General features: G+C 40.4%; 4 protein-coding genes across 5 annotated transcripts in view; 3 read left to right on the top strand and 1 right to left on the bottom strand.

Moving 5' to 3' along the window:
- LOC147857449 (auxin transporter-like protein 3) overlaps positions 1 to 5,807 on the top strand; it is a 6,044-nt gene extending 237 nt beyond the window's left edge. The window contains exons 2-9 of the mRNA XM_087328950.1: positions 76 to 240; positions 320 to 505; positions 882 to 994; positions 2,009 to 2,192; positions 2,796 to 2,893; positions 2,982 to 3,189; positions 5,064 to 5,318; positions 5,406 to 5,807. Of these exons, the coding sequence (XP_087185076.1) occupies positions 76 to 240; positions 320 to 505; positions 882 to 994; positions 2,009 to 2,192; positions 2,796 to 2,893; positions 2,982 to 3,189; positions 5,064 to 5,318; positions 5,406 to 5,591 (1,395 nt within the window). The 3' untranslated portion in view covers positions 5,592 to 5,807. The remainder of the gene's footprint in view (positions 1 to 75; positions 241 to 319; positions 506 to 881; positions 995 to 2,008; positions 2,193 to 2,795; positions 2,894 to 2,981; positions 3,190 to 5,063; positions 5,319 to 5,405) is intronic.
- Positions 5,808 to 36,474: 30,667 nt separating this feature from the next.
- Positions 36,475 to 39,913, top strand: LOC147857448 (uncharacterized). Of its 2 annotated transcripts, none has more exons than XM_087328945.1 (5): positions 36,475 to 36,746; positions 36,833 to 36,953; positions 38,296 to 38,527; positions 39,079 to 39,166; positions 39,600 to 39,913. In XM_087328945.1, exons 1-5 carry the CDS (start codon positions 36,632 to 36,634, stop codon positions 39,803 to 39,805), a joined length of 762 nt encoding a protein of 253 aa, XP_087185071.1. In that variant the 5' UTR covers positions 36,475 to 36,631; the 3' UTR covers positions 39,806 to 39,913. The 2 variants fall into 2 exon arrangements, with proteins under 2 accessions (XP_087185071.1, XP_087185072.1); XM_087328946.1 differs by having other exon boundaries at positions 36,477 to 36,746; positions 38,296 to 38,473.
- Positions 39,914 to 50,784: 10,871 nt separating this feature from the next.
- On the bottom strand, positions 50,785 to 57,853 carry LOC147857447 (zinc finger CCCH domain-containing protein 56-like). Its single transcript, XM_087328549.1, has 2 exons — positions 56,659 to 57,853; positions 50,785 to 51,500 (listed from the first exon to the last, which is right to left on the bottom strand). Exons 1-2 carry the CDS (start codon positions 57,818 to 57,820, stop codon positions 51,310 to 51,312), a joined length of 1,353 nt encoding a protein of 450 aa, XP_087184675.1. The 5' UTR covers positions 57,821 to 57,853; the 3' UTR covers positions 50,785 to 51,309.
- A 7,946-nt stretch (positions 57,854 to 65,799) lies between these two features.
- On the top strand, positions 65,800 to 68,818 carry LOC147857446 (pentatricopeptide repeat-containing protein At3g09040, mitochondrial-like). The gene has a single exon (XM_087328689.1). It carries the CDS (start codon positions 66,331 to 66,333, stop codon positions 68,263 to 68,265), a length of 1,935 nt encoding a protein of 644 aa, XP_087184815.1. The 5' UTR covers positions 65,800 to 66,330; the 3' UTR covers positions 68,266 to 68,818.
- Positions 68,819 to 72,089: the final 3,271 nt, after the last annotated feature.

Raw genomic sequence — 72,089 nt, 5'->3', positions numbered from 1 at the left:
AGAAGTAGAAAAGTATAAAGCTCAATGATGATCCACAATTAAACAAAAGGAAGCAAAAATATGAAGAATAATAACCCTAACCCTAACCCTTACCCTAACCCTAACCCTAGCCCTAGCCCTAACCCTAACCCTAACCATAAGGATGATCTTCATAATAAATCTATTACCAGCTACTGGAATAGATTCATATGGCACGGTGGCTCCACGTTTGATGCATGGCTCAATGCAGGATCGGCTCAAGTAAATTTCCCATGAATCGATCCAACGATCAATAGAATTTCATGGTTAATGATGGACTGATTTGATTTGATCTGATTAGGTTGGGCAAGTAATACTGTCAATGCCGACATCTTATGCGCAGATGGGGTTTCGAGCGGGCGTCTTTTTCCATCTCCTTTATGCCTGTGTAGGCATGTGGACCTCTTACCTTCTCGCATGTCTGTACATGGAGTATCGATCTCGCAAAGAGAAGCAGGGCATCACATTCAACAAACACATCATTCAGGTGTAAATTTTTTATGCAGATTGGTGCACAATTAGTGGTATAAAATTCTTTAGGTTTCTATGTTAAATCCCTTTATAACAAGCATAAAAATTCCTGATTCAGCTTTGGAAGCTTAAATCATCAGTGAAAAAAATGCCCTAATCCTAACCTACAAATCCCCCAATTTTGGATTTGAGGAATCTGGTGATCTCTGACACCCCAAAAAAATTATCCCAATTGGAAAAAAAAATCTTTGGGCTCAATTTCGATTTACTACAGTTTTTGTCTGGCTAAAATTTTACTTCCGATTTCCTTAATCATCATCATTGCCTTAAATTGTATTGTTTATTAATCTTGGGGCTAACTAATTATGAATAATTATTGATGTTTTCGCCAGTATCACGAAGTGATGGGCGAGCTCGTCGGGCCATGGCTTCGTAATTTGTCTCTAATCTTTAATATCACAACAATGGCAGCCGTTGCTGTGGTTCAAATAATCGCTTGCGCAAGGTCCGATTCTATGATCATAAACAAGCTACTAATTAGCTGATTAATTAGACCCTAATAAATATTGATTCATCAAATTATTTCAATTCCTCGATAACTAATTGTAATATAAACGTGTGCTCAAGGTCGGATTCTATTATTTTAATTAGCTACTAATTAGTTGATTAGTTAGAACCTAATAAGCATTGATTCATCAAATTGTTTCAATTCCTCAATAACTAGTTATAATAAGATTCATGTGCGCAAGGTCGGATTCTACTATCGTAATTGGCCACTAATTAGTTGATTAAATTGACCCTAATAAGTATTGATTCATCAAATTATTTCAATTTCTCAATAACTAGTTCTAATAGTCACATGCACAATTTGGGATTCATAGAACCTAATAAGTATTGATTCATCAAATTGTTTCAATTCCTCAATAACTAGTTATAACACACATGTGCTCATGGTCGGATTCTATTATTGTAATTAGCCACTAATTAGTTGATTAATTAGACCCTAATAAGTATTGATTCATCAAATTATTCCAATTCCTCAATAACTATTTATAATAATCACATGCGCAAGGTCGGATTCTATGATCGCAATTAGCCAGCCACTAATTAGTTTATTCATTAGACTCCAATAAGTATAGATTCATCAAATTATTCCAATTCCTCAATAACTAGTTATTCTAAGTCAAGCACTCCTACATTGACTCTTGACTTGAAAAGTCACTCACTTTACTATGTTTGACTAAATGGAGAAAAGTTTATGGTTTCAAAATTTTACAAAAATAGGCTCCTAAACTCTCTATGCTTTACCATATTGTTTTGTTTTATATGCTTAGCCATAGGTCAAGCACTCCTACATTGACTCTTGACTTGAAAAGTCACGCACTTTACTATGTTTGACTAAATGGAGAAATGTTGATGATTTGAAAATTTTACAAAAATAGGCTCCTAAACTCCCTATGCTTTACCATATTGTTTTGTTTTATATTCTTAGCCATATATTTTGACCGATGCGATGTAGTGACGCCTACTATCTCAATTCGAGCCTCAACAAGAGATCATGGGCCCTCGTGTTTGGGGGTGTCTCAATGGTCACACTTTTCCTGCCCTCCTTCCACAACTTTAGGATCTGGTCCTTCGTTGGCATCTTGACTACCACTTACACCGCGTGGTTCATGCTCATCGCATCCCTCCTTCATGGCCAGGTATGAGCTCATTGCCCACAAGTAATATCCTACTACCTCGCTTGCTATAGCACTCACATTGCTCCTAAAACCCTGTTCACATTAATATTTTGGTAGGATGGTTTCAAGATCAGTATGTACATTAAAATGTCATGCTTCTCATGCAGAAAAAGATGTTCATATAGTTCACTAGATTATTTCGAGATACCTCATTCTGACTTTGGCATGTTCACATGCTCATATTAGTTAATGACATGCATTACATAAGAGCTCACACAACCTAAGAATTGGTCCGTTGCGAATGTTGTTGACTCAAACTGAGTAATATGCATATTGCACTCTTTTGATCTATTGTCAATGTGCATATGTAATAAATGAGGGTAAAGAGTGTTAGTTGAAAGTCCACTTCAAAACATATACCCTTGATAATATATCTTGAACTTCAAATGTCAAATAATTTCGTAATTTATAGATCATGATGTGATGTCTTTGTTACATGTATTCTGTTGTTGTGAAATATTTTCCAAAAATATTGCTTGGGGTCTCCCAAGTGAAAAGGCATAGAAGATAGATTTCATCTTTCAAATAGCTAATATTCGTTTTGGAGAACTTGTGTATGGATAGGATCCAGGTGTGAAACACTCTGCACCCCAATCATTACAATCATTCTTCACGGGAACTACAAACATACTCTTTGCCTTTGGGGGACATGCTATCACTATGTAGGTATAACTTTAAGATTGAGAAAATACTAAATGCTAGAAAATGAAATCCTTTATTGACATGAACTTGAATGTAATTGGATATTAGAGAAATCATGCACGCAATGTGGAGACCCCGTGCCTACAAGTATGTGTACGTTGCAGTTGTTATGTATGTCTTGACAATCACACTACCACATTCCGTAGCAGTATACTGGGCTTTCGGGGATGTCCTCATCACTCATTCAAATGCATTTTCGGTTTTCCAAAAGTCATTACCACGAGATATTGGCCTAACCTTCATGATTATACACCAGGTATTTTAATCCAATTAAGTTTCTCTATGTGAATAAGTACCTGTAATTTTAGTCGATGTTAAGTGATTCTCCAAGGGTGAAAAAGAACTAGTATATGTGTGTGTGTCTCAAAAGATCAAACATTCGTTTCAAAGGCACACAAAAAGATGCCCACAAGGTGTTGCATTCTTATATCATGTTTGCGTTTTATCATCAAAGAAGTATTGTTAGATCCTCGTGTGCGAAACATGTCTAAAAGACCCACGTACATATATGGAGATTCCACCTTGTGGCAAATTGTAATGTTTACCAACCCAAACACCTCTTTAATATGTATCCCAACATATATATCCTTTTATCTACCATGGATTATCTAAATAAATTTATTGCAAGGCCCTTGGAGGCATTAACTACATATTCCTACCGTAACAAACAATAGATGGTAATAGTAAAAAAACCATCATTGGTCATGTCTTGTCCACACCAAGATTTGATCTAATGAGGGGATGAATAATACACACATTCTTGTGGTATCACATAATTAATTATATAAAAAAGAAGGAGAAAGAAAGCATTCCATTCTATGATACCTTAGGGTGTGGCTTAAGAACTCTGAACAGAGGATTGAGAATTAGCTCAGGAGGAACTGAATAATGTTGTCCTTAGCTTGCTAGGCTCCAATGAAATAAAACTCTAATTGATACCCTAGAATGACATGGAACACAAGTAAAAAGATTGAAAAGATAGTTTTTGAAGAAATGGTTTGGAGGATGGGACACATTACACTTGCTTCATAGTGGATCAACAATTCCTTTGTGAATGATACCTCACTTATTGGAAAGGTATGAATGAAGGCTTACATTTCACAACATATGTTACATCAAACTACAAGACCATATTCTTCTCTAGGTTGGAAAATTGCATAGATTGATGAATGCTAGAGCTCATCCCTTTGTTCGTCGTTCACACCATCACACTTCTAAATGACTTGGCTCACACTCTTCAATGCGAGATGCGGTGTTGGGGCACATACCAAGAGATTCCCAAATGCATTATTTTTACGGAAGGTTCTTGAGTCTAGTATCACACTCTACTACAATACTCCATCTTCAATTAAATTCGAGTTTGCCTTCCCTACATTCTCAATTGGGAGCTATTCTATTAGAGTCATGATGCACAGTCATAATTGTAACATACATGAGTAAAAATCTTGAACATCAAGGGCTAAAAATACATAATATTTGAAAATGTTTTACTTTGATCACATCATATTTGAACTTTGGGGATTGGGGATTTCAAGTAAAATATAACTCTCATGTATCTTCAACTTTGTCTTTCACTGTTGCTATGAAGTCTTGTGATTCATTACTTTATACCCCTTTCATGTAATCATGCTTCCTATTGGAGTTTAGATTGATTCAAAGAATATCACATTTTCTTTATGTGGGTTAAGGGACTTTTACGAGATCATGACTTTAACGCTACATATTATGATAATAAAGTTATAAACTTCTTGTTAGTGTTATGGATCAATCATTCACTATTAAATACATGTTATTACATGCAGCATTCGTTAGGATATTTGTTATATTGTGCTCTTGGTATACAATCATAAAATCACCTATAATTGAATAAAAACTTGGTTGTAATAATTTGAATATGTGACATATATTGTCTTTGGTAGTAGGTACTATAGTATATGTAGTTGGTTTTCATGTGTTCCCTATACCAATTCACATAAATAAGTTATTATTTTTTGCTTGAATAAATCGAAAGATTTTTTATGTGAGAAAAGATTTATTGATAATTATGTTTTTAATTGATAAAAAGGTATGACAAAAACTTCAACTTCAATGTTTGAAAATGAACCTCAAGCTAACTTTAAATCCATGTAGGCAATTGCTTTTGGGCTCTATATTATGCCCCTAAATTTCATGTGGGAAAAAGTACTTGGAGTTCATGAAGGGCGTTACCTTCTTCGAGTTATTGCAAGAATTCCGATAGCTTGCCTTTTATGGTTTTTGGCACTTTTGATTCCTTTCTTTGGGCCTCTTAACTCACTCATCGGAGCCTTCATAATGAGCTTCTCGGTTTACATTATTCCATGTATTGCTTACCTTATAGTTTTCCAAAACCCGAAGTCACGTGAGGTATTATCACAACACTTCAAGTTATGGATGCAAAATATTTTTATACATGTTATGCCGTTTTTGAAGAAAATGATACAATTTGTGCAGGATGCTATTGAAAAACCTTGGAAATGGATGACATATTGGAATTTCATGGTCCCCTTTAACATATTGGTGATATGTGTGTTGTTCACATTGGGATTTGGTTTCGGAGGCTGGTCGAGCGTCCACACACTTATCAAACAACTTAAAACATTTGGTTTATTTGATAAATGCTACCAATGCTCATTGTAAATTAACTTGTCTACTCATTGGTCTTTTGGATACAATGTTTTAAACGAATCAAAACTAGATCTCACTAGAAAACCTTCAACTTAAATATCTAGTGATATGTGTGTTGTTCACATTAGGATTTGGTTTCAGAAGTTCTCCGAGCATCCACACAGTTATCAAACAACTTAAAACATTTGGATTATTTGATAAATATTGCCAATGTTCGTTATAAATTAACCTCCTAGTCATTGCCGATTAAATATTCAAACGAGGTCTTTTGGAAGGTATTTTTTTCCCGAGAAAAAGCTACTTCCCATAAGTTAGGTGAATCACATACATAGATCAGGCTATGCACACTCTAAGTATCTATAGATACTCTACTATTTATAAGTCGTTTTCATATATATTTGGCATCATTGTGTGACACCTTAGATATAAAAGGGGGAAATCGTTGTCCACATAACACAAACGACTACGTGACAAAACCTGTTATTTTTCAACAAGTATCAAAACACATTTAACCAAGTATCAAAACACAACTAGCAAGCTTCTCAACGCAACTAGACAGTGATACTCTTTATGTGTAGTGACACATTTATCTTTCCCAAACTCGTGAATGTTGACAATAATATTGGGATAATATTGTGAAATGCACATAAGAGAACAAAACCAGTCTCCTTAGATTCTTACTTCTTAATCAATTTAAAGTTGATACAACGGAACCCATTTGGGTTGGCTTGGCTAAAAAGGGTGTGGTAAAAGGGGGGGTCATTTTGGGCACACACATCCTAAAAAGGGTGTGCTAAAAGGATGGGTCAACTTGGGTACGTGCATCCTAAAAAGGGTGAGCTAAAAGGGTGGCACAAAGGAACACATGCACGCCACATTTCCCCCCTGCGAGAAATAAGAGATTGAGGGGCATGAACAAGAACAAGAACAATGGCTTGTCGAAGGAGGGGGAGCATCTGATGGCAAGTTTCAAATGGAAATCCATGGATGATTCTAGTGCGAGGTGAGGGTTACACCCATAGAATGCTCGAAAATGGTTGATTTATGCAGCCATCTCGTGTTTGAGGGTCTTGTTGAGGCATTTGGTGAAGATGGCGTGGGGATGTAAACATATACGGACACATAGTTGAGTTGCAACGACGTTGAGGACATCCCCGTAGAATTGTTCGCCTTGATAGTTGGACGAGGCTAGTGATGGAAACCAAGCTATCAATCGGCGAATAGAGATCAATCACTCCCGTGTACTGAGGGCCACCTAGACTTTGTTGAGGTGGGGGACAGGGGGGCTATCGTGTCGGAGGGGGATCGAGGAAAGATCATATGGCGACGAAGATCAATCACTCATGTGGATTGAGGGCCACCTGGACTTGGCTAAGGTGGGGGACAAGAGGGCTATCGTGTCGGAGGGGGATCGAGGAAAGATCATATGGCGACGAAGATCAATCGCTCCTGTGGACTGAGGGCCACCTGGACTTGGCTGAGGTGGGGGACAGGAGGGCTATCGTGTCAGAGGGGGATCGGGGAAAAGATCATTTGGCAAAGAAAGATCAATCACTCTTGTGGACTAAGGGCCACCTAGACTTGGCTGAGGTGGGGGACAAGAGGGCTATTGTGTAGGAGGGGGATTGAAGAAACTCATGGGACAAGAAATTAGTGGGCAGCCTAAGGTGAGGGGGAAGAGTTGGTGGGGCAAGACATAAAAGTGGTGTGAGAAAGTGAGAGTGTCTAAGGTGAAGGTGTAGTGGGCTTGCGTGCTAGAGAGATATAGATGGCGATCACAAAAAAAGACTTGGATGGACGAAGCGATGGATGTCGGGAGGCCTGACTAGTGAACTAAGGCGGTGCTAATGGAAGAGATACTACTACAAGAGACTAACAAGAGTGTCGGTGACGGTGGCGAGGGCGATGCTACCTACGAAGAGGAAGAGGTGGATCCTTGGATGTGGGGGCTAGTACCCGTCATCTCCAACAATATGTGAAATGCACATAAGAGATCAAAACCAGTCTCCTTAGCTTCTTACTTCTTAATCAATTTATAGTTGATACAATGGAACCCATTTGGGTTGGCTTGGCTAAAAAGGGTGTGCTAAAAGGGTGGGTCAACTTGGGTACGTGCATCCTAAAAAGGGTGAGCTAAAAGGGTGACACAAAGGAACACATGCACACCACAATATCAATAAGCAACGCTTCACTATTAACAATGTTGAGTTTCGTAATAATTGATTTTAGAGGTATTTCAAATCTTCAACATATTTTATATCTTTATGTGAGCTTTTGTCACCACACTTGCAATTTCTTCGCGAATAATGGCCATGAATTGAATTATTGCTAGTTCAAGAATGCGAAACCAACCACCCCATCATTTTTACACTTTTGTAGAAAATTCATTGCTTTAAGCTTTTAGCGTCATTCTATTTCATTTCTTAAGTTTGTGGAGGTTGATCTCCAAGTTCTTTGTTTGTTTTTTGGTTTCAACCCAAGTATCCCCTCGTCCTTTAACTAAGTTTATTAGAGCTCAACAAGCTAAGAATAATAAGTAAATTTGGAGATGAATTAGGATTTCAGTTATAATAGGACAAGGGATGTGAATTGGGGACGTTCAAGACAATAACTAACACACTTGGGATTTGAGTAGAGATCTTGATGAATCCCAATATTTATTTTATAAACACTTACTTACACATGCACAAGTCGAGCCTAAGTCTAAGTGAGATCGAAAAGCAAATAGTTTTTAAGGAAAGTTAGGATGAGAGAGAATTGAGAATTTTTGTTTGTAATTCATTTGTAATTGTAAAGAATCGGATATGATTCTGTGTAGTGGAAGAGATGTGTGTTATATGTGTGTGTTTGTGGAAAGAGGAGAGGAGAGGAGAGAAACACAAGATAGATAAAAGAAATGAAGTACTCAAGAAGATGTATATTAACAAGGAGAATATCAAGTACAAAAATATGGCATTACAAGGGAGAATAACCGACTCTTTATAAAGTAGGAGGAGGGCGCTTTATATAAGGTCACCTTCTCTCTTCATTAACTCACTAAAACACCCACTCTCTCTCTAGAACTATAGAAGCTCATGGGTCATGGGGAATGTGGAAACTCATTAGTTATGTGTCATAGAATATGATTCTATGACACATTGTTAATGTGTAGAAAGGAGTGGTGACTTTTGACCTTTGAATGCTCATAGATTCTCAAAGGTGTGTTCACACACTAGAATAAGTTGAGCTTGATTCTCAACACGCCCCCTCAAGCTCAACTTTGGGTTGGCGTCGTTTAGTTGATGTCCGCTTCGGCTGGTATCTGGTCTGAACGGTGTCTGGTTTGTACTTATCTCAAGGTTGGCAAGTCAAGGACTGTCAATCCAAGGTCTGACATGAATTGCCGAAGCTTGTCAGCTCCTAGGGCTTTGGTGAAGATGTCGGTTGTCTGAAGATTCGTGTTGATGTGTCGATGGTTGACATCTTTAGCCTAAATGCGCTCTCGAATGAAATGATAGTTCACTTCAATATGCTTCGTGCATGCGTGGAACACTAGGTTCCAAACCAGATGAATTCTGCTCATGTTGTCACAGTATAGGGGAATATGATCCTTGATGGGAACGCCCAAATCCTTCAAGATTCTCTTTAGCTAGACGGCTTCACATGCAGCCACAATTGCACCCCTGTATTCGGCCTCTATGCGCGAAAGTGCAACAGTCGGCGACTTCGTACTACTCCAGGATATTGCGCCATTGCTGAGGGAGAAAAAAAATCCGGAGGTCGATTGACAATAGGCCTTATAGCCGGCCCAATCGGCATCTGTGTACCCCTCGAGTCGAATTGGTGTGGCTGATTTGTAGAGAATGCCACAATCCATCGTGTCACGCACGGATCGTAACACTCGCTTAGCGCATCCAAGTGAATGTCAGGTGGTTTTTGCATGAATTGGCTAAGGTGACCTACCGGGTAGCTGAGGTCGGGTCGAGTGATTGTGAGATAATGTGGCTCCCGATCAGTTTTCGATAATGAGTCGGCTCGCACTCTTCCGTGCTAGAGTCAGTAGCTAGCTTTAGGTTCTGATTGAGAGAGGTTGCCACCCTTTCGCTGCTGCAAGCGCTATCACGATCTACACAATTGTCATCTTTGCCATAGTCAACTCCATGTGTCTGTGCATAACCTTTTCCTATGAGTCGAGCTTTGTAGCGGTTGACGAAGCCGTCAACATTATACTTCACCTTGAATATCCATCTGCAACCGATTGCCTTCTTGTGTGGTGAGTGGGGGGCGAGATCCCATGTCTCGTTCTTGCATAGTGTGTGTGCATCTCCTTGTTCATTGCTTCGACCCATCGTAGATCCTTGGTTGCCTCGGAAAAAATTGCCGGTTCTCAAACTATTGCCACCTTCATCATAAAGGCATAGTGATATGCCATATAGTCGTTGTAGCCGAATCGGCTAACCAGATTCTTTTCTCGGGTGGAGCGACAAAGTTTTTCGTGTGCCGATGTGAGTGCTCTCTTAACTCCGGGTGACCTCATAAGAGGCACATCAAAGGCACCAAAGTCATTGTCGAGTGAGTGAGTTGATTCATTGCCGTCTTCATATTCCGGCATTTTGGCTGTCCCTTTGTCCATCTTTGGACTCAGTCGAGATGTGCTTTGGTCGCTTGGAGGCTCTTGAGGTCCACTCAATGTGGTTGAGATCGGACTCTCGTAGGGTATTGATCTTAGTTGATCATCGTCTTCTGTGTTGTCAAGGTCGTTTGTAGATGGTTCGGGAGGAGTTAGCTCAGGTTCGTACCATGACACCAATTCGTCAAAGACTACATCCCGACTTACGTCAACCTTCTGAGTTGAGGGGTTGAAGCATTTGTACCCCTTTTGCTCCAGTGAGTATCCTACGAGGATACATTTCTCCGACTTGGGATCTAGCTTTTGCCGCTTTTTGTCAAGGATTTGAACATATGCAATAAAGCCGAATATCCTTACATGGGATAGATCTGACTTCTTTTCATAGTACTTGAGGGGTAAGCCGAATATCCTTACATGTGAGGGGTAAGTTCGTGCACGTTGGATGTTGTACATTGGTTCATTAGATAGATGGTTGTGCATGCTGCTTCGGCCCAATAAGACTTCAACATGTGCTTTTTGTTCAGCATGGCCTGTGCTACTTCAAGGATGTGTTGATTCTTTCATTTGGCTACTCCATTCTGTTGTGGTGTATATTGACACGAAAAATCTCGATTGGTTCCTTCTTGTCGAAGGTATGCCATGAATGCATCGGAGAAGTATTCCTTGCCTCCATCTGATCGAAGACATCGTACATGCCGACCTGTTTCCTTTTCTACTCCACTTTTGAATTTTTGGAAGTGGGCAAACACCACTCTTCTGCCTCATGGGGAAGATCCAGGTGTGCCTAGAGAAGTCGTTGATAAAGGTCACGTAATATCGGCATCCGCCAAATGTAGCCATTTGGGCAAGTCCCCACACATATGAGTGGATTATGTTTAGTAGACCTTTGGTCACGTTCCTCTCCTTCGGGAATGGGTGTCGATGTTGCTTGCGGAATTGGCAAGCTTGGCATACTCCTTCAATCTCTTTCTCTTTGAATGTAGGGAGTCCAATGACGGCACCATTCGATTGCATTGTCTTAAGTTTATTGAGATTGATGTGGTCAATCCCCTTGTGTCACAACTCTATGTTTGTGTCGGCTTTGAGGCCCTTTGCAAACATGGCCAATTTTACCTCATTCAACTTGAGGATAAACATTCGGCCTTCCCTTCAACTACGAGTGATGAGTTGACCTTCCTTCTCTATGAAACAACCACCTTGGTTGAATCAGACTTCCATGCCTTCCTCCATAAATTGGCCGATTGAGACCAAAGTTTTCGTTATGGTTTGTACATGCAAGACGTTTTTGATGCAAGTTCGTTCGCCTTCTTTCCCGAATGGGACATTGCCGATGTGCCATATTGAATGAGCGGTATCATCTCCGGTCTCGACATAGCCAGGTCAATCTGGCTCTCGAAGGTCTCAAAACCATTCTTGATGAGACGTCATATGGTTCGAAGCACCGGAGTCGACGAACCACACATCTTCCAGACCGGAGGCACTAGATGAAGTAGAAGCCAACATAGAATTTGCACTATATCTTATCACTAACATTCCGCATGGTCTTCTGGTCGGAATTGGTGGCGTATGTTAGAGACATAGACTAATGTAAGCATTAGATAAGGATAGAATATAGATGAATAGATAAAAAGGAGAGAGAGAAAGAAGGGTGCCGATCCACCCGACCACCCCCAAGCGAAGGGATCGAGACGGACTCGAGCCTCAATCGCCGTCCCATACCACCGCCGTGGCGTCGAGTCGTACCTGGTGTTGGCGCACTCGCTACAAGAGTTGACCCACCACAAGACAGAGTCTCGATGTAGTCAACAAGATAATGAAATGAGGGTAGCTAGGCCTCTATTTATAGCGATACCCAAGTCCCCCAGCCATGTTCACACTTGGCCTAATGGGTTGTCTCAATCCCGAGGATTTAAAAGTAATCGTCCCCTTCTTTACACTCTCGTTTAACCCTCACACTTATCCACGTGTATAGAATACTACGGTAAATTCTCACCACGGGATATTATATGGTCATGCCCGTAACAGCGTAACTGGTTAGTTGTCGGCTAGTGGAAGCTGACTCACGCTTCTTCTTTCATCACTGTCCTTCGTGGTGGCTGATTTTTCCGCAATATCCGCATTCGATTGAGTTTTGTCATCTTGGACCGGCATGGAAGCTACCCCTTCTTCCGAACATTTCTCGATTGTTTTCGCTTTCTTGCCGAAATTGGGAGTTGCTTTCATAGGTCAAACCACGTCCGCCTCGTCCTTGGCTGAATCGGCCTCTTCTAGCACGACCGCATCCTCTTCCTCCATCCAAGTGTGTGTACAACATGTGGCCTTCTGAGACATTTCTCATCATTCGAACATGATTTTCTTCAACCAATAGCATTGATTGAAGATCTAAGAAAGAGGGAGGATTCTCCCTTGGTAGGATGGTGGTTCTCATCGCGCTGAACCGTGGTGCGAGGTCGCCTAGGAAAATTTGCACCATGTCATCATCCTCCACATTGACGCTTATCGAACTGAGTGATTCACAAAGCTCCTCAATCTTCAAGGTGTAGCTTGTGATGGACATATCCCTTTGTTGAATGTTGTTCAACTCTTGACTGAGTTGGAGCTTTCGTGCCATCATATTGGTGGCAAATATCTTCTTGAGATTCTCCCAAGTTTCTTTCGACAACTTGGCTTCCCGAATGTAACCAAGCATGTGGTCATGGACACATGTTGCCAAGCAATACATCACTCGTCTTGCCGCTTACTCCCATGTTGAGTAGTCGGTGTCCTTTGGGTCGGGATTGTTTTCTTGTGCTCCTTGAATGTAACCCCAATACCCTTGGCCGACAAGGTATTGGTGCATCGTGTACTCCCAAGATGCAAAGTTGTTTCTATCCAACTTCTCGCTAAGGAGAGCGCTCCCCATTTGAGTATTCATTATGTCGATGTAGATTTCTTTCTTTTTCGCTTCTCTCTCAAACACGAGCTATGTAGTGGCACTACAATAGCAATGAGCCGATTTTTCTCAAACACACGCAGATGGGCTACATCGAGCTACCAAATTGCTCTGATACCATGTAAAGAATCACAAATGATTCTATGCAGTGGAAGAGATGTGTGTGTGTTTGTGAAAAGATGAGATGAGAGGAGAGAAACACAAGATAGATAAAAGAAATGAAGTACTCAAGAAGATGTGTATTAACAAGGAGAATATAATGTACAAAAATGTAGCATTACAAGGGAGAATAACCAACTCTTTATAAACTAGGAGGGTGCTTTATATGAGGTCACCCTCTCTCTTCATTAACTCACTAAAACACTCACTCACTCTCTAGAACTATAGAAGCTCATGGGTCATGGGGGACGTGGAAACTCATTAGTTATGTGTCATAGAATATGATTCTATGACATATAGTTAATGTGTAGAAAGGAATGGTGACTTTTGACCTTTGAGTGCTCATAGATTCTCAAAGGTGTGTTCACAAGATGGGTTGGGAAAAAATATTTTGTATATTGTAGCTGTTATGACTTTTTTAACTAATGGAAGGATATTTTGTTTTGAAAAGAAAAGAAGGAATGACTCAATATCTTTGAAATGTAGGTGATGAAGAGAGATATAGAAAAGAAAACAAAAGAGAATGGCTCAATGGTCGTGGTTTTTGACATCGTGGTGGTTCTCTCTACCCTCACATCTCTCTACAATTGTTTGCATAGTGCATGGTGAATGCCTTTCACCACTCACAATATTGTTGTCGATGTTTGTTGAGATATAAGCATTCATGTCTTACCATATGTTTTTGTGTATTGTGTAGTTGTTGTCGATGTTTGTTGAGATATAAGCATTCATGTCTTACCATATGTTTTTGTGTATTGTGTAGCCTAACCTCCCAATATTGTTGTCGATGTTTGTTGAGATATAAGCATTCATGTCTTACCATATGTTTTTGTGTATTGTGTAGCCTAAGGACATTCTACACTCTTTTTGAGTTATAGTCTCTCTCGAGCTAGTTGTGGATGGCATAGGTATTTGGAATCTTATCATATAGAATTCAAAGGTCATGACTACTATACAAACTTCTAATATAGACCTAAGCAATTAGGCAAAAACCAAGCTATTAGAATTTTTGTGTGGTGGGGTTTATAAATTGCTGATGATCAAATGGTTTGGTTTTTCATCCAACGTTTTGTTGCCAAGTTCGTTTCAATTGTGTAAGCTTTTTGTATGCTTAATGGTGTCACGTACTGTGTCTTTTGTCTCTTGCTAGAGATAAAACAAATGGTCTATGGCATTCCATTTAGTTCCTTCTCCTATACAAATAGTCATAACCTTCTCCTTGTGAGGTCATTTAGCATTTCATCTTGGAGGTTCTTGAACCATTGTATTGGTTGATCATCGAGAGAAAGTGGTTTCAACTATTATAAAGCAAGAGGTTCATAAGATCACATGATTTCTTTGAAACATTCTACGTGATAATAGACAACCTCACTACTCATGAACCATGGGACCAATATGTTAGTATTGTAGTCTAACCGCTACCACTTTTTGGTCTTCAAGGTGATGTTATCAGTCGAACGTAACCAAGAGCATTGTTATAGAATGCTTAGCATACAATACGTGTAGAATATGTATGTTAAGTATTCTAACTTTTTTTAAATACTTAGAATACATATTTTATAGATAAAATACTTAGAATACGTGTAGAATCATTTAAATTGGTAGAATACTTGTAATATGTTAAATACTTCTTAAATCTTAAAGATTTGTTTTTTAAAAATAATTTTAAAACTTTTACAACTTTTTGAAATGATAACTAGAATACATAGAAATTTTACAACATTTTTAAATACGTAGAATACATCATAGTATTCTAAAACGTATTCTAAATGTAGAATACATGTTTTTTAACAATTATGACCCATAGTTGAAGGTAAATAAAAGTCAAAGGTTTTGTAGAGTGGAAGATTATGCAGAGTCGAAGGTAACCTAGAAACGAAGATAAGTTAGAGTTCTATTGAGAGAGAAGCTCAACATGGGTCGAATCGGCTGAAGAAGCTGAGAGCCAAATCGAACGTGGGTCGATCGACTAGGCTCGATTCGGTTGAATAAGCCGAAAGCCGAATCGGGTGGTCGAGTTGGATGGAATCAGATAGGTTGTTAGGGATCCTATATGCCTATTTTAGTAAATAGGCCTATTATAGGCTAATCAGTATCAGGCTCATTCATGTGCATTAAAGTATTGATAGTACTTGTGTTAGCCCACTCGTCAGGGCTTGTATAAAAAGTGCTCTACAAGCATATTGTATGTACTGAACATTTCTGTAATAGAAGTTTTGTTGTGCTCTCTCTCTCTCTCTCCTACTTTGTGTTTACCTAATTGTCTGTTCTTTGCTGTCCGAACAGAGCTGGTTGTGTCTGTTGTTCATAAGCTTCTGCATGTAATCCTTTACAGGTATCAGAGCATGAGGGTTAGAAGAATCCTCTACAATCGACACGCGAACAAGCACAGAGACAAGCTTTCGTCTTCCGGAGCTCACTTCCAACGGAAAAGCTCGGTAGGAGCAACTACGCATCTTGGTCATACAAGATGCACTAGTACCTGCTCGGACACGGGTACTAGAGTTATGTCGAAGGAGGAAATGATGCAACATTGAAGTCAACACATAGAGATACGACGGCTTGGGAACAAGCGGCAAGCAGAGTTCTATACTGCTTTGCATCATGCGTGAGCAATCAGCTATTGAGCTATATCTGGGATGTTAAGATGTCAAAGGATGCCTGGGCGAATTTGAAGAGGATCTTCACCACAAGCACAATGGCCAGAAACTACAACTCAGACAAAAGCGGAGCAATATCCGACAGAAAGACATGTCGGTGGCCGATTACACGTCCAAGATCAAGGAGACCTACAACTCCCTCACCTTCATCAATGTGACCGTCAACGCGGACGGAATGGTGGATGTCTACCTCGGAGGGTTGGCGTCTACATTCGGATCATTTCGAAAGGCAAGTTGCATAAGAGAGAACACATTGTCCTTCTTCAATTGCAATTTATGCTTCTTGTTGAAGAGAACCACACAAGTGCATCAACAAGCACAACAACAAGATGTTGTATATGGAGGCGAACATGCCCCATGGTTGTGGAGGATGAGACAGTTCGACATGCCGACAAGAGTAGAACCAAAGGCATAATAGAAATGCCAACAACTGTTCCGGACCCTCCACGAGCAGGAGGAGTCAAGGCGACACTGGAAGTCGACAGGGGAAGATTGCAATGGAATGCTGGTATTGTGGCCGGAAGGGCCACACAGAGAGCGAGACTTGGAAGAAGCACGCCGATTCGGACCGAGTCGAGGAGATGTAGACAGACGTCAAAGATCGCACTATGCTGAAGGCTCAAAGCGAGTCGGAATGGGCCTTGTCTTCCTAATGAAGCACAAGGCCAACTCGATGGCGGCGAACACCTCGAAGTAGAACGAGGTACATGATGAACCACAAGGAGTGGTTGTCGACGATGGAGAAGCTGGAACAGTCAAGGGTTGTCGAAACTGACATCGACACCCCTCATCCCATCGAGCACATCGGAGATGTCCCTCTGAGCCATGTCGACCAAAGAGGAATAATGAGGAACGTCCTGCATGTCCCAACGATCACCAAGAACATGGTGTCAATCGGACAGATCATCAACCAAGGGATGCAGGTTCGGTTCACGCACCTCGGGTGCTTCATCGAAGAAGAAGGCTAAATTATTTCACAAGGGCACTGAGACGGGATGATGTTTATCCTCAAGACGAACGACGTCAACACCACTATGTTTGCCAAAGGGCAGAAGGTCGAATAGGACACGTCAACTTCCCACGGCTTTGAGAAATGTAGGAAAAGAACATCGTTTTTGGCTTCCCGAGATTTAGTGGCTGGAAGGGCCAAGTAAGCATTGACTTCCATTCCCCAATGAGCATAATCAGAGTTGAAATATTAAGCTCAATTTGATCCATTCGGATGTGTGGGGCCGGCCAGAACTTGAGCATCGATGGTTGTCATTACTTTGTAACCTTCATCGATGACTACACTCAGCATACCTGACCATGCCTAATTGAGAAGAAGAGCGAAGTGTTATAACCACCAAACCAAAGAAGTTTGAGTCAGCCGCAATGTTGTGTTTGCTGTCATGAACAGTACTGAGACAGAGAAGGAATTAGTACTAAACGAAGGATTAGTACTATGAGAGGTGTGGAACTTCTTCGAGAGAAGGAAGAAGTGAGCGAGACAGAGAGAAAGAGAGAGATTGAGAGAGAGAGAGAGTGATGATAAGAAAGATATGTATTATATGAAGAAAATATACAATGGTGGCTAAAAGGCTTAAGACTGGCGTTGAACCAATTTGGTTCAACATAATGCCTAGTGCCCTCTTTTATAGTGTTTTCAGGAGTAATCCTGAAGCTTCTAGAATGTTCCAGAGAAATCTGGAATATACACTAATTTCCTATAATAAAATGTAAATGAAAATAATATTCTACGTATTACAATAGATGATCTAATGGTCAAGAGCTCGACCCATATAACCTAAGGTCATGGGTTCGAGTCTTGCCATGTCATGACACTATCCCCCCTTTAAAACGACGAGTGTCACGAGTCGTCTTGGATTGAGGACCTGGTTTGTGTGGATATTGACGATGAAAGTCTTCAAGAAGAGCACAAGCATTGGTCACATTCTTGATCGGTTCCCAAGTACGTCCGTTGGGTCTATAGCCTAGCAAATCGACTAGATAGTAGAGCTTGTTGCGAACAATCGTGGAATCAAGGATGGCGGCAACCTCGTACTCCGGCCCATCTTCAAGCTCGATCGGGGGTGGAGGTTGGATAAGACGTCCTGGGATGGTGCTCTCGTGGTACGGTTCGAGGAGAGAACTATGAAACACCGGATGTATCCGAAGTTGAGGAGGTAGATCGAGACGAAAAGCGACATCATTAATCTGTCCAATAATACAGAAAGGACCTAATCGCCGATAATCTAACTTCTCACATGGACGAGTAGTCTTGATGTGTCGTCGTAGTAGCCACACCCGATCTCCAATATTAAAACTGGATGGAAGTCGATGACGATCCGCGTAGACCTTGTGTGTTTGTTGAGCTTGCTGGAGATGAGTAGATAAATCCGCTTGTATCTTGCGTAACACTCCACCGGGGGTGACATCCCGTATAAGCATAAAATGGCGTAACTTTAGTGGATGCGTGGATAGAGTTGTTATAGGCAAATTCGGCGAAGTGGAGAATATCTGCCCAGTCATCTTGATGATAGCTGAGAAAGCACCGCAGATACTGCTCCAACGTTTGATTTGTTCGTTCAGCTTGGCCGTCAGTTTGTGGGTGGTAGCCGGAGGAGAGGTTACAAGTGACCTTGAGCATGTTAAAAAGGTGCTTCCAGAATTTTGACACGAACTGGGGTCCACGGTCGTTGATGATACTATCGGGAAGTCCATGATGCCGACATACTTCACGCATGACAATTTCGGCAGTGTCTTCATTGGAGATCTCCTTAGTACATGGCAAGAAATGAGCCATCTTCGTATATCGATCCACCACCGTTAGAATCGCATTGAACCCCTTAGAGACTGCAAGATCTGTGATGAAGTCTAGAGCAATGGATTGCCACGGCTTGCTTGGAATTGGTAATGGTTCTAATAAATCATATGGATGATGCATTGGCATTTTCGCTCTGCAACATGTATCACAAGTCCGAACAAAATCCTCGACAAATTGTCGCATACAGGGCCACCAGAATGTTCGTTGTACTACATTTAATGTTTTAGTACTACCAAAATGCCCAGTTGTATATGTGTCATGACAGTTTTGTACTACTCAAAGGCGGCAAGAACCATTAGGAACATACAAAAGTTCTTTAAAGAAGAGTAATCCATCATGGTATTTGAATTGCCGATAATCCGTACCTGGTGGTTGCGACTGTGAACACGACACTCGAGAGGGATCAATTTGTGCTAGTATAGCTTGGGCTAACGCATCTGTCTTCAAGTCTTCACATATGGTATCAATAACGCGGGAATCCATAGGCATGTCAAAGATCTGTGTTGCTTGTAGTCGTGTCGGTCCCAAGATGACTTGTTTTTGGTTATCGAAAGCTGGCTCGCCGGGACGGGGTGCTAGATACGAATGCCGTGATAATGCATCTGCCTTCCCTTGGTGCCTCCCCGGACGACATGTAATTTTGAAGTCGAAACGCGTGAGGAAGTGGGCCCACCGAGCTTGACGTCGATTCAACACACGAGCATCCTGAAAGTAGGCAAGATTCTTGTGGTCACTAAATACGGTGACTGGATGAGAGGATCCCTCCAGAAAATGCCTGAATTGCATAAAAGAATCCACTATTGCCAATAGCTCCTTATCATGAATTTCGTAGTTGATTTCGGCGGTATCAAACTTGCGTGAGTGAAAAGCCACAGGATGTAGCTTCTCATCATTCCCCTGTTGTGACAGAATGCTCCTCAATGCAAAATCCGATGTGTCAGCTTCGATAATGAATGGTTTTTCCGGATCGACATGAGCTAGAATTGGAGCCGATGTAAATGCCTTTTTAAGACTCTCGAAAGCCATGTCCGTTTCTTCAGACCAGATGAACGGTTGTCCCTTCCTGGTCAGTTGTGTGAGAGGTAGAACGATCTTTGAGTAATCTTGTATGAACTTCCGGTAAAAATTGGCAAAGCCTAAGAAGCATTGCACATCCCACACCGAACGCGGAGTCTGCCATTCTACCACCGTTTTGACCTTAGCTGGGTCCATGGAGATGCCTTCTGACGAAATGATGTAGCCGAGAAATTCCACTTGGTTGCACCCGAAACTACATTTTTCCAGCTTTGCATACAGACCATGTTCTCGAAATTGTTTTAGTACTAATAGTACATGAGAATCATGTTCTTCTTGGGTCTTTGAATAAACCAGTAGATCATCCAAATAGATGATCAAACAATCATCCAATAGATCTCGGAATATATCATTAGCCATGTGCTGGAAGACTACCGGCACATTAGTGAGGCCGAACGGCATGACCGTATACTCGAAGTGCCCATATCTGGTGCAAAACGCAGTCTTCCATTCGTCTCCTGGTCGGATCCGTATGAGGTTATATGCTCCCTGTAAGTCGATCTTCGTGAAGAACCTGGCACCATTGATCCGTTCCAAAAGACTTGAGATAAGGGGAAGAGCATACATATTCTTGATTGTAACCTTATTCAAGCCACGGTAATCTACAACGAGACGAAGCGATCAATCTTTTTTTTTGACGAAGAAAATGGGCGCGCCGGCTGGAGATTTCGAATGCCGAATGAAACCATTTTCCAAATTCTCCTCTATATAGGCCCGAAGGACTTCCAGCTCGGTTGTTGACAAATTGTAGATCGGTCCCCATGGCGGCTCTTTTCCCGGTTGTAAATCGATGGGGCAATCGTACGGTCGATGATGAGGAAGTGTGTTGGCTTGTACTTTATCGAACACATCGGCGTAATGACGATACTTCTCGGGAAGTTGAACGGTGGATTCTTCTTTAGTGGTGCTGGAGGGGTTTACTGATATTGCAAAGAGGAACATTTCCTCCTTGCGCCCTTCTTTACGCAACTGACGTAGCGAAATGGTTGCCATCTTCTGAGTTGACCCTTGGGTTTGTCGACACCGGATTTCTCTTGTTCTCCAATCTATGTATGGGTTATGTAACTCGAACCACGGTAATCCTAAAACTATAGGATGTTCTGGGATACTAATAATATTAAATGATACTACACATGCTAAGTTATCTAGGACAATATTAATGGGCTCTGACTCTTCTATGATATTTCCGGAAGCAATGGGACGTCCATCAATGACTACTACAGAGGCTGGACACTGGAGTTTTCTTAGGGATATCTTATGAGCTTGAGCAAATTCCTTATCCATAAAGCAAGAGTTAGCTCCGGAATCTAGGAGTGCTAGGACATGTACTGGAGGGGTACTTTTAGTACTAACTATTACTTGGGCTACGAACACATCACTAACTTGCTTAGAGGGAATGGAACCACTAATGGGTTGCACAGATCTAGGGCTGTCCAACCAAACGGCTCCTATTTTGGCTGGACTTAGTCGTTTAACTCTTCTTCTAACTGACTAAGGACATCAAATTTGTTTGCTAGATCTGGGATATTAGTACTATTAGTACTATTAGGACTATCAGATATCCCTACTGAAATAGGCTCGGATTTAGTACAATTAAAACTAGCGACTATTTGGTTTACCTGTCTTCTTGGCCTATGGGGGCAATTTATTGCGATATGTCCTGGTCCATCGCAGTAAAGACATAGTCGATTTGTACGGCATCGCTGCTTTTCTTCTTCGGATAACGGCCCTCGACGACGTGTAGTGTCAATCTCCATCGGAGTCGGAGTATTCGCTGGAGGCGCATTATATGACTCCCTCGGAAAAGGTATTGCTACCATTGAGGCGTAGGTGGGCTCTGATCTTGCCCTCGGCATCTGTAGTTGTCGTTCCGAACGTCGCTCAAAGAGGCGGTTGTCACATCTCACCGTGCGACTGATTGCTTCTGTTAAGGACTTTGGCTCTTCGGGGAAGGTCAATAGTAAATCCTTGACGTCGTTGCGTAAACCATAACGGAATTGCTCCATCAACGCTTGATCATCCCAAGGGATATCGGCGACGAGTAGGCGAAAATCTGCAGCGTATGCTGAGGCTGGACGGTCACCTTGGCGTAATCGCCGGATTTTGTTGATTGCGGTCCTGATGCTGTCAGTATCTCCGAAACATGCTTTAAACTCACCTAGAAACTCTTCAAAATTGTTGAGTAACGGAGATTCCTTTTCTAATAGTGGAGCGAACCATGACAACGCTGAGCCACTTAACAAAGTGCCTACTAAACCCACTCGTGATGCATCGGTGGGATATCGGGAAGGATGCATTTGAATAACTAATCGTACCTGGTTAAGGAACCCTCTAAACTGCGATGGCGTTCCATCGAACTTCGTGGGAAGGCCAATCTTGGGTTCTTTATTAATCCCTTGTGTTCCGGGCCCTTGTTGTTGCATCGCTACGATGGTTGCTTCGAGTTGTTGCACGTGTAACGCAAGTTCCCCATGTTGTTGTTGCGTTTGCTGCTTTTCTAAGGAGATTTGTTGAAGATCTCCCAGCAACCGTTGGTTTTCTTATTCCAAAGCATGGAACTTCTCCTTCAAGCATTGAAATTCCGAGAAAACAGATTGATATTCTTCGGCGCTAACAGTGGCCATGGGATGAAAGAAAAGAGGAATAAAAGATTAGTAGGAAATGAGAGAGACAGAAGGTAGGGAAATTTGGTTCAAACTGTCATGAACAGTACTGAGACAGAGAAGGAATTAGTACTAAACGAAGGATTAGTACTATGAGAGGTGCGGAACTTCTTCGAGAGAAGGAAGAAGTGAGCGAGACAGAGAGAAAGAGAGAGATTGAGAGAGAGAGAGTGATGATAAGAAAGATATGTATTATATGAAGAGAATATACAATGGTGGCTAAAAGGCTTAAGACTGGCGTTGAACCAATTTGGTTCAACATAATGCCTAGTGCCCTCTTTTATAGTGTTTTCAGGAGTAATCCTGAAGCTTCTAGAATGTTCCAGAGAAATCTGGAATATACACTAATTTCCTATAATAAAATGTAAATGAAAATAATATCTTACGTATTACAATAGATGATGTAATGGTCAAGAGCTCGACCCATATAACCTAAGGTCATGGGTTCGAGTCTTGCCATATCATGACATTTGCCAGATCAGTTTCATGGCACCAACCTCCTACTAGCGCGATGCTCATGGACTCCACTCCAAATTCTGAGGATATCGGAACTCTAGAGGAGAGTTCAATCTCATTTCGGCTAAGTGGGCCAAATGAGGGGTTGAGCAAGAGTCTGCGAGTAGTGGAGAGTTGGATGTGCAGTCCCCCCACCAGAAACCAAGTAGTCGACTTATGAGCAAGGAAAAGGGGAAGATGAAGATGTTGGAATACGGCACATATTGTTGGCACGTTAGATTGGAGCAAATCCAACTTAGCCATGATCGATGATAGGCCATAAAATCGGCGAACCAAAAGGTGCACCAATCCACCCGCCAGAAGAACCCCGTAATCCGGTACGAGTGTCATGACAATGGGTATAATGAGTATATGGCATATCATTATCGTATATGGTAGCAATGGGCTTAAAACCAAAACAAACCATTTATTAATAATAAAAACCAAACCAAACTTTTTCAAATTTTTGAAGCCATTAAAACCAAACCGTTTAGAGCCGAACCATTAAACCATACTGTTTAAAGAATATGAGAAACCAAACCGTTTACGAAAAATTTAAAACCAAACCAAACCAAACCATTTTTTATTGATATTAATCATCATACTTATTATACATTTGTATGAGAAAACCATCATAAATTTTGTCATCATACTTATCATAAATTTTGTCATCATACTAATTATAAATTTGATCATCATACTTATCATAAATTTGATCATCATACTTATCATATTTGATCATCATAAATGAAAAGGAGACTCTACATATAATGCATATAAATTTTAATAAGTTAAAAACTAGAGTTTAAAATTAAAAGTTGAAAGTTAGAGCCTATAGGGAAAATTTATGAGTATTTTTTAACCTATAAACCTTTAAACCTTTAAACCAAACCACATAAACCGAAACCGATTAGTAACATTTGAAACCAAACCAAACCGTTTATTTATTTTCAAAGCTATAAATCATTAAGCCACAATTTTCGGTTTGGTTCGGTTTGAGCCGAAACCAGACCCATTGCTAATATATGGTGAAGGTTGCGGAAGTACGTTAGCTGGAGAACTACACAGAAGCTGAAAAGGACACAAATTTGCATGCCGCAATGGAGGAAGAGATGTGCACCTTGGTGGAGAACGAAACATGGGATCTGGTTGACGCCCCCAAAGAAATGAAGCATATCAGGTGCAAGTGGGTGTACAAGGTATAGTACAACGTTGACGGCTCTATCAACCGGTACAAGGCCCGATTGGTGGCCAAAGCTATGTGCAACAACACGACATCGACTATGACGATACATTCGCATCAGTTGCCAACCCAGACAGTAGCGATGGCAAAGGGATGACACCTACACTAGGTGGATGTGAAGAATGCATTCTTGCAAGGAGAGCTTGAGGAACACTTGTACATTGTGTAGCCTTTCGGATTTCAATTCCGATTGAACATGTCGGTAGTCTTCCGATTGAAGAAGTTCTTGTACAAACTAAAGTGAGCCCTGCGTGCTTAGAACACGAAGATCACACATAGATTACGTCGGATGGGGTTTGTTCCGTTGAAGTTGGACTCATCATTGTTCATCCGGCAAGGTCAGAATGGGCTGGTTATACTTGTGTGGATGATTTAGTTATCGTTGGCGCCGGCCTGGAAGAAATCGGCAGCGTGAAGTTCCAGTTGGCGACATTGTTCGAAATGAAGGATTTGAGGAAACCTTCATTACTTCCTCGAGATCGATGTGATATGCACCCCTGGAAGGCATTATATGTTGAGTATGCTCTTCAAGTTTGGAATGACTGATTTGCAATCTATCACAACTCCTCTTGATAGGAATGTCAAGCTTCGTCTTGGATCGGGGTCGACTTGTGACGCGACAAGGTTTCGACAATTTTTTGGAAACCTTATATACTTGACCATCACCCAGCTGGACCTCAGTTATCCGACCGGACTTATTAGTCAATTTATGTCGCCGACGATATTCAACCACCTTTAGTGTGTGCATCAAAACTTGCGATATGTGAGCGGGACGAAGGATAGAGGGTTGTTGTATCGGACCGGTGTAGCCGAAGAGTTGGTTGGCTACATGGATGTCGATTGGGCTGGAAATGTTGGCGATCACAAGTCAACATCAGGATATGTGTTTTCCCTTGGAAGCGCAATGATCACCTAGAGCAATAAGAAGCATCCAACAATTGCATTGTCGAGCACAAAGGCCAAATACAGAGGAGCGGTTGTTGCGACATGCGAAACCATATGGTTCAAGAGGTTGTTAAAGGATCTACACATGGAGGTGTCCGAGCCGATAGTGATATATTGTGGCAACCTCAACAACATCCAACTAGCGAAGAACCCCATCTTCCATGCTCACATGAAGCACATTGAAGTGCACTATCACTTTGAACGTGAGTGAGTCCTCTCCGGTGAAGTGGAATTTCTTCATGTTCCGACTAATTGGCAAGTTGCCAACATCTTCTCCAAACCTCTTGGCCTAGAAAAGTTGTGGCATTTTTCGAGAATGCTTGGTCTAGAACACCTCGACATGCCGAACTTGAGGGGGAGGAGCGAGAGCCGAAGCAAGGGAGAAACGGAGGCAGAAGTTCGATGAGCCGAATCGGATGAGGAATTCGATTTCAAGACGGTAGAAGAAGTCGAGGACGGATTGAACGGGAAGTCAAGTGGAAGGAGAATGGGTAATGGAAGACTAGCCAGATGTAGGGGGGAGCAAGCAAAAAAGAGAGTTGAAGTTGAAGCCATCCGAATGAGGGGAAGGTAGAGCCAAGAAAGACAAGGCAGGTGGTAGAGCCAAGAAGGGCAGAGTCGACCTGAAGATAAAGGCCAAGACTACGACGTGGTCAAATGCGGTCAGGGGCTTGGAAGAGGACGAATTGGAGATAGTCAATCGGTCAAGAGAGGTACCGGATTAGAGATAGCCGAGGTAGAGAGAAGTGATCTGACAAGACGGTGTCAAGGAAATCCTCGTGTGTTCATGAAATGAAGCGGGACTACCGGGTTCCTGGACCAGAAGGATTCGATGATTTACTAGCGTTAGCGAGAAAGTATTGAAGATAGATAGAGAGGTTATTTAAGATATATAGAGAGACGGAGATTCCAATTCTAAGAGAGAGAGAGAGAGAGATTGAACCCTTGATTTCAATTTTGATCTAGACAAGATACATCACCAATAGGATAACTAGATTTTTTATTATTCTTTTCTTGATCAGTACATAGCCCTTGATCAATTGATTGGTTCCCTCTTTAATTTTTCATCCCACTCTTTTATAGATACCCCCATGCATATGATGCATGTGAGGGTGCAAGACATGCATACAATGCATGTAATGCATGCGATGCATGTTTGCCATTTGGTGCTCATGCATTACAGGCTGCAAACTGTCACTATGTGAGAATGTACAACAGTGAGTTCACTGAGGCAACGACCTCGTGCTCACAGATCTTCGCCAAACGCGGCGGTTACAACAGAGGCAACGACCTCTTTCTCTCTCTCTCTCTCTCTCTCTCTCTCTCTCTCTCTCTCTCTCTCTCTCTGTACACTATTATGTGCTCTCTCTTCTTCTTGCACCAACAAAGAAAAAAAAATGACAACAACTAAAAGTTTGCCCTAAGTCATATTTATACTAATATGACTTTTCGGCTATTTACAAATGTAGCCTCGATGGGCTCTCAGAAACATATTTACGAATATGTCTCTTCCTCTGGTTCGTACCGGGTCTGCGTCATCCGGCTCTCCGTAGCCGGGTACTCCTCATCTGGTTCACACCGGGCCTGCACCATCCGGCTCTCCGTAGCCGAGTACTCCTCATCCGGTTCATACCGGGCCTGCACCATCCGGCTCTCCGTAGCCGAGTACTCCTCATCCGGTTTATACCGGGCCTGCACCATCCGGCTCTCCGTAGCCGGGTACTCCTCATCCGGTTTATACCGGGCCTGCACCATCCGACTCTCCGTAGCCAGGTCCTCCTCATACGGTTTCGGCCTTGGCCGAGTTTGTTCATCGGCATTGTTCTTCTACCTTCCCATCCGGAGGGACCTGTCTCCCAACAAACTCCCCCTTCACTCCGGCATGGGGTGTCTTACCAGTCCGATCCTCTTCCGGCATGCGTCCAGCTTGTCGGGTGTCAGCACTTTGGTCAGCATATCTGACCCGTTCTCGGCCGTGTGGATCTTCGTCAGTGCGAACTCCTGGTCATCTACTCTTTCCCGGATCCAGTGATACCTCCGATGGATATGCTTCATCCGAGAATGGTAGGCCGCATTCTTAGAAAGGTGGATGGCACTTTGACTGTCGCAATAGAGTCGGTATTCCTCTTGCCGGATACCGAGCTCTCCGATGAAGTCCTTCATCCATAATATTTCCTTGCCGGCTTCCACAGCCGCCATGTACTCCGCCTCTGTGGTTGACAATGCAACCGTCTTCTGCAGCCTCGACTGCCACGAAACAGCTCCCCCTACATATGTCATTACATACCCGGATGTAGACCGGCTGGTATCCACATCAGCCAACATGTCCGAATCGGTGAAACCGTCCAGTTGAGGTTTTCCGGAGCCGAATCGGAGACACATATTTGAAGTGCCCTTCAAATACCAGAGTATCCACTTGACCACGTTCCAATGCTCCTTGCCGGGATTGCTCATAAACCGGCTCACCACTCCGACTGTGTATCCAATGTCCGGTCGGGTACAGACCATTGCGGACATCAAGCTCCCGACGGCAGAGGCATATGGAATCTTCATCATATCCGCCTTCTCTGCTTTCGTCTTCGGGCTTTGGTTACCGGACAGCTTGCAGTTTGCCGGAAGTGTCAATCCGACCGGTTTTGCTTCTAACATGTTGAACCGGTGAAGCACCTTTGTCACATACTTCTCCTGTGACAACCATAATTGCTTCACTGACCGGTCCCGAATGATGTGCATCCCCAACATCTGTCTTGCCGGACCCAAGTCTTTCATTGAGAAGGTCCGGTTGAGAGCCTTCTTCAGCATCCGTATTTTGCCTTGGTCTCGTCCGACGATCAACATGTCATCCACGTACAGGAGGCATATCAGGAAGTCCCCTCCTTCGAACTTCTTCACAAACACGCAGTGATCGGCCTGCGTCTTGTGGTACCCTTGATCGGTCATGAAGGAGTCGAACTTCCGGTACCATTGCCGGGGAGCCTGCTTCAGTCCGTACAGGCTCTTCTTCAACCGGCATGCCAGGTGCTCCTTCCCTTTCTCCACAAATCCTTCCGGTTACTGCATGTAGATCTCCTCTTCGAGGTCGCCATGAAGGAATGTCGTCTTCACTTCCAGCTACTCTACCTCGAGGTCCATGCTTACTGCTATACTCAGCACCGTCCGGATGGAGGTCATCTTTACTACCGGGGCAAATATCTCGTCGAAGTCCACGCCCTTCTTCTGCTGGAACCCCTTCACCACGATCCTGGCTTTGTATCTCGGGGGGTTGCCGGCATCTCCCGGTTTCAACTTGTACACCCACTTGTTTCGGAGTGCCCGCTTTCCTTTCGGCAACTCCACCAATTCGTACGTATGGTTCTCATGCAGGGAATCCATCTCATCGTGCATGGCACTTAACCATTTTCGGCTGTGGGTGTCTTCCTTCACTTCTTCGAAGCTTTCCGGCTCCCCCTCATCGGTCAGCAAAACATGCTCTGCATCCGGAAATCTCCGGGGGGGCCTTCTCTCTCTGAGAGGATATCTCCGTCTTCGGGCTTCGGTAACCGGCTCCTCCATTTTCTCTTCATCCAAATCCGATTCAGAGTCTTGGCCGGTTCCGGTCTCAGCTTCCTCTACCTCTTCATCTGCCGGTTCGGTATCCTCACCGTAACCGGCTGGTTCCTCGAGTGCTAACTAGTCTCTTGCCGGTTGGGTCTGCTCATCGTAGAGTCTATCCTTACCGGTCGACTCGGAGTTCATTATCTTCTTCTCCAACTCCCAGTCGGCGAGCGACTTGTTCTCCATGAAGATAATATCTCGACTCCGGAATACCTTCTTGTCGACCGGGTCCCACACTCGGTAGCCGAACTCATCGTCACCGTAACCGAGGAATATGCATGGCCGGGTCTTTGGATCTAGCTTTCCTCTCCGGTCCTTAGCTACATGCACGTACGCGAGACACCCGAACACCTTCAGATGCCGGTAGGATACTTCCTTACCGGTCCACACTCTCTGTGGCGTGTCTCCGTCCAAGGGTACTGAGGGTGATCTATTTATCACGTATGTCGCCGTCGACAGTGCCTCAGCCCAAAACTTCTTGGGTAGTTTTGCATGCGCTAGCATACTCCGGACCCTCTCCATTATGGTCCGGTTCATCCTCTCGGCCAGTCCGTTTAGTTCCGGTCTCTTCGGCACGGTAAATTCGAGCCGGATTCCCTTTGAGCGGCAGTACTCCTCGAACTGCCCCCGGTATTCTCCTCCGTTGTCTGCTCGAATCGTCTTCAGCTTCCGGCCAGTTTCTCTTTCCACTCTCGCGTGGAGCTCTTTGAAGACGGATAACACCTGATCCTTCGTCTTCAGCGGTGTGGCCCACAGCTTCCAGCTGTGGTCATCTATGAACGTCACGAAGTACTGCGCTTCGGCATGTGACTTCATGTCTACTTGACACACATCCGTATGCACCAACTCCAGTGGTGCATTATGTCTCATCGGTGGCCTTGGTCGGAAGGAGGTCCGGTTATGCTTACCGGCCAGACAATCAGTGCACTTCTCCAAGTGCACGTTCTTCACTGGAATGAGGTTGTCGTCTGCAAGCCTCTTCATCCCCTTCTCGCTGATATGACACAGCCTTTTGTGCCACAGCTCACCGGTAGTGTCGGATGCCACGTTCACTTCTTCCGGACATAACCGGGCATTCATCAGGTATAGTGTGTTTACCTTCCGGGCCCGAGCCACAATCAGGCTCCCTTTGCTGAACTTCATGACACCATTCTGGATGCTACCCGTGTAGCCTTCATCATCTAGCCGACCGGCTGATATCAGGTTCAGACGAACTTCCGGAACGTGTCGGACATCCTTTAGCAGCATCTTGCATCCAGTTGGTGTTGTCAGCCACACGTCTCCTATGCCGACAATTCGGCATGTACCTTCATTCCCCATCCGGACACAGCCGTGATCACCGGCTGAGTACGATGAGAAGCATTTCCGGTCCGGGGTAAGGTGGAACGATGCTCCGGAGTCTACCACCCAGGTCATCTCGTCGTCGGTAAGGTTTATCTCACTCTCCTCGGTGATGAGCATCAACTCCTCTTCACTTGCCGCGATTGACGTCGTTCCCTTCCGGTCCGGCCCCTTCCGGTCTTTACCGTTACGGTTCGGGGTTTGCTTCGAATCGGTACCGTCGGTTTCCTTGTCTTTACGGAAATGCCGACAGTTCTTTTGGAAGTGTCCCGGCTTGCCGCAATAGAAGCAAGTAGGCCTCCCCCTTGACTTTGACCATGTCCCCGACTTCTCCCGGTTCTGGGGACTACGGTTTCTATGTCTTCCGCGTTCCGATTCGGAAAGAAGCGCTTTGGAGTCGGAGCTCGCATCTTTGTCTTTCCGACGCGCCTCCTCATCTAGCAAGCTCGACTTTACTCTTGTTAGGGATAACCGTTTTCCTTCTGGCCCGGCGTTGCCCAAAGTGACAACCAACGTCTCCCAGCTATCCGGGAGGGAACCGAGCAGGAGTAGCGCTAGTACCTCATCGGCAAGAGGTACTTCCAATGACGTTGCCTGGTGTATCAGCCCCTGGAAGGCATTCATATGCTCCGCCATGCTGGAGCCATCTTGGTACCGGAGTCTTACTAGCTTCCGGAATACCGACACCTAATTGACAACATTTTTGTTTTGAAACATTATGCCGATCTTCTCCCAGACCTCATGAGCCTTGCTCTCTTCATTGAAGTTGTTGTACAGGCTCATGTTGATGAAGCACCGTATGTACGCCGTTGTCTTCATGTGCATCACCTCCCATATTGCGGCGTCGATTTTGTCCGGTCTCTTGTCCCCGAACTGAACCGGCAACCAGAGGTCTTTAACCACGAGCATGTCCCTCATCTTCGACTTCCACACTGAATAGTTGGAGCCGGTGAGCTTGAACATGCCGCCAAACGATTCGTCCATTTTCTGTGTCGATTTCGCTCTGATACCACTTGACAGGAACCCGACGTTCCTTATGCGCAACGCTCAGCCACAACTGAGCGTAGAATGATACACAGAAAACGGGAAATAAAACACGACACAAAGGAGAGGAAGATACGCAGGAGGTTTACGTGGAAAACCCAAAGAGGGAAAAACCACGGCAGCCCACAGGCTGCAAACTGTCACTATGTGAGAATGTACAACAGTGAGTTCACTGAGGCAACGACCTCGTGCTCACAGATCTTCGCCACACGCGGCAGTTACAACAGAGGCAACGACCTCTTTCTCTTTCTCTCTCTCTCTGTACACTATTACGTGCTCTCTCTTCTTCTTGCACCAACAAAGAAAAAAAAATGACAACAACTAAAAGTTTGCCCTAAGTCATATTTATACTAATATGACTTTTCGGCTATTTACAAATGTAGCCTCGATGGGCTCTCAGAAACATATTTACGAATATGTCTCTTCCTCCGGTTCGTACCGGGTCTGTGTCATCCGGCTCTCCGTAGCCGGGTACTCCTCATCTGGTTCACACCGGGCCTGCACCATCCGGCTCTCCGTAGCCGAGTACTCCTCATCCGGTTCATACCGGGCCTGCACCATCCGGCTCTCCGTAGCCGAGTACTCCTCATCTGGTTTATACCGGGCCTGCACCATCCGGCTCTCCGTAGCCGGGTACTCCTCATCCGGTTTACACCGGGCCTGCACCATCCGGCTCTCCGTAGCCGGGTCCTCCTCATACAGTTTCGGCCTCGGCCGAGTTTGTTCATCGGCACTGTTCTTCTCCCTTCCCATCCGGAGGGACCTGTCTCCCAACAAAGTATAATGAGGAAAATACAACTTTTTAAGAAATGACTTAGCTTTGTGGTAAGTCAATTGTGTTATGTAAGATTGTCCCTCCTTGTGGGAGAGTTGGCAGGCCGAAATTGGTCAGAAAACCGAAACAAGAGTCAATTGGCCAAAATCGACCGAAAAAGCCGAAACAAGAGTCGATTAGCTGAAATCGACCGTAAAGCCGAAATGGGAGTCGGCTGCCAAAATTGGTCAGAAAGCCGAAACAAAATTCAACCAAATGGTAATCGGTTGAATAGAAGTTCAAACGAATGTATAAATATATATATACACATAGTCATATATATAAGTGAGATAAGCTAGTATTTGTATAAAAAGAGTCATATTAGTTGTATATACATGTGGGATAACTCACTGAGAAAAAACAATGAGAGAAGCACAAAACTAAACCCTTCTCGATTTTCTCCTTTCCATATGAATTTCACACCGTTCCTGAAAATCTTCAGGACAACGGATCACGTGAGGGCTAGGCGGACAAGGAGGCAATTGATGTCGATGCCGATACGAAGGAGGCGACAGGTCGAGGGGCGCCAATGCCATGACAGCGAGGGTAGCAAACAAGCTGACCATAGGGGTCAAGGTGTGCGGAACCAGACGGGTCGAGGAGTGCTAGACAAGAGGGGTCGTGGGACGCAGGACTGGACCGAATGAGGTGCACGAGCAAGGCGTGAAGACGCCAAGAGAAGCCGGAGGCTAGAACCAGCTGGAGCTAACATATCGGGACCTCAAGTTGAGCTTGAGGGGGGGTGTTGAGAGACAAGCTCAACATGGGCCGAATTGGTTGAAGAAGCCAAGAGCCGAATCAGACGGGGGCGATCGACTCGCCCTGAATCAGTTGAATAAACCGAAAGCCGAATTGGTTGGTCGAGTTGGATGGAATCCAACAGGCCACTAGGGATCCTATATGCCTATTTTAGTAAATAGGCCTATTATAAGCTAATCAGTATAAGGCTCATTCATGAGTATTAAGTACTAATAGTACTTGTGTCAGCCCACTCTTCAGGGCTTGTATAAAAAGTGCTATGTGAGCACTTTGTATGTACTAAGCATTTCGTTTTGTGCTCACTTATCCTCTCTCTCTCTCTCTCTCTCCCCTACTCTATGTTTACCTAATTGTCTGTTCTTTGTTGTTCGGACAGAGTCGGTTGTGTTTGTTGTTTGTAAGCTTCCATACGTAATCTTTTACAAGTTCAATGTAACCCAGAGTCGAAGGTAGCAACGTGTTGAATAGTGAATTATTCGCAAGATTAGGATTGAATCACATAATTAACCTAAATACCATGAGATTACAAATGGATTTTATAATATTAAGTCCAAATTATTCACTTTATAGGCAAAAAAACATTGAATTAAGAAAGAAATTCCCTTTATAAAGTAGGGTTTACAATATGTTGGCATAACTGATTAGAACTGTGGTAAGTTTTAAGAAATAACGCATAAACTAAGAACCCTAAATTTCATGAAAAAGAAGAAAATAAAAACCCTAACACAATAAGTATGCAGAGGAGAAGATGATGATGAAGAAGAAGAAAAGAATTATCGAAGAAGATAAGTTTGGAGTGGAGCTTCACGGGGAAATCCTTGAGTTTCAATGCAACGTCTCCACGATCAACGGTCACATCATCTCTTATCGATGTTGGACTTGCATGCCCTCTTGATTCACTACCCTAGCCTCCTCGCTTCTCAATCCAGTAGAGCTTCTATGTCTCTCCATTTCTCCCCCAAACAATGAGTTTTCTTCACCCTTTTATAGGTCAACAAGGTTTTCTCCCCAAATAAAAAAGTAGGTGCTTTTTTATTTTAGCACATGCCACACACTCTCCCAAATAATAATAATAATAAGTCACAAAATGTCTTTCTCACCACACCTTCGATCCATCAATCAACCTTTTTCATAACCCTAGTTTAACTAAATTCATTCTATGCATTTCCCACTTCACAACAATGTCGTTGTTCAATCATTTTCCCTCAAAGTGCCTCTTAGAATGTCGTTTGGAGGTGACATATCTCTTCCTCATCTAAAGGGGTTGAAGTTGTGTTACTTGCCTGAATGATGTTTGGTTTTGTGAATCTTCACTAATAAGCAATGTCGAATTCCCTTTTATTCTCAATATCTCACATTCAATAAAGTCAAGAGAATCTCTAGGCATGTGTTCCTTACTAATGTTCTTGTGTCTCTCATCAATGTTCTTTTACAAATTATGGCTATAAATTTGAGTAACATAACTTCACATTGTATCCCACTTAAGTGCGTAACAATCCAAATGTTCATCTCCCTTTCCACAATTTTAAATCTAATAAGATTCATAGTAGTTGCATCCTAGCCTTTTAATGTTCATTTCCATGATGTCATGTTCAGGTGTTATAAAGAAGCAGGTGTTGGCTGAGTTTAGCTTGATCACATGGCGAACTTAATGATCTGACATGGTTAACTTGCTATAAAACATGTACACATGTTCATTTCATTAGTGCTCATAAAGGAAACCATACATTTTATGGTTGACCTTTATATTGAGGACATTATTCATAAGTGGAAAAGGAAAGGTGTCACATATTGTGGTTGCATTGAGCTTGTAATATTCAACATAAACGTGTATCTTGTTATTTATTCTCTGGAATGATGAGAATAAAACTAAACAATGTATCATTGTTAATGAGCTGAATGAATCCCACCAATAGAAATTAATAAATATTATAATTGGGATTCATTCTATTTTGTCAATGTTGTATGAGGGTGGATTCCTACTTCAAGTGGATTTGATGTTAGTAAAGCCAACAATCAAAATTGTACGTCCACTAAGGACCAAGCAAATATGTCTTTTTGATCAGTAGACCTTTGGACATATTCACTAGATAAGGGTTGACCTCCATGTTGAGGATGCTTTCTTCTCACTCTATGACTATCACGCACTTGAATGTCTCTTTCTCCAAGGAATCCTGCGCATATGTGAGAGTGACTAGCCGTTTTTTTAAAACGATTCACCTTGGTATTGATGAACTCATACATGAAAACACAACCACCATACCCACATCAATCAACATGTCGAATAGCAAAAGCCCTCACGCAACTACCCTAGAAACTATATTGACACATCTAAAATCATGATCTTTCCATAATGCGGGACGGAAAAGATCACCTTGGTGGAGCATATGGCCCCTTCATTCTCTCACGATAAGAGGTGAAGATCGTTGTCTTCGTCCACATTTCTCTAAAATGTTGTTGCTTATAAAACAGAACATTAGGGTAACCATTTATTGGGCCTCATATGGACCTCTTAGTTCAATGTAGAAGCATCAACAATATCTTCTTGACTAAGTTAACCACATTCTATTGGACTTTCTAAAATACACATTTACATATTGCTTTCCACAATAGCCAAATTGCTAAAGAAGATATCGTAGAGCAAACCTTGTCCTCTACCAAACAAAGGCATCCAATACCTGTCTTCCATAGAGAGAAGAAGAAAATCAACACACTCATTTTCATAATTTTGTATTTCTTCAGCAAGTCTTCTCCATCTCACAAAACCCCACATGAGAGTGACTAGATATTTGATAGATGTGTCCCAACACTATAGGTTTGGTTTGGTTGAGCAACCTTCAAAACATCGATCTTGAAAAGAAGATTAATAATCTTTCAATTATCTCCCATGTATGCATTAGGTTGGTGTGAGCTTGATTGAGCAACCTTCAAAACATCAATCTTGAAGAGAAAATTAATAATCCTTCTAATTATCTCCCATGAATGCATTGAGGTTGTCATGTGCAATCCGTTTAGGCATATTGATTCTCTTGCAACCATGATATCTCAATCACCTTCCAATGTTGTCAGACACTAGAATGTACATGGTCATAGCTTGAAAGTCTTGGCTTTCAAAGTTTAGCCACCCTACCAAGAGGAGCAAAAGTACTCTTTGGGCATTGTCAATCTCAACTTCCAAAGGACCTTATATGTTTCCAACTTTAAAGACCTAGGGAACAATTTTGATGAGTTTGGCTTGTTTCCATGAACTTCCCTTATAAGGTTTTATAGATCAAATGTAGAGGGGATCTCCAAAAAGATGTCTCCATAAATATTGATGCATCTATTGCAACACTCACATGTAATCTGAACCCACAATGATGGAAATGTAGATTTTTGGTGCAATAATTGACCTAGGAGAAGCCAAAACTAAGAGGACTAGTAAGGGTCTGATTCCTTCAACTCTTGATCATAATTACACCAAAACTCTTGATCATAATTACACTATTGTCACACGCACGACTGGATATCCTATATGATATTGCATTCAATACGATTAAATCAACATTGGTGATATCATCATTGACCTTTTCAATGTATTAATGGCAAGTCAATAAAAAGTTTACAGTGAAAAAGTGATTCATCAATGATGATTGACCATGATAAAATACAAAAAAAACCATTCACCTTAAATTATACCCATAACAAAAATGGAAAAGTTAAAATGTTTTAATATTATAAATGAGCTTTAATATATAATGGTGAACATGATCTCTAATATAATGACAAATTGCCATAGGATGTCTCCAACACGTTCTAATTTGATTCTCTTTTATTCTCACTAAATACATAATTAAAGATAGGTCGATAGATCGACCAAATTGATACGCAGTGGGTGACTACATGTCATTAATACATTCTAGATCGATTGAATTATGGCTAATAATCCAGTTGCTCTTCCTCTTCTACTCACAATCACAAGCTTAATCCTTGCTATATACAATTGGGAGAATACCTCGGATTCTTTACCCCTATGGTGGAGCGCCTTTGGTATGTACAAGATCTTGCTAGTTATCCATTATATTCTTTAATTTCTTTCAACAAGCTAATCTTGTGGACCTAATGATATGGTGTAGGTCACCCAATTGTGTGGGTACCAAGATGGGTAGGACTATTGGTATTCCCATTCCTCCAACTTGTGATACCATATGTAATGTACCAAGTGGCATGCCATGATCCCAAGCTAAAGGCCCAAAGGTAATTCATGTACTCAATTATGTAGGCCAATCACTAACACTACTACATAATGGGTTGTTGTTGCCAAATCCTACAATGATTTGTTTTTAACAAATTTCCAAAGCTTTGAAGGAAGAATAAGACTCTCTCAATTTTGTATCTAAAATAATATTAACAATGTCAGTTTAAGCATGAGAATCATCCCATTCTATGGTAGTGTAGTTTTTTGAGTAATATATAGATAGGTACTTAATCATCATATAGAGTTCATTGCCTTGTACTAAAGCTGGAAAAAATCTCTCCAATCTCATCCATTATATTATACCAAGGTGACATATTTTGATATAAAACAATATGGTGCGAAATTTCGCGACCATTTTTCATACATGGCTTGTTAACCTCTTTCCATGAGTAAAAATCCTCGATGTGTTAGAATATTTTATATAAATGAAATCCTCTCACACATAGTTAAAAACGTATTATAAGCTAGGTGTCTTTGCTCCATACTACATGAAACTAGGCATGGAAGAACATCTAAAATGTGGTATGTCGATCATTGCACCCACATGCATATCATAATTGGTTAAACATGATGATGATATCCATGAATTTGACCTACAAGGTTTCAATCCTAGAATGGCAATGGTTCCTTCTTTCTTAAATTTCATCACATAACTAAGTGTGACATCCTCTTACTTAGCCATAGATTTTCAAGGTGAGTGTTTATATTCTTTGTAAAACATTGAAGGAAGTAGCTAAAAGTCACAGCAAACGTGGTCATGTAAGATAAAAAAATAATGTATGGTTTAACGAGAAGCTTTTTATTTGAGAAATTACAGTATGTTAGACACCATTCTTATAGGTGTATGAGATAAAAACAATGTATGGATTGATATGAAGCTTTCAATTTGAGTCTCAATAGGCATTACAAGGTAGGTCTATGGTTACATAAGATAAGAATAGATGAGGTTCATAGAATAATTACACCAATATGTATTACAAAAACTTTGTGATGATAACCATGAATAATGATTTTGACATGCAAGGTTAGAGTCCTAGAATGACTACAATTTGTATTAACTTGATATGGCACATTTCATCTATGTGATATGGTGAAGTACACGATAAAAACAAGGCTTCCTTTTCACAAGGAAAAGAAAACACTAAAATCTTAGTGTATAAGACCTCTTCATCCATCCACATCTAGCTAAGCATGGGGTACCTTTTGGACACACACTTGTTGATGATAAACATTATTCTCGCATTATTATCCAAAACCATGAGTGTGGACGTGTTTCCTAATAACGGAAATGTTGAAATTTTTTATGGAGGCTAAACACTTATTATCAAGTGTTTTTTTTAGTGGGGAGTCTTCTTATGCTGTGGCCAACATCATCGCCTTACCTGGTGTGCTGATTTTTATGGTCTTTGTATTGGTCATCATCCCATCGGCCATTAGTGACTCTAATGACTTTCTTCCACGAGTCTTCACCACCAACATTGCCATTTGGGCTCTCATTTGGCTTGGCTACAATCTCCAGGTATGCACGAATCATTTGACTAGAATTCTCATTTGGCTTGGCTACAATCTCCAGGTATGCACAAATCATTTGACTAGAATTCAATGTATAAAATATAGAAATAAATAGCACTACAAATGTGATAAACTATAATGATATAAATATGTGTAACTACAGTCACCTTCAATATTAAATATGTATGTGGATTGTAACAAGTCGAGTTTTTGAAGGCTTAGAAAAGTGGATAAATGTAGTCAATTATATGCATGAGTAAAATCATTCAATGTTGTCACTACAAAGTGCTTGCACAAAATTCCAAATATGTAAATTAATGTAATGCATGCTTTATGGGACAAGACATGTTCATATGGTAAATTTTATGTGGGCATTTTGTAACATGAAGTGTGAGACTTTTCAAAATGTGGGGCATCTTGTAAATCTCAAACATGTGAGATATCTTCTACATCCCAAAAAATCTCCAATCTCTAGAGATAAATGTGAGGGTTTCTCGTACTTTTTTCATATTTAACTGTCCCTCGTATTTTAGTACTTCAAAACATAACGATTACCTTTTGTTTTTTAATCCAATATTACTTTAAAAACTTGGTTCTTTCTATTTTGTTAAGTACGTGGATCCCAATTCCTCAATTGGAGTTCCAATCTTCTTCCAAAACCATCAACCACACCATTGGAGAAGAATTCATGGACGATCGGGTAAATAAGCCTTCATCCTTCCATTTAATTACTCAAGCATGACATGCATTAGTCAAGAAGTTGTTCCACTTTCTATGCATGTTTGATTTTGTTTGCTTCAACAATTTTGTGTACATCAAACCACATTATGCAAGTTCTTACTTATAGGTCCAAATTTGCCTTTTTATATTTATATGCATTGTTGTTGCTTTCATGCCCACTTGCCATTATCTCTATTTTTGAAATCACTTTGGTTTACAAGAATTTCAAGTGATTGCAAGTTATCACAAGAATAGTATGTATGTGTCATAATTTCTAACTAGCATTTGTGAACATTTACCATTGTCTTAATTCTTGCAAAAGCTCAAGATAGAACTTACATTACAAGGAAATATAATTTCCTATGCTTCAATGTTACATGATCATTGTTGAAAGCAAATTTATTTTCATGCAGGGGCGCTATTGATGGTGTTTGGAATTGTCCTCTTCATCTTTGCTTTGTCCTGCCCAGTCGGAATAGAATATTTTGTTGGGACTTTGGTCATATGGATAGGGGTGTATGTGCTCACTGTGATTGATTCTTACATACTATCTCGGAATGCACATCATGCTACTACTGAGATAGATACATTAGAAGAAGCTCTCATTGGGGAGACATAGTTTTCTTCTTTCATTTTGATATTATATTGATTGATCTATTAATAAAGATAATTTTGCATTGAGTTAAATTGTTTACATTGGAATCTTTCAAAATGTCATCGTAATCAATTGAAATTTACTATAGAATAAAGTATTTTCTTGAGATTTCTCCAAGTCTCAAGCCTAGTAGGTCAAAGTTCAAAATGTATGTATATATATTGTCACACTACAAGACTATATTCACCCGAAAAACTTTGGGCTATCTAGTTCATTGCATTAGTAATAAAGGCAATTGGAAACATACTTGGATAGATTATTTCCAACTATCTTCATTGATCTCTATACGTATGTGACAATTACCTAGGATTACTAATGTGATAAAAGTTCAAGATTGAAATATGCCAAGTTATTGTCTAAAATGCTTTCTCCATTGTTACCACATGAAAATTTAGTGGAAGTATAAGTTTTTCATCCATTTTGTTGCCAAGCAATATGAATACATTGGACCTAACTAGTTGGTACTAGCAATGCCTAGTAGTACACATCTTTTTCACGTTTTGCCCAAACACTAAACATTAGCTAAACAATTTAATTTTTAATGTCAACATAGTATGTGACCTAGAACTAACATCTTACTTCATAGGAAGATAGTGTAGATACTTCTCATACACAAATGCATTATGTTCAGCATAACCAAGGGAATAAGTAGACAATTTATTATTAGTATCTTTATCGAAAGTTTGGTCCTAATCATTTATATTGTTATGATTAGGGCAATCAATGGAGGATGATCATATAACCTAAATTTCTTGCAAATGTATTAAAATGTGGGTATTTGTGCACTTTCATAGAAAATTATAATAAACACTTGGCCATGTATACCTTCGACAATATGAACATGGTGGAAAGCAAAGCCCTTGTAGAGAATTACCGAGATCAAACTACTTATATATGCTCTATGATAATAATGAGATTGAGGATGAGGAACATTTCTACTAGGATTCGTCAAACCATTGAACATCAACAATTCTTCCCACCATCAATTATTGTATGCATCAATGGTGCACAAGCTAGCCAAGTCAAACACAGAAGCCCCAGTCTCTAGTGAAACATCAAGATATGTAGTGTAGTACATGAGTCCACTCTCTACTTAAGCATATGAAGAATATTTTCAGTAAATATGTGTGGTTTCTACTTAAGCACATGAGGGATAATCTTACGATAATTACATGGAACTTCTACCCTATTAGAGGAGACTATCTTATTACAATTGGTTCCATATGTTATGTTTGAGGTGCCTCCTACGTAGTTACAGCAAACAAGAACAATATTTTGGGATTTGGAAACTCAACTTTATCATATTGTTGTAATAAACATACCAAGGAAGAAAAGATAAAAGATAGAACCTTGTCATAGTTGAGGTGGTTTTGTACCTTGAGTTTGTTAACCCCCTCTTGAATGGATATGATGTGGCAAGCAATTTAGAAAAATGATAAACGATACATGATGTAGCAAAATTGTGTCAAAGTGGTAATCACATTGTCGGGTAATAAAAGAATAAATTAAAGGCACATGTCGTGGCTCCTTTTTCTTTACTATCGATGGGGTCTCTAAGAGTAGTACAATTCAATGTGTGAAGAATAAATGGTTAAAACTTAAAAGAAAAGAGATGGGAAAATATTTATCTCAAGTGTGGCTAGAGTAAGGTTTAAGAAGCCATCCCAAGGAAGTGAAGACGAATTTAAACGAGAGAAGTCATCGATCGAGCCTAGGTTCATGGATCAACACTTTACAATGGACCTCGAGAATGTGTCAAGCACCCATGGCGATGATGTATTGGTCCATATAGCGATGGTGGAGAGGAGGCCGAAGATGGTTGTCCTAGCGGAGCTTTGCGCGAGCAAGTGTCACCGGTCATGGCTCGAGAGGTACCGGAAGGAGGAGCAGAAGTTGTGGTGCCGAAGGCACCGGAAGCTTCAAGACTTGAGTTCGACGCAACAACAAATCTACCAATTCCTATCCCTCTTTTCGGTCTTTCAAGGGATAGTTTTGACGGCCCTCGTGCAGTCCAACACGGCCCTCGGGTGCGAACGATGGTGGGTTCCGTTCATGATCTCGCTCACCACCACGATAGTCACACTTGTGTCCCTTGTCCCCAAGCTCCGACGACTCCACTACCGCCATTGGGAGCTAGACCAAATAAATGGAGAGGTCGATGCGATCTTGACCGCGATCGATAAGATCATGACCCATGGTGCACTACTTGACATCTCCAACCCATCCAACGAGCCTCTAGACATTCTATCGTCGAGCAACGTTATTCTTCTTGGAACCGATACGCCATTGCACCTTCGCCTACTTTACGTGCTCCGAAACTACGCTTTCGACATTGTTGTCTTCGTCACCGTCATCCTTATCTCCTCAATTATCATGTTCTGGTGCTACCAGCTTCTTTGTCGGCCCATCGTCGCCGATTTCCACGCCGCATGCAATGCTACTTGTACCTTCCCTTAGATTGCCAAATTTATAAGAACTCTTATAGTATAATTTGGTGTTCCTTTTAAGTACCTGATCACAAAAGGCCAAACTATAACACTTGCATTAATAATGTTTACTAGGATTCAACTTATTGTAAACCTTCCTCCACTTGCCATGATCAATATATCTACTTGGAATGCTAGTTTAGGAATCAAGCCTCACCTATTGAAATTACTTTGTAAAGATTATCCCTCTAAAGGCTAAAGAGAGCAAGACACATAACAATATATGTGGTTTAATGACAGTTAGCCCACATCTTGTACCACCTCATCTTCATTATGGATGTTTATTTGGTTCCAATTAATAATACGAATCCATGTTTTCTCATCATTATTTGTTGTTAAATTTAAAGTGCTCTTAGATATTGTCACCAATGTTTATGTTTTTCTTAAATTTCATTGCCTAACCAAGTAATCTACAATATAGAATTTCCCATAGTTTACTTTGTTGGTTCAATGTTCTTCCCTCCCCCTTGGTCTTACTAACCACATGTTCATGTTAAGACGATGGCGTGTACTATAGTGTGATGTGATAAATAGATGCAAATGCCCGTATAAAATGTGTATAGAGATTTCACTTTTACTCTTAAAGGAGAATCAAGATCCTTTCTTTTCTTGAGGAGAATTCCCAAGAGTGTGTATAAAGGGAACAAAATATGTAGGGAGAAACTTTAACTAGCAAGTCCTTTCGTCTCTTATTATAAAGAAACCAAAACAATGTCTCTTAGAAAAGAGGAGAAAGATTGCGAATATTTTACTTTGAATATTTGGAGACATAATAAAAATATCACTTGTGCCATGCTTGAAAAGCGATACATCCGGTGCCATAGTCAAAAGCAATACACCTCATCCCATACTTCAAATCATATTTTAATATAACTTTATCCATTATCACAATTATCCATTCGTAGAGATCCATTAATTGCAATGTTAATCAACATTATGATGAATGTTAATCATATACCATTAGCATATTGTAGAGGCAAGATTATCATTTTTATTCATGTTAAGTAGCTTCCAACTTTCGCCGCTATAACACAATTGGGATCACAAAACTGGAAGGGAAAGAAAAGGAGAAAATAAATACAAAGAGCTATCTAATTTTGATCGATAAGAGTTTTGGGAAGGTTTTTGTAATGAGAAATCAAGTCTTCATTGAGAAAATTTAGTGATGTGAAAACTATGGCATTTCATGTCAGCATTCAAAGACTCATTGTAATTCGTCAAAGCTAGTTGGAGACAATTTTGGCTCAAGCATTCACATCGTTCGACTCAATTGATCTAATTTTGGGTCAGTAACCTTCTTAGTTTCTATACCAATTTTAGCTTACTATCAAACCCACTGAGGGCCAAAAGTTCCACTTTACCTTCTTCTCGAGTATATAAACCACATCAAATATACATTATAATAACAATTGTATGCATCTCTTCCTTCAAGATAAATATTTATTTTATCTTTCGGAAATGCCTTGTCACACAAGAATACTAATTAAAACGCATATATTTATTTTGGAAATAGCTTATTAAAGCACTTTTACATATCACACAAAAATGTTAATAAAAATAAATGCATTTATTACTGAAAATAGGTTAGTTTCAAATAAAATTGACAAAACATAGGCATATCATAAAACACGTGAAATGATAAAAAGACTATGTTGGTAGCATAATCATCATCTACAAAACTTGCACCGCACACAAGAAGTCATTCTTCTCAACTTGTACCTCAAAAGAGGCCACTCTTGATCTACTAATTGTCAAGGGTTTTTAGTCTCCAACACAAAATGTGAACTAAAGGGCACAAAAAACCACATTGTAGGACAAAGAGCTCAAGATTGATTCTTGTCATTGTTATCTTTAGCACGCATCGATTTTGGAAGAACCCAAAAAGACAATTTGGTAGCATGAACTGCATTACAAAAGTTGTTGTACACAAGGGGGAATTTTTTGGGAAAAGAGGAGTCACTCCTCTACACAGTGTGTGATATAAAAAAGATGTGATTATTTAGAAACCGAAGCTACTACTCCCTTGTTATGTTCGAGTGTATAAATAGTTATAATGACTAATAGAAATCAATCTTGTCCTATCGTCGTAGAGTGTATAACCATAAGGATGTTGATCATGCAACATAAAAATGCCAAGCACATAGCATGAACTTCCTTCGGAGAGGCTTTGAAAACATGAGTTTGGTCATAAATTGGCCAAATACTTCATGCAAATGTACATGGTCAAGTACTTCATGAGGATGACAAACATAGAAACACAAAAAACCATTAAGAAAACACGATTTTGGTCATAAACATGCCAAGTACTTCATGAAAATGTACAGTGGCCAAGTACTTCATAAGGATGACAAACATAGCAACCCAAAAAAACATTAAGGAAACACGAGTTTGGACATAAATTGGCCAAGAACATCATGAAAATGTATATGACCTCCTACCAACAATCCAAAGCTTTAATACAAGGAACCTATATGAAATGGTTGACATTGGGTATTCATCTGATCCCCAATTCAACCACTATGGCTTTAACACCCGGGGTCAATTGAATAAGATAACACTAATGACCATCCAACAATTGAAGAGAGATCTAGAGGGGATCCATTAAAACATGGACATGGACAAATGGAAAATCTCCATTCATCCATTGCCTAGATCTCAAGCCATGGAGTTCTTGACATGCATGTCTCAATGACCACCACTTATTCAAATGTTAAGCCTCCTCCTTGACTTTAGATGTTATGGTGTGTAGAAGCGATAAATTATGATACCTTTTGCAAAGACGATATGGGCTGACCAAAGCATAACAAAACAAAAGGAAAATGAGGGCGTGATAAAATCATGCAATTCAGCAAATTGTATGCGTCCACAAGAGAGATCTACTTTCCATTTTCAAAGTGGTGTATAGGAGAAAACTCTTGACCTTACTTACCATTTGGTTTTCACTGTCACTTAAAAACTTAGGAATCATTGTTAAGCACTTCACAAGAAGTCAAAAGAACGGTTTTTTCACTCTCAAATTGTTTTCTCTTCTTTTGTTGTTCCATCACAAAGAAAGAATGCCTATTTGTTGGCCATTATAAACATAACAAACAGTAGACATTTGTCTAACATGGAAAGACCTCCCTAACATGTAATGATTCAACCCATTATAAAAAACATTTGACTTGATTAAAAACACATTAAGAGCTTTAATTACTCCACCTTGGTCTTAGTTTATTTTGCCTTCTCTAAGGGTCTTGTTTTTATACTCATGTAGCACCACCTTTCTTTGGTATTCTGGTACCCACTCCTTATTAATTTAAGATGACTTGTAATAATTCTAAGAAATGCTTGACGTTTTAAATGGAAATTGTTTTTATCATCATATCAACTACACTATGTTGTACAAAGCTTCAAATCTTCGTATCAATATCACGTTAACAAATAGGTGAAACGTGTGGTGTGAGTCTAGACTTCAAGTAGGTTGGAATAGTTATTATATGCTTGAGAATCAATGCAACCAAAGTGATACTCGAGGATGGGAAGTGATAGTTATGCTATTCAATGCTATGGTGGTCCATGTTTTGCTTAATGGAAGTTGTTTCTATAAAGTATGTGATCATGGAGCATTGATTGATAGATGCGCTAAGGATGAAGTGGCAAGATGCTAAAATGAATTAGAATATTACATTGCAAACATTAACCCCCCAATATTGGTGCAAATACAAGATAGAAATGCCAAAACATGTCCAACTACATCTTACTACCCCTAGGAGCCTTGGCTCCGAGAAAGACTTAACCATTCTTGGAACTTACTCACACAAGCTCGGCGTTGAGGTAACATCATGGAGTCATCACCCTAGTATGAAGATATGCAAGGCATGGGAGGATGACCATCACTTACTTCTCGCATGCTCATCATCTATAATAATTCGGAAGAAGTATGCTAGCTTGTTAAACGGGCATGATAATTTAAGTGTCATACTTAAATCTCCACGAAAAAGCACATATATTTAAGTGTGCATTATTTTCACATGGAGAGTTTTTACTAAGTAGTAAACCCCTTCGGAAGGAGACACATACTCCAAGGTGATATGTTTATTTGGCATGATAATTAAAGTGTGATATTGAAATCCCTGCCAAGAAGGGTGAGAACATATGTGTGCGTGTTATTTTCACATAAAGATTTTTACTACAAAGTAATAACCCCCTTTCTTGGGAAGGAGACGCATCCTATCGGTTAAATTTGGCCTCCTCATGGACGACATAGAATATATCTTCTATTCAATGAGTTCTCATTTTCTTCCCAAACCATAGCATCAAAGGTGAGATGTTTTGCAGATACTAAACAATGAGGCATTTAAAGCATCAAAGAAAATAGTGACAAAAAAACATGAAGAACGATAATGGTACTCATACATGATGAAGTCCAATAACAATGGCCTCAAAATCGAGAACTTATCACCCTTTTCATATTATACACCTCTCACAAATTATGAAAGAAAAAATATATTACAACAAGATCTATGGTAACTCTATACCAAACCAAAGCCTTCTCTCACACCAAGAATCATAAAAGTAAGATTCTCTCGTCTGATTGGGTTGTTGACATAAGGAAATGGTTTAGAAGATGGGGTGTGAATGATCTTTTAGAGCTTTCGGGCAATGTTTTGCAGTATGTAATGATTGAGGAAAGGTTGGTGGAATCATTAAGGATGAAGTGGGAAGATGCGAAGAGGACGAAGCTAGAATATTACATTACAAATGTCAATCCTGAATGTTGGTCTCAATATAAAGCAAGAATGCCTATTGATCATATCCAACCTTATCTCATTGCCAATATGAGTAGTAATGCTCGTAGAGCCCTTACACTACTTTGCACTTGATCTCACAAGCTAGGTATTGAAGTTGCATCATGATATCAAAATGTAACGAATTTGAAGAGATGTAAAGTATGCAATGAAGGCATGGTAGAGGATGAATGTCACTTGCTCTTCACATGCTCGACATATAGTGCAATTTGTTCAAGATATGTTGACATACTAAGAAGTAGTGATAACTTAAGTGCCATACTTAAGACACCACCTAGAAAGTTGAGCTCATATGTGTGTGCTTTATTCACACATAGAGACTTTGTGCTTCAATCTATGAATACCCCTTCTTAGGAAGGAGACACATATCAAGAACACATGTATACTCTGGTCCCATAGGTCAAAATTGGCCTCTTTATGGATGATAAAAAATTCTAATTCTAATTCTAAGACACTTCCCCAAAGATAGCTTACAACATAGATTAATTCATTATTGTATGAGAGGATAAATTCATACAGAGACCTAAGTACATGGACAAGAGCAAAGCAATAAGACAACTCAGATTTTCCTCCCATCAACTAGAGATCAAGCTGGGACAAGCACTTTCAATATCTAGAGTTCAAAGGTTCTACAAATTATTTGAATGAGAGATCAAAAGCAAGGAACATTTTGCACAATGTTCAACCACATCATAAAAAAGTGTGCTACTTTTGCCATTTGGCAAATAATGGAGGTTGACCTACAATAGTTTCACCAAATGAAATCCAAGTTGTAGCCTTCAGCGTTTTTTTCTTAATACTATTGAAGAAAATCTTTAAAAAAAAAAGATTGGCCAAATATTGCTTGAGTTTCAAAAGCATAGGGAATCAACCCTTGCATTAGCATACAGTATGCAATAGCTATCAAACCACTAATTTCTTCTTACTAACAACATGCCAAAGAGTCACCATAGAGCCAACAGAAGAATTTTGAGGATGGAGGATATATGGCACATGGACCATACCATCACCAAATTATTGCTCACCACATTGCTAAGACACCTGGATGCACTTGTTAAAGTGTGTCATGGCATCATTACACCACACCTACCAACATTGGATATGAAGTCACCAGTATAAATTCTCACACATATTACCTTCACAATTCATGCTTGTACGCCATTTTAAAAATCATTCCACCAAATGCATTCAAATAATGAGCATGGATCTTTTAACAACTTAAAACTTTTGTTTTTTTTAGTATGAATGTCATGAATTCGAACATTTTTGTAATAATGGTTTGTCTAAAAGGTCAATTTTGGCCTCGAGTATGCATTACATATTCTCTCTCTCTCTCTCTACAATTGCTTTGATACGACTTAGTTCATCTCACTTTGATGTGAGAGGGGACATTGTGGAACATGTGATGAGACTAGTAAATTATGTGCATACTATCTTAAACAAGTTTGGGATATCAGTATCACACTTTGATAGAATGTTTTGCCTTTGATCGTATACATTTCCCACATATCTTCGACTCAGCCCAATACTTGCACGAATTTCCCTCACAATCACAATGTGTACTCTCAATGGTAACATTCATCAGTAAATCTCTTGAACATGTACTATGAAAACATTATATTTTTTGTCTCATTGGTATTATTTGACCTCCAATGACAATAATATAATTTTTGCCTTTCTCTTCTTCCTTCTCTCTCCCCCTCTACAAAAAAATCCATAATCTTGGTCTTTTTTTTTCTAACGAAGCTATGGATTTCATGCATTTTCCTGTGCTATATTATGCCAATTCAAGAAGTAGCAAAAAAGGTTGTAGTCTATGTGTACTTTATCACTTAGAGGGATGACACATTTAGATGCAAATTTTTGGGGAAAATTCATTCACTTTTGGTATCTATAAAGAATGGTAATCACATGTACAATAAGGATGTGAAAGAGGTATTGCTAGGAAAAAGGGCATTTTGCTTGTCAATCCTTTGGTGGTTGTGTATGACAAATGTGGCTTACTTACAAAACCACAAGAGGTGTTTGAAGACCTTCCCACTCGAACTTAGTTTTTTGGTCCACTCTAGTTTTAGGCTCTACCATGAAGCATTAAATTGTTTGGAATGGATGGAGATTGAGGGCATCTTTCTAGATGAGGTAATATTTTGTGCTGTTCTCGATGCATGCAACAATTCAGACCTTTGGATGAGGCTCAAATTAATATAAAATATGACCGAAATGTATTAAGTTACTCTAAGTTTGGAACATCATTTTTTACGGTAATGCTCAAATCCTATATTGTCTAACTTCCACAAAGGTTGTAAAGATTGGCAATCATGACGAAGAAGTCATAAAGGTTTGTTAATATAGAAAGTAGATACATGATATGCTTCTTGGTTACATTGGCTTTGAGATTTTTTAATGTCTTTTATTTTTGGCAAATAATTAGCTTCCACAAATGACAATATTTCTTTGCCACAAATGATTGGCAAGTAGAGTGACTCAACGATTGCCACCCAATTGACTCAAAGACATGTTCATCAAATATTGCATTAACATTTGATTGGTGTCTCTTGTATGGCGTACACTTTATGAGAGTTTGGGTTTGACACACTAAATCGTAAAAATGTTTTTACAAATCCTCAAGATGAAATTCAAGGCCTTTTAATGGTCCAAACTTCTATGTATGTTGCAAGAAGAATTTAATGGAGTTTTCCCAAAAATATTTGCATCAAAAATGTGTCATCCCTATTAGGTGACATAGTACATATGGACTACATAATTTTTGACTACCTGGTTGGCATTAAATAGTGGAGTAAAGTCCATAACTACATCAGAAAAAAAAAAACTGATTCTATGTTTTTTGAAGAGATAGAGAGATTATTGCTCCCTTGGCAACAACATTTGAAATTGTTCAACCAGCAACCCTCCAAGAGCAAAAAAGATAGGAAAATTTCTTCATTAGGAGAGGTAAGCTCTCCTCAAGACACTAGCTTTAATGGCAAGTCAAAGTTCAATCGAATGGCAAGGATTAGGCTGATAATTGTGGACAATCCTACTTTAGAGTCACACAAGAGTAGCAATCTTTTAGATAGAAACAACTAGGTTTTCATATAAATATGGGATGTGGTTATATTTAGCAATCAATATTGGCATTGCCTACTCTATTTGGCCCAACACTAGAGTTAATGGTAGAGGAACAACCACGGAAAGATTGGTCATTTGATAATACAAACTTGATATTTGTAATGCACACAATTGGTGTATGACCATTAGTCAATTGAAGGTGGAGCTTCGTTACTAAAGGACTCAAATACATGCCACATTACAAGATTTGTAATATGGTGGCTTTGAGTTTTAAATGCAGGATGGCAATCTCATCTTCCATTCCTTGCAAAGGTGTTTCTTTAGCATAAAATGAAGACACATTGTAGATAGTTCACGTTTTCTTTATACAATGTCTGATGAAGATGTCAAACACACATTCATTGCATAACTGACACAACAACATTGATGGCACTGCTGGTGATAACAAGCATCAAAAATTTGACAACAATGATAATGTTTTCGAGACAATAGATGTCGATGCTGAAAATACTATTAAGTACAAAACTAACTATAATTCTAATAAATCAACTACAATTCTAATGATGAGGTTTCTAAAGATGGATGGTAATGATACGCCTGTTCTTCTGGCACAAACGATTCCTGATTTTGTTTATCATACATGTTGATGCCATTCATGATTTCCCTGTTACAATCTGAACGTTATGATTCACTACATGATTCATGTTTTCTCGTGATTGATTAGCAAGCCACCACATGGTGTCTGACTCTAGCCTATCAAAGAAAACAACTATATATGTATACATATATATGAACTGCTTAAATACTTGTTAGCCTACAGAATTGGTTCCATTTTTGAACCAAACTTTACTATTCAAGACAATATCACTTGGGTACCCTGCCCCCCATTTTTGTATACTCATTCATCCAATTGAAACAATGAGTGTTGATATTAATCAAAAGAGGAAGCTAGAGGCATTATTATCTCATAATTGGATAATAGACAGTTTTAAAAAACAAGACTATTTTCGACAAATTCCTCTTAACTCAATTCTCGTATGATGCTGGCATCTCATGACAAGGAACCCTAATCTATACCTATCTATCAGCTGTCATTAAAAAAAAAGAGAAGAGAAGATGGTTTTTATCCAGCTACAACATTCAAAGGTGGAATTTCCCACTCATCTTCTTCAATCCAATCCCCATAGATTGTCGAAATCATATCAGTAGGACCCTTCCACTTCACCTGAGACTTTTGCCCTTGCTTTTGAGATTGCACCACGCTCGTGGGGATGGCGCTCCCATTCTTCAAAACCGAACCAGAATTGTAGGATTCTGGGACCATAACAAAAACATGACAGAGTCATTTCAGTAAGCATGGAGAAAGTATTGCCCCAAGGAAACCATTTGTGACTAGTTATACAGTAAGTCATTTTACCTCACTGTTTCAAGAATTACTTGTATCTATCAAATATTTCGCACAATTTTTCTGGTGACTTTTTTTGGCCCAAAATGATTACATTCTAATTTTTAAGTGTACCTTCTTTCCCCTTATTTCCCCCTTTTTGGGCAGAGTATCAACTAATTATGCATACTTTTTTTATTTAGATCTAATTTCCTATATTTTTAGCATATTTCCCTTTCAAGAAACATAAAGCTTACTTTACTAGAAACAATTCCTTCTCATTTGTTAATTAGATGCATATCAGTCTTTATAATCCTAAAGCGTAACTGAAAAGGTGTATCTCTATCTCCTCCTAATCCACAAGACTATTGCTCAGACAAAAGAATTTTTTGCAGGTGGAGTAGCAACGGCCAGTGTCTTTAATTGAAGAAATAATATAACAGGCTGAACCTTCTGTACAGTGAGTAGGTCTTGTGGCAAAAAACATTCAGGAAATTTTGTCAATGGCTAAATGGCATTTTCAAGATTGGAATTCGGGGATCCTTTACGTTGTTCTAGATCTTTATCTCTTGATATCCACATCGGATTGGAATGAATCTTTATTTCTTGATTTCCACATTAGATTGGACAGAATCTTCTTCTTTTTCTTTACTCTTACTCGCAAATGGAAAGTAAGGGTAGCAAAGGGAGAATCTGGGACCGAATATTTTTGTACTCTAAAATTCTTCATCCTTCAGAATTACTCATCAAAGGCATCGATTCAGTCATTATTCTAGAATGGAATTAACAGAGATAGCTTTTAAAATGCAACAAGACCCTGCCCTGCCTGTGCTGCACTATCTCTCATCTCAAAAACAGATACATCTCATGTTTTTATTTATCTGTGTACTCAGGATTTTTTTCTATACAGTTTGGGTAATGTGCTTTCGCTTATATTGGTGTTTCAATCTATTGATGCAATAGATTGAAAACTCTTAGTGGTGAGATAACGTATTTAAAAGTAAATGTGACCTTGATCAGATAGAAAATAGGGAAAACAACATTCAAAAACTCCAGAAACAGATAAGCTTTTTAAAACGAAAATAAAGACCCAAAAACACATTAGTATCTGGATGACACCATGAGTTAATCACATAGACGATACATAAAACACAATATATGCTACAATCATTATCTTCATCATAATATATCATTTGCCTCATCTAAGGCAAATGTACTCGATATTGGCAATTAAATCATCAATATAGCTGGCAGAAGATGGAGATAATCATTGTTGGTATGCTATAACCCAGGACAGGCTCCAATCAGATAGCATAAATGCACTCCACCCCTTCAAGTATAACTTGAATGGTGTATATATGATCATCACCAAAGGTGGAAAAGAATAGAGTCAACAAATATGGTCTAAATTGATGCAATGAGTAAGAACCATACCACACTTATATCATTGAATTGGATAATGAGAAAACGTGGATCAAATCCACGAACGACTCTTGATAGGAAGATGGACCACTATAAAGGCCTATTTCAACACTTGTCACTAGATGGATTTATCATCAGGCCCTCTCATATAAACACATCTCTCTCATACGCTCTTTGGAGTGGCAAGGCAGGGCAGCTAACGAAATCTTCGCATCAGTTTGAGTTTGAGTGATGCAAACATGCACACAAAGTCATGGAAGAAGAGATCTGTCAATCATCCAATCAGTGTATGTGGAATTAGTGGAGCACTATGTTTGCCATGTGCTGTTTATTAAGAAATGAAATGGAGATACCGCTGCCTCTTTGAACAAAGCTCTGGTTCAATCTACAAGGTGATGAACCATTATAACCTTCTTTAGAGCCATCATCCCTCCTCAGACAAGGGACTCAAAGGCTACACAAACACAAATAGCATCTCCATCATAGCATTTATAAGAGGTTATGATAGATCAAGCAAAGGCAAATTGTCGTGCATGTGCCCATTCACCCTTGTTATTGACAAATTGAAGGCACTCAAACCAACACCGAAGGTTCTTCCCTCACTTCAGAGACCTCTCTATTTTGGATAAGCCCATACAGTATATCTTTCAGAGGCAGAAGCACCAATTCATCTAAGATCAATGTTAAGCGTTTAGCTAACCAGAAGATATGATCCTTAGGCTATTTTAATGAAATTCTTATATTTATTTTAGTTTCTAATTCTCAAAGATGAGATACAGTTTAAAATATAATTTCTTATACAGTCTCATTGGCCATTTTGACCTATTAAAAGACATGCATACATCTTTCTTTCCATTTCCCTTCCTTGAGTTTTAACTTCATCTTTTCTTTGTCATCCATCTACTTGCAACCATATCATTGAACCTTCCCCATCATTGCAATATTTCTTTTCTTCTCATTTGTTACTTTCTCCTTCCAGATGTTGATCTCTCCTCCTTTACTCCTACTAACACTGACTCTAACAATTGACACTTGAAATTTTATCCATCTATTTCTGGCTATCCACAATCGTCAAAATGTTTTTCAATATGTTGAAACTCGTTAATTATGTCATAGTTTAATAAATTGATTACTGAAACACATTTACACATGTTATACAATGCTACCCTATGTTTCTAACTTTCCCATCCCGAGGAACTCTGTTTCACCCATTTCCCACCATCCTTGTTTCAGGATTGTGCTCTATACATTGCACACAAGTTAGACAGCATGTTCTCTTCAACCTTAACCAAAATCAGATCAAGGTGGTTGATCCATGCATCTATCTAGGTAGGCAGTTCTTTATCATTCAGGCTGCACCCAAGAATATGGGATAAATGATCAGGCTAGATAGACGGCCATGCTATTGAAAGTGCCGAGAACAATTGGCAGTTTCAGAGCCCTACCTGATTACCATACCTTTGGCAATCCCATAGTCACAGAAACTAAATTATACATCCATCAATGAGGCATGAGCATCTCCCTACATGGATTCATACATAAACCGAGATACACGAATGTGTATAATTTTCAATGTACGATTAGAGGTTAGCTAAGTTCCAACTATCCTCACAAACACTAGAGATTGATGCAGAGAGGGCCAGGCTGCTTATATGTCAAAAGCAGACAGGATATCTGGGTTCTGCAAGAAGGTAAAAGAAAGAGGAGATCAATCACAAGATCTAAGCAAACAATTGCATCAAAGAGTACATCCTATACTCTCCACTCTGCCAGGTTATGAAGTGAGTTTAACCACATCAGATTGGGCAGGTTCTACAAGAGCTTCAGAGGCAGAGAGTTCATTCATTGAGTCATCTTCTGCAACGCAGGGGAAGGGGAAGGAAAGAGTCAGAGATCACTAACTTCTTTCTGATGTCCATTACCCAACCCAGTATAACCTCGTAGAAGCTCTTAAGATGGACAGAGATTGCAGGAAATATAGTCTACAAAAGACCAATTCACCAAGGAGGGTGCTGCTTGCTAGCCATAAGAGATCCACTGAGCCGGAACCCAGCTCACAAATCCTTGAACCTGACAGCCATACTGCATTCATGCCCTATTACGGGTGTAGCCCTAAGGACCAAAGTTAAAAGCCAATTATAATGGATATAAGTGTAGGATAAGTAAAAAACCCATTATCCTAGCAATTTAGATGACTCACAAAAACTTGGGACACGTGGTGGTCGAGGAGCCCCAGAAGTTCAGCTATATAAAGAAGACTATCTACCACCATTGACAAAGCAACTCAGAGAAGTTGCAAAGGCTATATTAGTAAGGTAAAGCTCTCATATTTTGGAACCGCGGTTTGTTGGAACTCCAAAATATAATACAAGGTCATATGAGGAGGTATGGGATGCCAATGCAGTTTAGTATTTGTCTCTTATCCATTTCTTGGGGGTGGCTGGTACGTTCAAGCATGTTTAATCCATTCTTTCTTTAATCTTTTAATTAATTGCCTGTCATTACTATTGGTCTTAAGATAGGCTGGCAACAGCAACTCCACTGATGCATGACATTATGTATCTCAACTTCAGTAATGCGTAGACATCTTTACGTTGCCATGCATATGCATTATTTTCATATAGCATCATAGAGATCCACCCATTCGTGTCATTCTTTTTAGATATCATAGGGATTCTTGAATAACTAATCCAAAAACCTAATGATTGATGTTGTATCGGACAAGACCTTTGCATGATGACAATATACTATGGGGATTGACTGCAATTACAGACAATGTTCATGTCCCTGCTGTAAATAATCAGGATCCATATCCTCATACCGAACCCCAAAGGTAAAGATACGATAATAGTAACGAGCAATTCCAACCCAACATTCTTATGTCTCTGGAATCCTTTCATCATTTTCCAAACACCACATTACACACTTCACTTTCATGATGCTTCTGTTTGGCTCACTTAATAAATTAAAGAACATTAAATTTCCTGGGCAGCCAAAAGGAGAATATATAGAAATAAACTCAAATAACATAATAAATAGAAGAGAGCGTTACTAAATCGCACTTTGAAGTGAACAGGCAGTGTCCACTTATAACATCAAGAAATATTACATTTACAAGGAAACCAAATGAAGCATTGAAAATTTGAAAGGAATGGCTGTGTCAGACAATCCCTATCCAAGAAACTTCCAGTCAAGTTTTTGACCTTGACATGTACAAAGGGGACAAAATACAACAAAAACACAAAGAAAATTTGGTGATTAATAACGAAAAAAATCCCAAACACTGATTGAAATAAAATCAACTAATGGAGTACATAGCTATAGTAACATGAACGAAGTGACACTTAACAGGACAATGCAAATCAAGCAACATCAAGTTTATTTGACCGCCACAACTGAAAAGTAACACATATGGCGAATAAAATCAAAATGAAGTAATGGCACTTTGACCAAAAAAGAAATGTCTACTTATTAAATCAAGTAATGTATGCAGAAACTGGCATTTTCGAACAAAAGGAAGAGAATGTGACCAAAAAAGAAAGACCGCTTACTAAAGCACGGAATGTTATATGAACAGAGTGGTACTTTCGAAAATCAACCAGCATCAAATTTCACTAGGCATCCAAAAAGGAACATATACCAAAATGAAATCAAGTAAAATGGAACCTGAAGAGCCATGAACAAAGTGGCATTTCTGACCGAAAGGGCAATGTCCAGTCGTCTCCCATTTATTGCAAACTCGAGTTTTCCAATTTGAGGGGCGCTCATTAAGACCACCACCATTACCACCACCACTTACATTAGCCAAACCGTTAGATGGAGGACCAACCATACTGGGGCCGAGACTGATCGCATTGCTCTCTCTAAGCACTCGGACTTGAGAGCCTTGATCGTCATGCAAGAAGATGCACCTATCGCCATAAGGACATCCTTCTTCTGTATAAAACTTGCGGCAAGGGCGGGGGGTCTTGTGGAACCTTGCATTATCAGAGCCCGTTGGTTCACCTTGACCTTGACCTTGACCTTGACCTTGACCTTGACCTTGGCCTTGGCCTTGGGGTGGACCCTGGGTTGGACCTTGACATTCACTTTGGGATTGACCTTGACCCCGCGATGCTCGTTCGGCCTCTTGGGCAGCCACCATTTCCTCCCATCCGGGCGGTGGTTTGCGTAGCTCCTCCATCCCATGAGCGAAATTACAATTGGAGTTGTAAGGGCACGTGCCTGCGCGGAATTTACAACACAATTTCGTCTTGAAAAATATGCTTCCGGTTCCTTTGCCTTTCGAAGAAGCAGAAGAAGAAGAGCACACTGCTGGGGACGACTCTGCAACCGTCATCGTTGTCGTCTCTCCTGAGAAAGAACTGGTTCCTTTCATGCCATTACTATTGCTCTGTTTTTGTATGCAATTCCCTCCTCCTCCGCCTCCTCCTCCTATTCCACTATTGCTAGACCTGGATCCATGGTGGAATTCGTACGGATCATCAGAGCTCTGCTCCATGCTGAAGGGGGGCAAAACAACAGAAGAGGAACTTCTTTCCCTCATTTCCCTTTCTCTTTCTCCTACCCCCATCTCTGAGGACATGCTTCTCGCTCTCTTCTGATGGTGATTTTGGTGGTGGTGATGATGATGATGGTGATTGTGGTGGTGGTTGTGGGGATTATTACTCTGGTGATGGTGATGGTGATGGTAGCTATGCTGATGACCTCTGGCCTGATCAGAGGAGTCGTTCCCTTCATAGTCATCGTCAGACCATGCGCTCTGCGATGAGGGGGGGGCCATGGAAGACGACGCCTCCACCTCTGCGGCGGCGGCGGTGGTATCCATGGCGCCTTCTCTTGCTTCTGCGTTTCTGCTCCTGCGTTTCTTGCTTTTCTGCGTCTCTCTGTTTCTCTCTGTTTCTCTCTCTCTCTCTCTCTCTCTCTCTCTGTTTCTTCCATAGTATGAATCATACGTGCATTCGCATTCCCGAATGATTAAATCATTCGCGTACGAAAAAACACCCTCCAAGAATGATAAATACCATACTTTTGGATTAACTATTTATTATGAGGTAAATAAACCTAAAAAATGGAGAAAAAAAAAACATTTAAAAAAATGGGGAAAAACAAAACCAAAAACACAAGAATGTTTGAAAACCATTCGCATTCGTTTTCCAACGTAGGAAAACGAATGTTATGCTAAACGAACACGAATTTTACTTACTAATACTCAACTTTCTTCTTCTTCTCTTTTTGGTAAAAGCACACAATTATATCAATTATATCTCCCATCTCATCATTTCATCCATTTTGAAACCCATCGTTGAGGTCTCAAACAACAACGGGTCAGAACTTACCAAATGTCCGATAAGTACTTCCAAATGGTACACGCTAGTTATATCGGACATTTAATGAACCTATGTGTACTATCCTCCAATGGAACGGTGCAAAAGAAAAACAAGCGCCAGACCCTAGTCCTCGTCTCTTTTAAGGCCGAACCTAATGGGCGCCCACCAATCATGTCTCTCCATATGAATACCTTTGCACAAAATGGTAGATGGGAATGCCAACCACGTTGTAATATTTTCCACCACCTTGCATTTGTCTTATATACATTCCACAACTTCGTTGCTTTAGGAGATATCCAAGATAATGATGCCATCGCATGATGATACAATATATTTGTAGTGACCTGTAACAAGCGTGTACCATCTTGTAACCGCCAATCTACCCAAGGTGCAAATTTGGTTTTCAATGGCAAAGATCCTTGCAACAATGGTATATCATGTAATTTCTCCCAAATAAATCCATAATTTGGGGGAATACATAACCATCTCTTGGCATCTTTAAAATCCGACAACCTTTGAGATTCATTATCAACCACATCTTCCAAATGTACAATCCCTAATCATCGAAATAAACGATTGAATTGAGATCTCAACTTCTCTTTCCCATGCCAAAGCAACACTCGAGAAGAAACAAGCAATTCATTTTGTAATGAATTACAATATTCTCGATCACTTGATGGTCCCCATTCAAAAAGAGATAATGCATCTTGCCACGATCTTACCAAATGTTGTCCACATACGGAATGTCGAATCTTTAGAGGAATACTTCCATTGAGTAGTGACCACCATGATGCTTGAATCTTTGTTTTCCCATGCACCAATCCTTCATGCTCAATAAAACATTGCATCATAGATATCCATGGTTGATCTTGTTGACATATATCTCGTAATAATGCAAATCTATGAGCCAACAAATGTCGTTCCAAATCAAATATTGTTGCACCACCTAACCTTTTAGGCGTAGCCAAATGGTCCCATGAAATCCATGTAACTCCATCATTTCTTCCTTTCGCCACAACATGAACCGAATAGGTTGTAACATGTTTTGTAATGCCTTCTTAGTCCAAGGAAGTAAAGGCAAAAAATATAATAACATAATAACATGGGTATCAAGATACATTACAACACTTTGAGTCATACATGAAAGGGCCATAATTGAGACTTTCAATACATAAATTTGTCCCTCAATTTACTACCAATCCAATCAATCAATTGAACATTTGTAACATCAATGCCCAATGGATAATGTTGATAAATTGAACCTCGTGTAATCACTGACCCTCACCATCCCAAACCTTCCAAATCACTCTCCGCACAATGTGAGACTTCCTCCAATTTATATACAACCCTAAAGCCAAAGCAAATTGATCCTAAACTTGCATACTCCTTTTAAGATTTTCTTTTGAGGCTTGTAAAAACATAAAAGAATCATCAACCAATTCTTGTGCCACCATTTGTCCACCAGAAGGAAGATGCAAACCCATAATATCACCACTAGCCGCAAGATTTGACAACATTACTAACAAAGGATGTGTAACAATAGCAAATAACAATGGGCTTAGTGGACATCCTTGCTGCACGGATCTAGTAAGAAACACTTTCGGAGTGACTCTGCCATTAAGCATCACATGGGAGGTTGCATTTTGCCCTAGCAAAAAGATAAGTCGACACATACAAGGACCAAACCCCATATTATACATCACACCTGAGAGGAAAGACCAATTAACATGATCATATGATTTTTCCAAATCTAATTGCACCATAACCATTTCTTGATGTGTATGTCGAGCATAATCGGTAGCCATTTGAACATTCAAAATATTATGCAATATATTTCTACCTGTAATAAAACCATATTGAGATGGATGAATAAGTTGAGGTAAGAACTTTTTAAGTCAGTTGGATAATATATTTGCAAACACTTTGTACAACCATCCCATCAATGAAATATATTTCTCTATGTGTGTGTGTGTATCAATATGTCTCTATTGTTTGTGACTCTGTTGTATGTGTGCTTGTTGTACGTGTGTGTGTGTGTGGTTGTCATAGTTCATAATATTCGCGTATGTCCAATTTACTAGACGTACGCGAACGTTTGCAAACGTACGCGTATGATACGCGATATTCGTTTGGCTTCTTCTTCTTTTTTGGGTTTTTTTAATTTTTGATATTCATAATTCTTTGTGATTAGAAGTGACGTCTGACACACACACACTCTCTCTCTCTCTCACGAGAACTGACATATCTTCTCTCTCTACAAAATCTAGATATCTAATATACATATTACACACTCCCTCACATAGACAAAACCCATAGCTCCTCTCTCTCTCTCTAGAGTCTAGATATACACTCAACCACTATCTCCTCACACATGCAAAACAAGGCTTCTCTCTCTCTCTCTCTCTCTCTCTCTCTCTCACACACACACACACACACACACACACAATGTACACCATATGTATATATCTATGTACCGTGTATGGATTTCAATCATACTTGGAGCCTTTTCACGAATGAGTATGATGCGAATATTGACGTTTGAGTATGACACAAATGGGATGTATGGCTAGAACTATGGTGTTTGTCTGTTTGTTTGTGTCTTGTGTTTGTTGTATGTGTATATTGTTTGTGTTTGATGTTTGATGTTTGCGTTTGTGACTTTGTCTTTGCCTTTGCCTCTGCCTCTGCCTCTGCCTCTGCCTCTGTTGTGTGTGTGCGCGCGCGCGTTTGTGCTAGTTCTTTGTCTTTGTGTCTTTGTCTTTGCCTCTGTATGTGTTTGTGATGTTGTGAGTCCACACCTTCCACTTAGAGGGCAACTCATAGCACGAGCTTTTGGCATGATGATTCTTTCATGTTTATGTTATGCCTATTGTTAGATTATTGAGGAGGGGATGGACATATAAAACCAATAACCTTACCGTCCAGATTATGTATGGATTGGAGTAGATCTAACCTCATCTCATGTACTAAGAGTTTTAATTTTGAATGTTTGGGATGGCAAGGATCTATGGTTATAAAAGGATCTACTTTTAAACACTTGGGATATCCATTGGGAGTTAATCTTAGAAATGGGCAATTAGTTGAATGGATGACAAGCAAGTCGAGGGATAAGTTCATGTATTGAAATTTGAAAGTCACAATCTTGGCCATTGCATGCTGCATGTGAGGCCTAAAAGTCGTGGAATGTATTATAAAGCCTACGATGATTGTTTTTTTCATTGTTACTGTGGTCCAAGAACGACTTGCATTCCATTATTAACCTCTTTGATATTTGTTGTAGAGAAAGAGGGATAAGATGAGGAACACATGGATTTCATGGAACCATCTAGAAACTATACACACTTAGGGAGAGCTGCAATATTGAATATGTCTATGCATGTGATTGCTCATAGAGTTTTTGGTATTGTAAACCAATGTTTTTTCACTCACAACCATAGATCTCTATTCTCCAATATTTCATTGAGAATGGAGTTTAACACATGGTACGAAAACGGTTAAGGCATCATGGTAGCCATTACTTAATGAAGTATTCCTCATAAAATCCATTACTCTTCATGTGATCAACACATTGGTTGTCTCATGCCACAAAGCGTTCTCTTTATTTGCATGTGCACTATCATCTAGTAAAGAGCATTGTAATTTCTTGCTAAAGGAGCTCCTCCTAAAGTTGGATTGATATGCACATAAAGAACTTTACTTTGAAGTGTGGGTCCTCAAAAAATGGTGACCTCCATGTTGGTTGAGGAGTTGGTGTTGCAAGAAATTTTGGTACCTCATTATGTTGAGCAATCAAGCTCAATGTCCAATGTCTATGTGAACTCACAACTAGTAGGTGCATGTGTGTGGCTTTGATTTATAACATATGTGTGATCACACATGTGGTGTGTGCATGGATGAGCATTACAAGCCTCTCACACACTTGCTATAAGCTTGCAACTCCCATTGACATACAATATCTTTTATATCCTAGCTAAATTGTGATGATAATGAGAAAACATTTGCAATCTAGTGAGAAAGTAATCCTATATAAATAAACCCTCTCTCTTGTCTCTTGTTATGATTAGTTTACCCCAATGGTAAATTAGACTATTAATTATAAGCCTTGTGTTCAAAGCTCAACTTTCAAACCTCTTTATCACATAGTATATATTCTCTCTCTCTCTCTCTCTCTCTCTCAACGCTATGTTATTTTATGGACATCAAGAAATCCTTTGATTCCATATCAAGGAGTGAACTGGTAGAGATCAAATGCCATTAGTGCATAGAACAATTGTAGCACGATTGTATGAGTACGCAAGGTGCCAAAGCAAAATGGATAATGGTTTCTCAAAGTACTTTTTGAGCAACATGGGAGCCAAGCAAAGAGTGCCCAAAACTCATGCATGAACTTATTTTTATACTCCTATATGATGATGTTCTTTTATTCTCGTTTAATTTGGATGATATGCCACACATACTTGATGTATTGGATACATTTTGTCAAATCAATGGGCTAACTATTAATGTAGATCAAATGAAAAATGATGGCAATATAATAAAGGCCACACACCTAAGACACTATCCCACTTATATACAAGGGAGAACCAATACAAGTGGTGTAACACTTTAAATATACTAGTGATAATGTCCCATCGACAAATAGTTGAAATGTATGCTATGAGTCTAGACTTCAAGCGGGTTAGAATAGTTATTATATGTTCGAGAATCAATGCAACCAAAGTGATACTTGAGGATGAGAAGTGAGATTGGTGTTATTCCATTAAATGATGTCCAAGTTTTGCTTTATGGAGTGGAAGTGCATGTGGCACTATCTCACATAGTACATGGAATGAAATAGATAGAATCCAAATTTTTTTCTAACATAGACAATTTGGTGTAAAATCCTCAACATCCTATTCTATCATGCTATTAGAAATAGATGCTTGGCCCATCGAGGTACTAGCCATGCAAAGAGTATACAAATATATCACATAAGTCAAGAATATGGTTGATCATAGATTGCCTCAACAAGCTTGGAACATAGGTTGCATGGTACAAAATACTAATATGAGCAAAATCCTCTCATCTGGTTGGGTGATTGACAAGTTCGGCATTATGAAATGGATTAATAGATGGGAAGTAAAAGATCCAACAACACACCACCCTACTATGTACTCCTTATGGTTTGCATATACTTTATTCCCACTTGATTATGATGCATTTTATTCCATGCATGAATTATGAATGTAAATGCTTGGTGTTGCCATGATAAATGTAGAATTTAAATCTAACAAGAAAAAATAGATATGCAATTCACTAGAAAATTATTGCATTTAAAATTGGTTGAAAGGGGTGCACGATGTCTTGAAATATGCAAAACACTCAACTTTCTAGACTCCAACAAAGTTCTCTACAAAAGTATGGTGTAAAGCATAAGAACATGCATGTAGAGGAATGAAGGTTTCACATTTTGGCCTAGTATAAAGCAAATGAATAGTTAGGAAAATTCGTCTCATATGTTTTGGCAATCAGATGTATAGGGGGGAACTTATTGTAAAGTCAATCCCTTCACCAAGGCTTTCCTAAGGGTTTTTACTTATTTTGGTAAGTGGGTTCCAGAATATGACTCATATTTCATACATTAACAAAAGCACTATGTTTAATGCATAGATTAAAAAACATTATAATTTGCTTCGGTTCATATTGATTTTACGCTTGCACTACAACAAGTGTTTTGACAACCCTAAAACTTGTTACACCCACTATCTCGACCATTGAATGTTGAACAAGGCCACGAATTACATTGAGAACAAAGGTCCATTGCTTATGACTAACAATGGTGAACTTATTGGTCTCACCTAGTGTTGTGTACACATAATGTAGGTGAGGGTAGGTCACTAATATTTACATAAGTGAAGGGTATGTTCACTAATGCTAAAAAGTGACTAATGTGATTAGATAGAAGGTTCAAGGAATGATAGGTGCATGCACTATCATGATTTGGACAACCAATGAATGGAGAGTCTTTTAGAAAGGCACATTTATTCAAGGGGCTTAGGGAGAGGTATAAATATGAGGCTTAGCTCATAAGCACATTATGTCGGAAGGTTGTTGCATTAGACACCGGTGGTGCGCGGGCTAGGCTTTCGTCTCGACAATTGTGTTATCTTTTCCAACGGTATGGGACGTCAGTGGTAGGTTGGCTATGTCTTGATCATAGCTCGGGGGTGGTTGGGTGGAACAGGTTCTTCTATCCAATCATTTTTCCTTTGTTTTACTTTATTTTGGTCTATTGATTAGTAATAGACTCTTAACACTTAGGAAGAATGACTAAACTCCAAGTTTTTGAGAATAAAAAGATGGGGACTCAAGGGATGAAATGGAGGGCAACGAGTGTTGGTTCGATCATGCAAACCCATAAAAAGAACCTCCAATCAAGGAGGACATACAAACTCACAAACACCACAGACAAATGAAACCCTTAAAAGAGACACCTTTGTGACCATACATGCATATATTGAAAACTAATGTGGGGAACTCTTGGTGCCACATGGTAGACAATGGTGTCGATGACGTGAGTAGCTACCATTGGTCCAAGCAATATGAGCATCTTCTAAAGCTAACATGTGACCACCTGGGGAGTTGTTGCCGCCACATGGCAGGTGATGGTGTTGATGAAAGGGAGAGCTACCATTGGTCCAAGCAATACGAGCATCTCCGAAAGCTAACACGTGGGACAATGTTGCTTGCCACACGGCAGGCGATGATGCTGATGACATGGAGAGCTATCATTGGTCCAAGGAATATGAGCATCTCTGAAACCTGACATGTGAACCATTTGGGGGAACTGTTGCTGCCACATGGCAAGCGATGATGATGATGCTGATGACATGGAGAGCTACCATTGGTCCAAGGAATATGAGCATCTCTGAAAGCTGACATGTGAGCCACGTGGGGAACTGTTGCTGCCACATGGCAGGTGATGGTACCAATAACATGGAGAGCTACCATTGGTCTGAGCAATACAAGCATCTCCAAAAGCTAACATGTGAGCCACGTGGGACACTATTGCTTGCCACATGGGCGGGTGATGATGTTGATGGACATGGAGAGCTACCATTGGTCTGAGCAATACGATGATATCTGAAAGCTGACACGTGAGCCACGTGTGACACTGTTGCCTATATTGCAGGCGATGGCGCTGATGACATGGAGAGCTACCATTGGTCCAAGCAGTACGAGCATCTTCGAAAGTTGACATGTGAGCCACGTGGGACACTTGTTGCCTGCCGCCACATGTCATTCCTGTGATGCTGGGCTGCCATTGGTCCAAGTGTACATGGGCATCTCTGAATGTGACGAGCGAGCCACGTGGGCAAATCACTATGCGCCACATGGCGGACAAATCCGATGATGTGGAGGGCTGCCATTGGTCCAAGCACATGACCCAAAGCCAGAATAGAGAGTCCCTTCTTCTTCCTTCTTCCTGCTCTTCTGCACTCCTCTCTGGGCATCTAAAAACCCTAAAAAACACAGAAACTCTCATCTTGAGGAAGGATTCCCCTGTCTTAGACCATCGGCATAGCTTGAGAAAACGTAAGCTATGGTTCCACACAGAGAAGAAGAAGAAGAAGAAGAAGAAGAAGAAAGAGGAAAAGACAGAGAAGAAAGAAGCCAAAGATATGTGATGAATTCCACAGCGACACTAAGAGAAGCCATCTTAACTAGGCTACCTAGTATGAGATACCGTGTACAGGGTTGCTTGAGTGATCACACGATTGGGATTGTTTCTCCCTTCTCAAATTATCTGTCACTTTCTGTGTACTCTTCTTCTTCTGCAGTATTTGTTTCGGTTCCATACAGATTGGGATCCGAGAGAGTGAAATGGTCATGTTCAAAAGGCATCAGTAAAATTCTAATGGTGGATTCAATTAACATTCTTGAATTTGAGTAAGAAAAGAAGGTTTTATTCTTCTTTCAAGAAGTATTTCTCCTGACGATCTGAGAGACAGAGTGAGAGAGAGGGAGAATGTCAACACAATGGAGCAGGGCCTCTCCTATTTCCATCGAAACCATGGCGTCTCAACTCAAGCATTGCGCTAAAGTTCAGAACCTTCATCAAGGTAAGCTCATCCATGCCTTTATCACGAAATCAGAGAAATATGCACACAATACGTTTCTCATGAATTCTGTAGTACACATGTATGGGTCATGCCATAGCTTCTCAGAAGCAAAAGAAGCTTTTTCTAGTATACGGAATCCCAATACACACTCATGGAATATATTCATCAATGTCTGTGTGAAGTCCGAGAAAGCCGATGAAGTTTTCCATGCTTTCTCCCATATGCTAAAGAAACAAGAATTGTTGATGAATTCCTACACGTGTGTGTGCATTGTGAATGCGTGTGCGAAATGGGTCCTTCTTGAGATGGGTCGGAATCTCCACGCAGCTGCAATCGTGGAATCGGTCCGGTGTGAAAATGAGCTTGTCGTAGCGACAGCTCTTGTGAAAATGTATGGTCGATGTGGTGCCCTGGAGGATGCGAGAACAGTATTTGATTTGATGCAAGATAAGGACTTGATCGCGTGGAGCTCTATCATGGTGGCATATACTCATAACAACCATGGCCTCGAGGCCATTCAATTGTATTATCTTATGAAGAATTCATGCTTTGTCCCCGACCAAATCACTTGCCTTTGTGCCATTGATGCCTGTTCCTGTATTCGAGAATTGAAAGAAGGCCAACGAATTCATGTTGTTGTGCTGGACAGTGGATACTCACACGACATTGTTATGAGTTCTTCCCTCTTTAATATGTATGGAAAGTGTGGGGACCTCGAGAGAGCAATGGTGGTTTTTGCTCAAATCCCGGATAAGAATCTGATAACGTGGAACTCTGCCATCGCGATATTTGCAGCGAATGGCCGCAATGAAGAGGCCATTTCTTTCTTTTGCCAGATGCAACTCGAGGGCATATGTCCAGATGTGTCCACTTATATCTCGGTTCTCAATGCATGCAATACCATATCACACCTTGAAGATGGAAGAAGGTTGCACTCTAGAGTGGTTCTTGGTGGTCTCCACGGCAATATCATCTTGCAAACAGCTATGATTACGATGTATGGAAAATGCGAAGCCCTTGGTTTGGCAAAAGAAAATTTCCATGAGATAATGCATCCAGATGCCATCTCTTGGTGTGCCATCATCACTGCATGCATGCATAATGGGCATGATAAAGAAGCATTGAGATATTTCCAGCAGATGCATCACCTCAGGGGTCTTGATGCGGATGCCGCAATCTTTGTTTCAGTCCTCGATGCATGTGGTAAGTTATCAGCTCTCGACAAAGGCCAAAACCTGCATTCAGCCATTGTTGAAAGTAGACATGATAGAGATATCACTGTAGCTACTGCCCTCATCAACATGTATGGCAAATGTGGTAGTCCATACAATGCCGAGATGGTATTCCAAAGGATAGATGGATGCCGGAATATGGTCACATGGAGCGCCATGATTGCGGCATATGCTCATAATGGGTATGAAAAGGAGGCGATTGGTTTGTTCCGGAAGATGGAAGATCAACGCATAGTGCCAAATGAAGTCACATCCCGGAGTGTTCTCACAGCTTGCAGCTATGCTGGGGAAATCACGAGTGGTCTTCATTCTTTTCTATCTAGGGGTCATATAAATGGGTTATCGCCTACAGAAGAAGAGCATAGCTTGTCAATAATTGACCTTCTTGGACGTGCTGGCCGTCTAGATGAAGCTGAAGATGTGGTTAATTGGGTCCCAAAAGAAAAGAAGGTGATGGCATGGGCGTGCTTGCTAGGTGCATGCCGAATGCATGATGATGTGGACCGTGGAGTTAAGATTGCAGCAAATTTAGTTGAGCTTGCTCCAAATAATGCTGCTTCATATATCTCTCTTTCTAACCTTTATGCATCATCGAGTAGTGTGATATAAACTGCATTTTTTAAAAATCCTTGACCATATATGTATGTATTGCCACATGGTGTAGAGGACAAATTTGGAGTCTTTAGACATCCACACTCATTGAGTTGGCATTGTTGTGAAAGGCCTCATGGTACTAAGAGGTTGGACCCATGGAACTTGGAGAGTGGTCAAGGAGTTTTCTCCAAGCTTTCATACACCCTCAGTTAGATGTCCAAGTGTTCTCCATTGTTGGAATCTCAGGTTTTTGTACTTTATCCGCACTGAGCTCAATGGTGCTGTCTCACTTTGAGGGGGGGTTAATAATTTACAAAAACAGAGACATTTGGCTCTTTCAAGTGATTGTCATCATGGGTAAGCAATACTCCAATCTCTATATGAAGGGACCTATCTTGCACACAGGATTATAATATTGCTGGATTATGTGCAAAATGACCAATTGCAATTGGACTTTTACGTGAGGCTAGAGGATAATCTTGTAATGATTTTGTAAAGGAATTTGCCTACAAATTAACAACCACATAATGCGAAATCAAACCATTCATTCCATTGATCCTTATGACAATTGATTGTACGGGAATAACAATGGTCAAGGCATTACAAGCACAAACTTTGTCATTCTTTAAGATGATGTTAAGCTTATGTATTGAAGACTGATCTCACATTTATTCTAATGTGGAAATCATTTTCCTCATATTTTCCCTACATGACCTTTAATCTCCACACAACAAATTTCTTTGCGTTAGCTTTTATTGTATTTTTCATGTTATTTCTTTGGTTTGATATCTTTGGGATTAAAAACGAGCAATTAGAACTTCATTGTTCATTGATAATAAGATATTCTTTATTAGTGGATTTTCCATTTGTGTTTGAAGCATACAACAAGAAAACAAAGCAATATATACCATTTCATAATGGTCAAAAAGTTTTGAAATGGGATTTTTTCTTGTGTAGGATGGGCAAAATGTATACATTTGAATAAAATACTTCCTTACACGTGCCATCACATTTAATGTTTTCTTGCTCTTTAAGGTAGTTTGTATAATGGTAGTATAGAATAACTAAATCCCTGTACTTGCCTCTAAGTATACAAGTGATTGTTGACGTGTTGAGATATCAAGCTCAACTATCTAATGTGTACATGATCCCAAAAGTAGAGGGCATGCATATGTGGTTAAACTATCCAACATGTGTATGATCACACAAGCGGCGTGTGAATTGCATTAAAATCCAACTCACTCCCTTGTTATCATAGCCCATCCACTTCTTGTGTGTGGTGTTTGATGTTGTACAAGAAGAGTAGACTCATACATGTCGAGTACTTGATCATTTCTAGTGTAATGCAACTTCACGGCACCCGTGTGGAGGAGCTCCACCATATTTCATGTGTTGAGAGTATTGGAAGAAGTGAAAAAAGAAGAGAAGGCTAAATTATGTATATCAAGATGTTTCAACAAATGGGTAGCTCTCTCCCTTGTGAGAAGCTTGACCCTTCACATCATGGAAGTACAAGATGCACCAATACCTTGTTGGTCAAGGGTATTGGGGATATATCAAAGAAAACCTCGAAAATATGTCTGACATAATTGATACCAACTATCTAGGATGGAAACAAACAGTGAGAAATGTTTGTCTCCCAGCTTGAATCTAAGATCATATACTCGACAACATGAGGGATGCAAAGATGCTGAAGGGAACAATTGAAAAACTAAAGAAGATCTGAATACTGTTTACACAACCTCTCTCAAGCGTCAAAGCTATCAAGAGTTTAATGATGTTCAACAAAAGGGTATGTTTGTCAACAACTATACCCTTAAAATCAAGTTTTTGTGTGATTTACTTTCCACAATGTAAAGAATCAAGAGATGGATTCTTGTGAAGTGTATGTGTGTGTATGAGAGAGAGAGAGAGAGAGAGAGAGAGAAACAAGGAATACACAATGTAAACGTCTATTAACAAAGGAGAAAGACTTAACATTATACAAGGTGGGAGGAGGGTGCTTTATGTAGTCACCCTCTCTCTTCATTAACTACAAGGCTCATGGAGCATGGGGAATGTGAAAGCTCATAAGTTATGTGTCATAGAATATGATTCTATGACTCATACTAAATGCTAGAATACCATAGTGGTGACATAATGGTGACTCTTTACCGTTGGAGTGTCTCTTCACTCTCAAGGTGAGTTCACACACTAGACCAAGTTGAGCTTGATTCTCAACACGCCCCCTCAAGCTCAAGTCGGGTCGGTTTCAGACTATATCCGAAATCCACTTCAACTCGCGTTCTGGAGTCCGCGTCAACTCGTGTCGACTCGCATGTATGCGGAGTTGCGGAATCCGTGCTCCAACTTGCGTTGTGCGTAGTTACGAAGTCAGTGCTTCGGCTTGCGTGTGTAGTTGCGAAGTCTGTGCTTCGGCTTGCGTCTTCCTTCGTGGCTTTGTTGCATGGTTGCAGAATCTACGCGTTATTGTGTAGTGTCTTCAGTTCTCCCCCTCAAGCTTGGCAGGTCAGGGATCGTCAATCCGAGATCGGTCATGAATTGCCATAGCTTGTTGGCTCCTAAGGATTTAGTGACGGCTCCTAAGGATTTAGTGAAGATGTCGGTCGTTTGAAGATTGGTGCTAATGTGTTGTAGGTCGACATCGCCAGCCAGGACGCGCTCTCGGATGAAGTGATAGTGCACTTCGATGTGCTTTGTCCGCGCGTGGAACACTGGGTTCCGAGACAGATAGATACTGCTCATGTTGTCGCAGTAAAGGGGAGTCAGATCCTTGATGGGTACGCCGAGATCCTTCAAAATCCTCTTGAGCCATACGACTTCACACGCAGCTACGGCTGCGCCCCTGTATTCCGCCTCCGTACTCGAAAGAGCGATGGTAGGCTGCTTCTTGCTACTCTAGGATATGGCTCCGCTGCCGAGGGAGAAAACAAATCCGGAGGTTGATCTTCTATCGGCTTTGTAGCCGGCCCAATCGGCGTCGGTGTACCCCTCGAGTCGTATTGGCGTCTTGTAGAGGATGCCGCAATCCATTGTGCCACTCACGTATCGTAGAACTCGTTTAGCGCAATCCAAGTGAGTATCACGCGGTGTTTGCATGAATTGGCTAAGGAGGCCGACCGGATAACTGAGATCGGGTCGTGTGATCGTGAGGTAGATGAGACTCCCGATGAGTTGCCGATACTGAGTCGGCTCACACGCTTTGGTGCCAGAGTGCGCATCTAGTTTGAGATTACAATCGAGCGGGGTTGCCACGGATTTGCACTCAGCCATCCCGAACTTGTATAACAAGTTGAGGATGTAGTGTCGTTGAGAGATCATGATTCCGGCCGGAGTCCGAATTACCTCGATGCCGAGGAAGTAGTGGAGCTCCTTCATGTCCGTCATCTCGAACTTGTCGGAAAGGAGGGATTTGACTTTATTGATTTCGACGAGATGCTCACCTCCAATGACTAGGTCATCCACATATAAAATGATGACGATCGGACTTGCGGAATCGCTTCGTATGTAGAGGGAGTTGTTCGATTTTGACATACGGAAGTTGATTTGATGAAGATATTGTGTTATCTTCGAATGCCAAGCACGCGGTGCTTGCTTGAGGCCGTAGAGTGGCTTCTTGAGTCGGCATACAACTTTCGGATGGGTGCTTGAGTTGAAGCCGGGTGGTTGGATCATGTACATCTACTCTTCTAATTCACCTTGTAGAAAGGTGTTCTTGACGTCCATTTGATGGAGGTGCCACCCTTTCGCCGCGGTAATCGCAATTACGGGCCGTACCGTCGTCATCTTTGCCACCGGGGCAAAGGTCTCTTCGTAGTCGACGCCATGCGTCTGAGCGT

Source organism: Azolla caroliniana, unplaced genomic scaffold (genome assembly GCF_043228905.1).
Source record: "Azolla caroliniana isolate FFs.n. ecotype wild unplaced genomic scaffold, voAzoCaro1.0.p SCAF_12, whole genome shotgun sequence".
Lineage (NCBI taxonomy): Eukaryota > Viridiplantae > Streptophyta > Polypodiopsida > Salviniales > Salviniaceae > Azolla > Azolla caroliniana.
Note: the sequence above shows the minus strand (reverse complement) of the source record. Positions and strands in the feature narration are given on the sequence as shown.

Bases quoted from the DNA above. Each gene is read 5' to 3' on its own strand.
- LOC147857448 (XM_087328945.1), top strand. From the start codon at position 36,632: ATGGCTAATAATCCAGTTGCTCTTCCTCTTCTACTCACAATCACAAGC. The intron at 36,954-38,295 runs GTAATTCATGTA...TGTTTTTTTTAG, and splicing joins CCCAAGCTAAAGGCCCAAAG to TGGGGAGTCTTCTTATGCTG. The intron at 38,528-39,078 runs GTATGCACAAAT...TATTTTGTTAAG, and splicing joins GGCTTGGCTACAATCTCCAG to TACGTGGATCCCAATTCCTC.
- LOC147857447 (XM_087328549.1), bottom strand. From the start codon at position 57,820: ATGGATACCACCGCCGCCGCCGCAGAGGTGGAGGCGTCGTCTTCCATG. The intron at 51,501-56,658 runs GTTCCATTTTAC...TTATGGTCCCAG, and splicing joins CTTTGTTCATGGCTCTTCAG to AATCCTACAATTCTGGTTCG.
- LOC147857446 (XM_087328689.1), top strand. From the start codon at position 66,331: ATGTCAACACAATGGAGCAGGGCCTCTCCTATTTCCATCGAAACCATG.